The 71,681-nt window shown below is 45.7% G+C and overlaps 1 protein-coding gene across 3 annotated transcripts; it reads left to right on the plus strand.

Annotated features, from left to right (window-relative positions):
- The first annotated feature begins 28,169 nt into the window (after positions 1–28,169).
- Positions 28,170–59,774, plus strand: DRD2 (dopamine receptor D2). Of its 3 annotated transcripts, XR_012635216.1 has the most exons (9): positions 28,170–28,627; positions 49,358–49,670; positions 52,584–52,693; positions 53,207–53,343; positions 54,021–54,211; positions 55,063–55,149; positions 55,801–56,140; positions 56,695–57,784; positions 59,694–59,774. XR_012635216.1 is itself a non-coding variant. In XM_074927357.1 (8 exons), the coding sequence occupies exons 2-8, from the start codon at positions 49,389–49,391 to the stop codon at positions 56,886–56,888; spliced, it is 1,341 nt and encodes a 446-aa protein (XP_074783458.1). In that variant the 5' UTR covers positions 28,170–28,627; positions 49,358–49,388; the 3' UTR covers positions 56,889–58,312. The 3 variants fall into 3 exon arrangements, 2 of the variants coding, with proteins under 2 accessions (XP_074783458.1, XP_074783459.1); XM_074927357.1 differs by lacking the exon at positions 59,694–59,774 and having other exon boundaries at positions 56,695–58,312; XM_074927358.1 differs by lacking the exons at positions 55,063–55,149; positions 59,694–59,774 and having other exon boundaries at positions 56,695–58,312.
- The last annotated feature ends 11,907 nt before the right edge of the window (positions 59,775–71,681 follow it).

Below are 71,681 nucleotides of genomic sequence, written 5' to 3' on the forward strand. Positions count from 1 at the left end.
AGGAGGAGTGCAGCTGAGCGTGTCCCGGGCGTCCCTCGCAGGCTATCGGTGCTGCAGACGTCAGTAACCGTCGGATCCACGTGGGGTTGGCCTTGAAATGCCAGATGTCCGGCTCCATTTTTACAAACAGATTTGCACGTCTTTGCATTTGCCTCAGCAGAAGCCATGAACCAAAGGTGGTTTTGTGGAGGCCGGGATAAGGACCGGAGAAGCTGTGTGCAGGGTGTCAGCCGCAGGTCAGGGCTCCCTCCTTCCAGCCGGGCCAGGCAGAACCTGGAGCAACCTGACCACCCCCTTTGGCTCTCCTGTGCCTAAGGGTGGCTGATACGGGCCCAAACGTCATTCCCGGGATGTAACAGGAATCTGCTGGCTGAGAAGCAGCCAAATTCCTGGTGCCGTTGGATTCTGTAAGCACAGACACAGTAGCTCTCGCTGTTCAGAAAGAGACACCCCAGGCCGGGGGAGTTAATCTCCCACGATTACCTGCTGTGACCAGACTCGGCTGCCAACCACCAACACTAGCTGCCACCCCGCTTTGCCTCGCACCCAGCATTCTGTCAGGGCTGTAACGAGCACTGGACCGTTTCAGACATTTCGAGACAATCTTTCAAACAGAACGCTCAGAGGAGCTTGGCTCTACATTTCCTTTCTGTCACTCCGCATCACCCTTCCTTTGTTGGTTTTACAGCCAGGCTGGTAGCCGAGGCTTGGCTGCGATGTGAGGAGGACACGATGCCCAGCTTCTCTGTGCTCCAGATACACCATGGGGACATCACATCCCATTTCGTTCAGTGTCCAAAGTTTGGTTCACTGTTGCCTTGAACCACGCGTCTCTGAGTGAGGAGGGAAGTACAACACTTTGGCCTTTTGCTCTTTTTTGCAGGTGTTCGTTTTTCTGATGTCTGTGGATAAATGGGGGATTCTGACCTTACACACGCAGAAAATTGAAACTGAGGCAGAGAGAGATTTGTAAGAGTGCTGACTCTAAGATGTTCCCTGAAAGTCAGCGTGTTAATGCCTTTCTGTGACCCCAGTGAGGGTTGGATGCGCCTATGGATTAGGGCCCAGAGGGTCATCTGGCAGGCAGGCAGTCCAGGGATGTGTTTCCAGCCGCTGCATTTGACATTCCTCCTTTTTATTGCTGCATCTTCTTTCATTTCCCTTAGCTGGGAAGAATTTCAGATAAACACTGCTTGACATTTTAAAGTATGAAGTTTTTGGTTCCCTGTAATTACTCCAAATCTCCAAGAAAGCCTTAGGCAGCTCTCAGCCTGGATTTCTCTCGCCAGCTGGAGCCCCTGCCTTTTCATCAGGGATGGAGGCTGTATGTGCTCATTGCCTCTCCCCAGGATTTGAATTCAAGTGAGGACTGCAACAACCTTCCAGTGAAGTACCCGCTGCTGTTGGGGAAGATAAGCAAATGGACAAGACAGAAGGCAGGACAAAGTTCCAGGGGGCAAGATGTTACCTGATGGGGTCTCTTGGTGGCCAGATTTAAATAAATCTTTGGGAAATCTTTTTCCCGGGATGGATGACCAGTGACTCCACAGTGCAGGAGGGCAGAGAGGTACCGAGAGCTGCGGTGGCTGCTGTGTTAAAAGAGTTGTATAAGGGATGGCTGGTGTTATGGGCGTAGAGTTCATGTATGTTTGCAGTCATCAGACCGAGCTAACCAAGGCTGGCCTGTGCTCCCTGCTGGGACCAGAACAAAGGTTTAGCACTCCCTGCAGTGGATACCCAGGCCAGCACAGCCAGAAGATTCTGGGCAATGCACAGAAGATGGAAGTAGTCAATTTAATGGAAGTGTCCTTTAAGAGTGCCAGCCCCAGGCACGAGACACAGCTCAGGAGATTGAGTGTGGCAGGACGTTTGTCAAGAGCCAGCAACATGCTGGTGACTAATTGATTCAGTGGCAGGAATAATAACAAAAGCGAAGCTGATGCTAACTCCTCAGTGCACCATCTCACTGCCCCTCCGTCTGTCTCTAAGTGAACACCAATACTTTGTGTGATGTGTCAGGGTCTAAAATTAAGATAAGAGCAATGAAAACCAGAAAGAAATCAAAACACAAACTTGCTAAGAGAGAGAATGAGTGGCCTGTGGCAAAATGGGGAAGGAGAAATTTAAGGGCTTCTGGTATTCACGTGGCACTGAGTAAAACCCTAGCTTTTGAAAACCATGTGCTGCATGCAGTAGTGATGGGCATGGCTTTGCCCTGCTGTCTGATGTCCCAGCTGGGCATTGATTAGGCCAGTACTAGTTCAAAGCACTCATAGAATAATATTAAGCCAGGAAAAGAAATTAGGATCTGCAACAGTCTGGAAGACAGAGCTGGATGGTATTGTGGTACCAAGGCAATAAGAAAAGCTTGGCGTTATGCTTCAGGACTGAGGAGAAGGAAAATCTGTGTCCTCATCTGCTGGTCACTCACAGCTTTGGGATTATCTAGCTTTCCTGTAAGACTCTGTGCAAGAACATTTTATTTTATCAATTGCTCGCTAACTTTGCTTTATTTACTGTACCCAAGACAGTCTGGCCAATGAGTTTGGCTCCTTTGGCTACAGCTGGCTGCTGCTCACTGGAGAACTGGACCCTTCAGAGCTGTTCCCACCTAGACATTCCTGAACCTCTGACCCATCCCACTTTTATCTGAACTCCTTTTTCTCATCTTTTTCCTGTCTCGGGTAAGTGATAGAAGATGAGCTGTACGGCTTGCATGTGGAGGGCTATAATTGATGGGCTCTGCCTGCAAGACTATTTACTACAGTATCATAATTAACCTGACATGCAACCAGACTGTGGCAGCTGGGAGCTGTGATTCATGGCTGACACGAGGCCTCCAGTAGCACATAAACAGGGCTTCATGCCTCTTCCACTTAGCTAATCAAATGGAAATAGAAGAAATTAAGTCTTCAATTAATCTTCCCCTCCCCCCTGAGGCTTGCCTGTGGTGCTGAACAGATCCACATCAATTTGCGAGGAGCCAACAAGGAGAGGGAAGCAGGCTGGGAAGAGACAGCTCAGATATTTGACCAAAATGTCGACAGTAAACCAGAGAGAAAAGTCCAGATTGTGCTTTAGGCTGTGACTAAAAATGTAATGTTCAGGTGCTCACTGTAACGTTACAAGCTACCGGGAGCCATTTCATAAGAATAAAGTTCAGCAAAATCTCTAACACATTCGCAAGTGTAAATATGTGACCTCAAAATTAAATGTTTTTCTTACAGCTTGGCCAGACCAGAACAAGACCAGGTGAGGAGAAAGGAAGCTCAGCGGTGCCTGAGCGGGCACCGAGGGCCGCCGTGCTGCCCGAAAGAGGGGCTGCTCAGCAGTCAGAGAGGTTGGCAAAAAGACAAACAGCACTGCCAGTGTAAATGGGTGTAAAAATGGTGCTCTGCCACCCTCATCTAAAATCATGGAAGTGTGAAGTATTTCTCCTTCACCTCTAGATGGCTTCACAGTTCAGGGCGCTAAACTGGATTTAGTCAAAGACAGAATAGGTTTATTCTTAGAAAATCAATCAGAGGACAGCTCGTTTGCTTTGCTTCTTGGCCACCAAAGGCAATGAAAAAGAAATTATAGCAAATATGGAATTAGCTTCCATCATCCGAACTCTTGAAGTTACATAACCATAGCTGGCTTTACCAGGCATTATCTTCCTGGATGAAATGGTGCCGCCAGGTTCCATGGGGAATTACGTGAGTGGAATTAATCTGAGTGAACAAGATTCACAGTATCTCCCCATCCAGACTGGATTTCTTTGATCTTTGTTGAGAAGAAGGATCAATTTTACCAAAAGCCCTTTTTCTCATTTAGAGGAGGTGTATGCAGCCAGGCCCTGTATGAAAGCAACTCCCTCATCTCTAGAAGTGCCCTGCTCACCTGGAGGTTTGCTTTAGGTATTTGTACTGGTTTTGGCTTGGATAGCCAAAAAACCTTGAATGTCTGGGTTTTTTCCCCACTCTTGGATTACCCATCAAAAATTAAAGGAATGTTTTCAAGCTAAAAAATAAAACCTAGATAAACATCCCTCCACAAGCCCGAAGGATGAGATCTGGCACCCGAATGACTGCTGTTTCCCTCCTTTGTAGATTTAAAGACTCTTTCATTTAATTGTGCGAGACAGTGGCTGACCAGTGCATCGATGAGAGGTGAGTGCTTGGACAAGGCTCCCCCAGGAGCTAAACCTGCTCCCTTTAGGAGAGCTCTTAATTTACTGCCTGTAAAGCACAGTCCCAATGCCAGTGACAAAACCGCCGGGTGTTGAGCTTCATCCATCCTTCCCATTCTGCCACCTTATATAACAATTCACTTCTAATTTGATTTTAGAAAGAAAAGAACAAGGTAAAGGATATCACCACTCGTTAATGAGCCATTTCGCAGAGATCGCCTCCTTTCAATTCTGCTGCACTCAGCTGTGCTGCTCTTCACCCAGACAGAGAATTTGAATACACGCTTTTTATGTCGTTCTGATTTTTCTTTTCAGTATCTGCCATACCAAGCAAGTGGAAGAACAGTCCTTGCAGTTTGGAGTTGGAAATGAAGAGAAATCTCCATGAAGAGCTTGGCTGTGGTGTGGGAAAGGCTGACATCTCCAGCACTGCCTGGTAGAAATGCACCAAAGTGGCTGCAGGATTTTACTCAATTATATTTCAGCTCTTCTGCGAAAAAGGCCCATTATGAACAAGACATGTGGCAAGAGAGAGATTTCCCACTGCTGTATCTGGTGTTAACACATGGATATTAGGCTGGATCGGCAAAGGGATATACGAATAGAAATGCACTGGCGTGGTGGAGCAGGTACTGCATTTCCTTGGGAGCCCTGCAGCAGACAGCTTAGCCGGGCTCCCGGCATCCGATGGCACCTCAGAGAGAAAGCAGGTACCTGCACAGACAAAAGAGATACTAAACTCACAAAGGTTAGAAGGCTACCTATGAACACCGGTGATCCCAGGGTGTACAGGTTCCTGCCAATCCAGTGAAATACTGACCAAATGAGAAGGACTGAAATGTTTAATAAACACTTTGAAAATGCATCTCTTGCTATTAGACTGAAAACCAGCGGAGCCCCGAGGCAGAACGAACGTTTTCTTGCACAAACAATGCACACGACGTTCCGAACAGCCCCATTCCTCTCGCTTTTCTAGCAATCACTCTTTGACAAGGTCTCCCCGCAAGTTATCACAGTTTCCTGTCATCTCAAAACCTTCCCCTTATGGTAAATCACGAACGACTCAACCTCTCCCTTGCTCTCAGGGTCTGTAAGTTCCCCGTCGTGGTACTGACACACAGCTCAAGCCCATGGGCCTGGGGTTTAACACGAGTCAGACAGGTTTGGGGCTGGGCTGTGTGAGGGGATGGTGACACAGTGTCATGCACATCGTAACAGAACGGCTTCGTTAAACCAGCTTTGTCTACACAGTGCAGGAATTCCGAGTCTCTGGAAGAAGCAGTAAGAGGGGGTGTGTGTGTGTGTGTGTGTGCACACATGTGTGACACAGGAGATGAATTACACTTTAACATGTGACTAGGAATGGCAAGGCATCCATCTGTAACAGGACTTAAAGACTGGAAAATTAAATATAAAAATTTAAGATTAGTAGACTGGAGCAAGAAAGGCCACTGAATCTGAATTTAAAGTCAGAGACATGATGAAATAGCTCACGGCCTGAGCAAGGGGGTGAGCTAGATGGAAGATGTTTCCTGAAAGATAACAATTCACTTTAGGCTCGAAACTTTTTGCGCAAGTCCTTGGATGAAGGCAGCTTTCAGCAGTTCTCTCCCTCCCAAAAGCCAGCATCCAAATGCAGCTGGGTGAAGAGTTCTCCCTTCTGCCTACACACACAGAGAAACGTGGGCTGGCAATTAAAGTCCGGATTTTAAAATATAAATGAGTTTGCGTTTGATTGCTGTGCGTCAGTTGCAGAGCAAATCATGTATATGCATGACTCTGCCTCCAAACCATCTCGATTCACACGAAGCACAGGCTGATCCTCTTCGCTCGGATGCAGAGACACTTCTCCTGATTCCCGGTCAACATCCTGATATCCCTTTGTTTGCCTACCTTGTGACAGCGAGAAATAACCAGGCTCGGCCCTGCCTGTAACAAATAGTCTGGGAGCAGCAGAACTAGCAGAGCATGTTTTCTTACATTCCCTTCTTTGTGCCTCTTACTGCCAAAGCTCCCCTGGCCGAGACTGAGAGATGATGGGAAAGGACGCACGTTACTCCTTCAGCCCCACCAGCTCACCTTCACCCTCCGTGCGGAGGGAAGTGTTTCTGAAAGTGGGAACTCTGCTGCAGGTTCAGCAAGGGGCTTTTGCAAAGAAAGGTTCAGCAGACATCACCATTTCCACTGGATTATAAATATGTGGTAAAATAGAAACACGTACAACGGCGTAACGCTGCATTCACTTACCCAGCTAGTTTCCTTTCGCAGGCTACTGAAGCAACAGCTCATGGCGATGAGTCAAGGCAGCCACAGAAACCAGGCCCTAGATACTGACTGTCTTCACGCAGGACGACTGCAGGTACGCCTTTCATCATCATTTATATATTTGGCTTCATTTCTTTATGGGCATCTTAGCACTTTTTTCATGTAACGGTTCGTACTAAGACCTGAACATACCAATTCAGTCACAAAGTCATTTGCCACACTAAATCCCACGGGGGTGGAGAGCCATGCCTTACTCTGGAAGTTTTGCTCTGCTGCTCTTTACCAAGGAAATCCCGCCATCGTGGGGGAGTGCACCTATACATTAAATCAATACTCAATGGCTACAAAGGACGAGGACATGAAATTGTCACTGAGGAGACTTGCAAGGCACCTTCAAATCACAGTTAATGTTTGCTTGCCGGTGAATTTGGAGAAGAAAGGTATTCCCCCATTCAGCTCGTCCTGTAGTAAGGAGCAGGCAACGTGCTGCACTAAGTCTTAGGTCAGAGACCACAGAAATGATGCTGTGGTGGGCAGATGAGAGCGAGGCTCCTCCTCTGGGGAATTTAAAGCCTGAATGGTCAAGGCAGACCCAAAGGTTGGAGCAGAAGCAGAGGGGCAGGGAGCTGAAGTGCCGGGGGGCACCTTCTCCATCCTGTCTCCTGGGCAGAACAGCACCTTCCACTGCCCGTGCTGACCAAGCGGTCAGGTAAGAGGGAGCCTGGGGGTGGCTGAGGAAGTGGCACTGATGAGGCAGGAGCTGAAAGCCCCTGCACGTACATCTTGCTGTGTGGCTCTCAGAAATGCTACGCATTTCCACAGCAGCTCTTCGGAGCACTGGGTGATACCTGTGAATTTCTCCAACTGAAGCTACAGTGTGCCTTTAGAGACTTGTATAAACAAAGCAGAACACAAGTTAAAGCCTTGACATGACACAAAATGTTTTGCAGATTCATCCAGGAAAAAAGGAAGCAGACTCCCAGATGAGCAAACCATGGAACAGCTGAAAGAAAAACAACCTGGCTCTGAGTAAAGCTTTCTAATAAGAGCTGAGCGCTGTTCCAGGCTGATCTATACTGCACTCAGCTGCTCTGGAAACATCGCTGCTCTCACACTGGCAGTAACATTCTCATTGCCGTAGTCAAGTGGTTGAAAATCTTTCTGCCTCAGGGGATATCCCCAGATAGAATAACACCCTGCAAGATTTACTAACAGCTTTCAGAGTTCCCTTATTTCATACAAATCTTAAGAGATAATCTTCAAAACATTTCGGAGCCATGAAAGTCAACTGGCATCTTTACACTGGTCCTGGTACAGGGCCAGAATCTGCCCACTATGGTGAGATGCCTGTTCTTGTATCCAGATCTTTCCAAAGGGCACCTGGGAAGATTTTGGAGTGTGAGTGTGAACCCTAAATAAATCTTAGTACTGATATTCCCTTTGTGAGGTATTTAGTCTTTTGCTTTAACATAGGTGTTAGACTGTCTTGAATGGCTGCACATCACTCTCAAGAAATGTCCAGCAGAAAGTTCAGATACTGGTCCATTGACTTACTCTTTTGGGGGCAGTTGGAGGAACAAAATATGTGTTTTTTCCTGCAGCCTGCAGGCTTGAATCCTAGTCCTTGTTTTTCCAAGATCCGCAGAGCTCATGACAAGGAGCTATCACCCTTCATCCTCAAAACCTAGGAAGAAAGTTATTACTGGGGAGGTTTCTGAACTGTCTGATAATGCCTGGAGAGATTTGGGAAAGTTTTATTGCGACACGACAGAGAGAACCCTTCTTCTGGGCTGGAAGTATTATGTGAGCACAAACCAAGGTGGATCAGTGGACTGAGTCAGTATGGGCAGTCCCAGAAAGTCCTCTAAAAATTCCCCATGCCTTATTTTAATAACACAAAAAAAGTTATAATTTCTGTCATTTGAATTTCAAATCCAACAGAAAGATCTACCTGATGCTTCTATTTTAAAATGCAATTCTTTCTTCTCTTTTCTTTTCAACTCCTTTGCAGAACCAAACATCATGTTTCATCTCCAAGCACTGAGATTAAAAAAAGCCAAAACAATTAGTGGGGAGCTGATGAAGGTGACAGGGTCCTAATTAGTGCTGTTCCTCTGCAGCATGTGTTTATCATGCTAACAGAATAAGTCGCTCGCAGGGTTAGAGTCATGAGCTGCAGAGCACACATGCCTTTTGCAGCTGTAACACTGCTAGGTGTGCTCTGCAGGGAGCAGAAGCACAAGTGAAATGTTTCAGAGGTGGGATACCTTGTTGTATCAGCAGCCAAACTATTCTCGTTCGGCTACTGGCCGTGGCTCTGTTGTGCCTGACGCTGTACAGCCCCACTGTTGCCCCTCTCTGTTTGGCATTTTGAGGGTGGTCTGCGCTGGGACAGGAGCAGTCCTGGTGCTAATCGGATTCAGACTATGGTATTTCAGGAGAATCGGGTCTGTGTTAGAGCACCAGAGACGCTGCTGTACACAGCAGCATCTGGCACCTGCATGATGAGCTCAGAGGGCAGAGATGCTGGAGGCAAATCCTTCAGTAGCCCTTGACTGGCACCCCACCAGCCTCTTGGGTGTGCAGAAGTTAGACAAACTTGACCAGATACTTGAGACCTGGGGTTAGAGCAGACAAAACCCAGGCTTTGTGCACAGCTGTTGCATCATTTATGCTCCAGGTGCAATGCCCACATCTGTTTGTCCTGCAGGACAGCAGAGCAGGCTCCTGTCCTTTCCCCCAGCACTGTCCTGCGCTCAGGACTACCCACAGCCTCAGCCAGACTGGGGGCTGCTCCCCACCACTCCTGGGTTGCAGTCCCGAGGCTTCTTGTGATGGTCTCCTCTGTCCAGAAGGATCCTCCCCAGCAAGTGGAGAAGAAACAAACATGCCCAAAAATGCAACTGCTGAAGCTGCTCAGCTGGTTTTCAAACATTTTCCAAAAGACCAGAAAATAGATCTTGGGCGAGCTGCTAGTGGAAATCTGTCCGATTAGATACTTAGCAAGCTTTTCAAGAACCCCTGGTAAATACCTTATTTTCATCGTCCCTGCTCAAGCCCTGCTCAAGTATGGTTCAGCTATCGGGCGTTAGCAGTATTTTGGGAGGACTTGATTAAGCTTCTTAAAATTATTTTGTCTTCCTGTATTCACAGCTGAAAATGAGTAGCAATTACCCAGGGAGGACTTCCCTGTGAGAATCCCTTGCTAATTAGGTCTTGTTAAGTGATTAGTTCCCTTCCCATTCTGCTGTAGATTTTTATATTTTTCCCTGGTGTTGGAAAGCCAGTTGGAGAAAAAGAAACAGCCAGCAACTGTTCTTTGACTACGTGCAAGCACATGTCCAGGACGAATAGAACAAGTGGGAAATAGGAGCTGCCAAAACTGTGGAATGAACGTTACATGGTATGTCCAGGTGAGCACCATTCCTTACTCTGAACATTGATTAAAAATGTGGATGTCTCAGAATGGACGGCAACCTGTGCCAAGATAGTTCAGTCCTCCACTGGCGGGGCAAGGAAAAACTTACCTTGGTTAAATAATCCTGTAATTACAGCGGGGTTTGCACTTCCCGCTGGAATAGCCGGACCTTTAGGAAGACATCCGTGTCGATGCATTCACATGTAAGGTTTTGGGGTGAAATCTGACAACTTTCCTGCCTTATTGCTGTGTCAGCTGAGTCCAGTGTGAGCTTGCAGCAGTCTGCAGTGCCGTGTTCCACGGATAAAAGCAAGAGCCACTTACTAAAAGCAGTTCCGTGGCTAACTCCTCGCTTTCCCCATGGTTTGGCATGTGTCTGCAGAGAAGGGCCCCAAGCAGTCAGTAATATAAACCATTTAAACCAGACAAACTATGTATGCCCTGCTGCAGGATGGCGTCACTTTCCAGCAATTCTGATTAGAACTAGTCACATTATTGGTTTAACAAGCTGATATTTTTTCACTGATGGCCTGGGTGTGCTGAGCAGAGATGGACTGCTGCAGGGGTAACAAAAAAAAAAAAAGGCCCTAATTTAGAGTCCTAATCTGAGAGGAAAGTACCGTTGTAATTAAGCTCATTGACACCTGCTACCAACATCCATGTGGCCTGTTATGTGCATCGTTTAATGTTATTGAGATTTCTTTTTATAATATATGGGCAGATCTTAAGGCAAGAGACACCTGGAAAGTGGAGATAGGGCATCTCATCTCCCAACAAATAATGGCAGCACTAAAGCAATTTTCATTCATCTGTGATACTTACCCAGCTGTTACCATAGCACCTCAACGCCTCACAGCCTTGTCTGTCATCTGCACGGCGTTCATTGACAGCAGGAACAAAGGACTGCTGCTGCTGCTTCATCCGCGCAGAACCAAGGCACAGAGGGACTAAGTGACAGGGCAGAGAGCACGGGAGATGCCTGTGTCAGAGAGGGCGTCCAATCCACGTGACCGGCATCACGGGTGACAGGTGGCCCCTTCTCCAGCAGTTCACCCCTCATTAAACCAAGAAGCAGGTGAGGCCATAATGGCTCGGACCACTGTGTCAGCAACAAGTTCTGATACCTGATGCCTGCCTAGGGACTGCCTGGACCTGCATTTAACGGCGCTGAGCGCTTGCAGCCCATTTCACACGCCTAGGGTCACCCAGGGAATAGGGACAGGTGCCCCGACCCCTGCAATGTGCAGCACTCTCCGTCTGTAGGACGCCAGGCAGCCTCACCGGGGAAGCTGTGGGAGCTCCGGTCCTTGCTCTCCGTCACCCTGCAGCTCCTTCTTCACGAGCTCAAGTAAGGTGCGGCAATATTCACCCTGTCCACTTGCCTGTCTTTCTGTTCCTCTTTTCTGCCTTCAAAAGTGACTTCAAATGTTACTCGGTGCCAACAAGGAAAACAATACCTGGGCATTTTAGGATGCAGAGGAGATGTCTTTTACTGACCTCAGGCTAAAGAAAAGCTGGAGTGGGCTGATCCCACAGCTGCGCTGCAGGGCACATACAGCCTCGAGGCGGTGAGGCACCGCTGGAAGGACTCTGTGCAGACCCTGCCACGGTATTTCAGCTCTGCTTAAATCCTGGCCAGGATCGGGCGTTCAGGTAACAGCCTGCTGCCTTATCTGGCGGTGTACTCTTCTGTTTCTCTGTTTGCCAGAGCGTTTATCTGTTTTCGACTTGCCTTCCTACAGAATAACCAGTCTCCCAGATTAGCTATGCTTTTTGGAAACTGTATTGAAATCAGTACAGGCCAATTTGCTCACCGATTCTGGGATCAATCGCACTTTCTGTCAGCCACAGGCCAGGTGCAGGATGAGGGGAGAGAGACAGAGCAGAGACAGAAGAAAGCAGGGGAAGGGGTTTTGTGTTTGGGTTTGCTGAGTAAGTGAAGCGGATAGGCAGTGGGAGAAGTTACAGACAGGAGAAATGAAGGGCAGAAACATTATTGTCTTATTTTGACATTGAGAACTCAACGTCTGAAAAGGCACTGATTGTCCCAAGACCACAGGTGAAGTTAGCATCCGAGCTGAGAACTGACTTTCAGCTCAGCTCAGATCTCCTGTTCTCTAATCAGAAGCACCAACTTCTTGATAATGAGTGGGATGAAATCACCCACCAGAGAGCTCTCTAGCATGAACACCTCTACCACCTAAGGTAGCTGTAAGCTGGCTGGTATCTTCTGTAAACAGTTGAGCGGGGGGAGATATTTTCAGGGATTAGCAGATGTCTTCTTGTGGTACCCAGCAGCACACCCAGGAACATCACCCAGCAGGCAAATATCCCGAACCTTCACCAACAGCCCAAGAGCTTCAACTTGAGAACAGTCTAAACCCACAGAGGCTGAGGGAAGACCAGTTCTTCCTGGCACCCCTTCCACTGTTGCCAGTTGATAACAATAAGGCTAATGCCATAGAGAACTAAAGTTGGCTGCAACGAAACATTATCAGGCCTGGAAAGATGTGTGCAAAGCAGCAAGGAACAACACTCTCTCTCACGTAGAATTTCTAGAGGCTTGCCTCAAGGTTTTCAGCCAGGTTAACATTTGTCCAGTCAGTACTACCTGCTCACACAGTTTTGCAGTCAGGTCCTAAAACCAGAATCTTCTTGTTTGTTGGTTTAATAAAAAGCAGCCTGTTATCATGTTTATCTGCTGACTTAATCTAAATTACATGAGATGCGCACTGCAGAATGCCTCTGTGCAATTAGCAGTTAAATCCCTCTCTTTTTTTTAATAACATAAGTATTCTGATTGCAGCAGTGATACGTTCTGCAGCCTCGATGGTTAAGCCTGAAATGAATGCAAAATAAAAGGAAAAAATGTGCAGATAATCTCCAAGCACCAATTTGCCTATTAAAACTGATTTACTAACTCATGAAACAACCCTTTGCTAGTAATGGAGGGGGAAGGAATTAGTAAATGGAGATGGTTGGAACATTCCTGAGAAGATGTTGTTCCCTAAATATGCCGGTTTTACAGTTTAACTGCGAGCGTCAACAAAATTTAAGGGGGAGAATAACAGAAAGTCCTGGTCTCTGGGATGTTGGCCCCAAACACAGGAGACCCAAAGCCAACCCCTGTCTCTTGGGCAAAATCCTGCAAGCTCCAACCTAACTAATCTGGCATGCAGCACTGACCTTTACTAGCTTTTATTTAACAGGAATGAGAGTTTCCTAAGGGATGGAAGCTTGGGCTCATCACAGCAGGTGAGCTCTCTGTAAACAGAGGCAAGCAGTCTCTTACTGAACTTTGCAGAGATTCCCAGTGGAGAGACAACTGCTCGTGTTAGGGATGAGCATCCAAGCCCTGTAACCCCTTCATGCGTGTCCTGAAAACAAGCAAGGGCTGCAGCCTCAACCCTAGCGTGCCTTTTGAACGTGAAGACTGATGACTGTGAAGAGAAGACTTTCTCAGCAGCCCTAGCCAGGAACAAACCCAGCACCTTGTCATGTTACCTGCTACCTCTGGGAACGATTCCAAGGAAAAGATTTCAACAGCCCTGTCACTTTGAGGTGTGTATAAAGGCACCCAGCAACCTGTCACTCATTCTTCAAAGCATGAATGGAGATGCAAGGGTGAAAAGCTCTGTAGGCTCTAGGAAAAGACCCAGACTGTCTTTAAGCTTAACTACTGGGACTTTGATTTGCTATTAAAGTTAAAGCAAAAGATTAACTTTCAGGTCCCCTCAGGTCTTAAGGAAAAGATCTCAGATCTAGGTTGCAGATGCAAGTTGTTCTTCCCCAATATCAGGTTTGGTTTGAGGAGAGAGCTGCTTAGGCCTGGGTAAAATGTGTAATAGGAGCCGGAGCGCTGAAACCAAGGGCAGCTGTAGCTCACACCCAACCTGCTGTTATTATTCAGAGTCCCTATAGCACCCATGAGTTCTCTGATATGGCACGCTGGTGTCAGACACAATTGTGTCTCTCTTTGCAGAATGATGTTTTTGAAAGAGCGAGATGGTTCTTCCTGGATCTGGACACGTGGCACCTTTGGGGAGCTGACACTGTCCAAGCTACCGTGGCAACTACAGCTGTACGCTCAGCTACATAATTACAGCCGTATCCAAATGAAGAACTTCACACAGAAAATCTAACAGAGGATGTGTTTTTTCCTCACTGAAAGAAGCCCTGGTTTTATGGCAGGAGGGTTTAGAAGATACCCTGGTGCTTACTCTGGGCTGCAGCCCACAGGGAGAACGGAGCGCGGAGTTCTCCCACAGCACCACCAGCACCCGTGGCTCTCAGCAGCGTCACCTTAAATGGGACAGCAGCACCGGGAAGGTCAGAGAGAAACCTTTTAGTTCAGTGTCCAAGGAGGCTGCCTGGTGAAACCACAGCCCCCTCGCTTTTGTTCTCACAAAGCTTCAGAAGGAGGAGTCAAGTGAGGGGACATTTAGGGCAAGAGTCTGCAGGTCGGGTGCTATCTGGAGCAGCTTCATAAGCAGAACCAAACTGCAGCTTAAGCCGTATTTAAGACGGGGCTTTAATTCCACTAACAAAGGTCCTTCAACTGTAGATACATGCACAATAAGTAGCTTTGATCTCCTCAATAATGGAGCAGGCTGGGTGGAAAGGCGGCACAGGTTTTGTATCCTCTGCTTTGAGTTTCCCTCACTCAGAGCATCCCCAGATCCTGAGCACAGATGTTCTGCATTTCACAGGCTACATTAGCACAACAGAACGCTCCACGTCTAAGAGCTATCCAAATTGTAAGGCAAAGGCAGTAACAATAGGAACGCGAACTTGGCACTTAATTTTCCGTGTGTGACAATTTGAAGGCATAATTTCTGTGACAGCTTTTTTTCCCTAATTAGAAGCATAATTAAAAATTACACTTGAAAAAAAAATGTTTTTTTTCTATTTTCCCATTTAAGGGAACAAAATCCTTTGAAGATCAGTTTAAAAGCAAGATTGCATGAGAAGAACTACAAGAAGGAAGTCCTTTGGAAACAGACCTAGCTGAATTAATGTCATCTGGAACATCTAAGTAAACTCCCCTTTCCAGGTTAAGTTATTTGTATCTATCTTCCAATCTCCTGCAAAATCATTCTAGGACTTGTCTCAGATGCTCGTAATTCTAGCTCTTCAAAAGGAAGTGATGTATTTAGGGATGCACAAGAGAGGCATAAGCTAGTGTCACGTGCAAGCAATGAGTTTGTCTAACAAAGAGTGCAGGTGGGCCGCCTGTGACAATGCCAATGTAAATGGGGACAGTGAAAATTACTTTTGGTACTGTAAGAATTAATTAATTCTCATGTCACCCTTAGAAATGTATCAAATACTGCTTTGCCCACTCCTCCATTTTGAGCAGGAAAACATTGGATAGGCATTAGGTCTACCATTGCTTTCCTTCCTTCCTTCCCCCCCAGGAGATGAGATTTGGCTGTCCAGAAATCCATCCACCAACTGGAGGTTTAGTTCGCTCTGGCAATCTCCGACCCCCTTAGCCAGCCTCAAACAAACTCCACAGATGGAAAGGGTTCTCAGAGAGATATTTGTATACGGTTTATGAAAGTATAAAGCGAAGTAGAGAAGCTTCATATTAGCATCCCAGTAGAAAAAAAGGTATGAATCCATGAATTCAGTGGTATTGCTGGAGGTCTGTGCACCCCTCAGGAGAGGTCAGCATGGAACTCTGTCACCAGGGAACCCTCTCTCAGAGCACAGACCTTATGAGACAGTCCAGAACCCAACCACGAGGCACAAACGTGCAGGGAACAAGACAATTTCTGCTGCTCATTGCTCATCTGGTCTTGTAGTATCAGAACAGCGAACCTGGCAGGTCAGGCTGGTGTCAGTGCTAAATACAGGGGGCTCCTGGGAAGAAAGACGCACAGGGTGTCTGAAGTTGTACTGAAAAAAAGTAATCTGCAGTGCAGATAAAAAGATATAGTCTGGGAATCTGAGTTTTCATATGTAACGTTCCTCCTCTCCACCATCCATAAAAATCACAAAGATTAAATATCTCTGAATGAGTTTAACACGAATCACAGCTCCAGTAGCGATACCCAGGAAGTTTTTGATGATTGGTGCTTCATGTGGTCTTACCAACAAACATCTGAATCAGGAAATGAAAACTCAGAGATTTCAGGCAAACAAGAACACACGAACACTCACACCTTCATGGGAACAACCCAATTTATGTGATGACAGGCAGAGAGATTCAGAATTAATTACTAATTCAGCTAATTACAAGGTGGTGGTAATTATTGGTATAAAACCAATGTTAAAGGCAGATGAAAAGTGCTGGTGTCATTTTTTAGGCACAGAGTTACAAGGCTCAGAAATGTCAAGTCAAAATTTAATTTTGAAACACAATTTCAAGCCTTTTATATGTATGTTTTTTAATCTAATGACAAGCTGGAATCCTGCACTCAGGCAAATTGCTTTCTTTTCTAAATTGCATCAGGTTTTTTGTATCTTGTTTCTTCTCTGCCATAGTACAATCTACCACTCTAACACAAGCCCTCTGTTTGAAGTGATTTTTTTTTTTATTCTTTGATATAAAAGAAGAAACCTTATAGTAAAAAAAAAAAATAGCAAACCAACAAACAAAACCAAACCATCACAGTCTGTGGTCACCATTACTTCTGTCTGAAAGTGGGGTACAAAAAGACACGGGATAAAGTAACAGCTCAGTCACACGGTTAGGAATGCTGCCAAACTTCTGGGCTGAGGATTAATTTATCAGGACACTCGGACAATACGAGGTCTCTCTGGAAAAAGTGCAGAGTTAATGCGAGGGCTAAAGTGGCTGAAAGAGACTGTTCTAGTAACTGTATGGGGTGCAGAGAAAACCTGCACGTGGAGGAAGGTTTAATTCCGGGTGTTACATTTCTCTTGCCCAGTACATCATCAAGTGGCTGTAGGCTGTATTTGCAAGAATTTCAGACCCGAACACTCTGAATCGGTAACAGTTCCACGCAGAGGACATTTCTGAATCTGAGAGAACAGCGTTCTGGAACAGTAGATGCCATATTCTTTCATCATTTCTGCGTGACTCCAGGGGCAGCGCTCCCTTCTGCATTTTACTGTAGCTTTCTGTGAGAACCCTCTCGAGCAGCTGCTCTGTGCCTGCAGTAGAGAAAGCTGCATTCTCAGGGGGACTCTGAAACTGCAGGGATGCAGGTTTGCTTGGGTATAAACCCCAACATCTTTTTCCCCGTTGCCAACTTATGAAATAAAAGCAATAGTTTAATTTCCTGCAATCTATGCGTCATCGTTCTGGTTTATTTACTTCAAGAAAAATGCAAACGCCCTTCTCAAAGGGCCGGGTAGTTCATTACAGTATATGCTCCGTTAAGCTTTGTGCAAAGCACAAGCTGCGCCGTGTTTTCTGCATCCCCACCAATTCCCTCTGCTGCCTTGCGAGTAAATGAGCCACCCAGCACACCGAAGCAAGCTCTTCGACACCAGAAATGCGGTGCACAAACCTCTGCTCTCTTTACAAACCTCTGTGTGGTGACTGAAAGGAGTGCTGCATACCGAAAGCGATGGAACAGCAAGGAAAACTTGTGGCAAGCAATGCTTCCGAAATGGGGGGGCTCTGTCTTTGTGCTCACCTCAGGTGGGAAAGCCGAAGTGGCAGGGATCGCGCGTGGCAGACAACATCAGCAGACACACGGTGATGCAGATACCCGAAGCCATGCTGAAAAGGCAGAAAACAGCCCATCTCAAAGAAGCCAATTTCAGTATTCACAGAGGTTTGTAGCTGTGACATATGGTGATGCACAGGGTGATCTGTTTTCTGTTATTTTGACTTACCAAAGTTTTGCAGACAAAGAGTTCTGGTATTTTTCTCCTGTTTCACTTCTAGGCGAGCTCTGTGGCTATGAAAATTATTATTGCTCCTTTGAAACCAGTGGTCCCAGCCCTATGTTTGCATGTCCCAGTCCTCAGTACAAATACCTTCGGGGTGCTCTTTTGGATGGGCTCTAACAACCTGCACTAAGAGAGCAGTTATCCATCCGCTTTTTCCTTCCCAACACACACACAGCCCCAGGCAGCCCAATTTCAAATAAAACTGACAAACTCCTAACTACTGGGAAGTTACGAAATAAAGTCAGAGCAATTCAGGCATCAGATGTTCCGCTTCTCACAAGGCTAAATAATATAGAAAGCAGTTTCCAGTGGATAGGAAACACAGCAGGTAACCTTACCCAAGAATCTCAGCTGCCAATCTGCGTGAACTGCAAACAGAACTGCTTCCAAGAAAAGATATAGACTATATACACGTATTACAAGAACTTCTATTTCCCTGATGCTTATAATGCAAGGGCAAATGTTTCCTTCCTCTTATCCAGCAAAATAAAAATGGTAATAAAATACATCTGTGGTCCTAGCCAGTTAGCAGGGAGGTTTCACAGACTGTCCACTTCTACCAGGGACAGAAGAATGTCACAGTGCACCAGGCCAGAGGTTGAGACAGGCAGGGAGGGCCGGGGCCTTGGCTGCCTTCAGAAACCCAGCCCCAATTCCCCCTGCACACCACTTCTGTTGCACGACACGTGCAACCACCCCGCTGCCCCTAACAGCCCCTGTCTGCACCTACGCACCCTGCACTAGCACCCTGATGGCTACAGCTCAGCCCAAACACAAGCTACAGCAATCCACCGTCACTGTGGTAACCCCAGCAGGCAGGTAAACACCCCAGAGCTGCTCGCCCCCCACCCCCGGGGGGTGTGCTGAAAAAAGGCAGAAAGGCAGAAAGTTGCTGGGGCGGGAGCTGATGGATGGGGAAAGAGCCCTCCAGTGCTTCCAGGGTGGGTGTGGGGTCCAGCAAGCTCCACTTGCCCCTCGGGCGTGGAGGTGATGGCTCGCACCCTCCTCGCAGGGCTGCGCCTCTCGCCGGGCAGCCAAAGGAGCGAGACCACAAAAGGCCAACGACAAAGACTGAGCCCTGGTTACAGGGAGATGCCCAGCACAAAGCCAGCTACGTCACCCCAGAGGTGCCCCAGATGTTCTTACGTGACCGCAACCTGGTGACAACAGGAAGGTCCCTTTGCCCAAAGCGTCTTCCTTGTGCCCCCCGTTCAGCCCGACGTTGCTCCTCCCTCGCTCTCACCGCACCGCTCCACGCTGCGCCCCTCTTGCTTCTCTGCCAGCTGCCGGCGAGGAAGGAGGACACAGGCAGGCCTGAGATCATCTACTTTATTAGTAGAAGACAGTAAACTATTACTATAGGCAAATAGCTACCAAGACTGGATGAAATGTGAGCTATAAAAATTAAGGGATTCTACTGCACATGGTAGGGCCATCTGCTGATAGCATGCCCTGCTCTAAAGACTTTGATGCCTTGATTATGTAAATAGGGGAGATTATTCCATCCTCAAGACTCCAGCAAGATAATTACCAAGCCATAAATCACCACAACTCAAGCAATTGCAAACAAATTTTGAGCTTTATGGCCATCATTGCAATTGTATCACTGTTATTAATTGAGCAGGATAGAGGACATCAGGCCCCAGAGATGTTTCCCCTACTGGTTGTGATTTAAAAGACAATTGTTTGGCATTGCTTAGCCTGCTGGGAGGCTGCAAAGAAAGGGGTTTGGTTGTCAGTGATTTGACTCAGCTTCTCCACAGGTCTGATTTCCACTCACCCATTATTCTGCTTTCTGTCCGAGTCAGACACTCCAGAGGCCTGACGCGAAGCACGCGGAGGTCAACTGCAGCCTTTCCACTCATCTATCAGTAAACTCCAGAGCAAACCCTAAACCCCTCATTTGATCAGATTACCATAACCAGAGCCGAAAAAGTCTTTCAGTCCCTCCTGCCTAAACCCAGTTTGGCTGTAGCTCTCTAAGGTGCTGAGCACAGCTCAGCAGACCATGCCAGCACACACTTGGCCCATACATAAACATCACCTTGGCTTGCTGTGGATCATGCCCTTACGCAAATGCCCCGCAAGCACCACTCTTCCTCAAGGTGCTTTTCAAAAAGGAGTCCCTTCTTATCACCAGGTGTATAAGAGAAGGTGAACTCAGACAACATCGTAACCGAACAGAGCACAGGTGCTACGGGACCCCGGCAAAGCCGAGAGAAAAATCTCAGGGCACGTTTGATTCTAAACTGGCATTTTTGGCTGCTTCGGGCTGAGTTTTCTCTGGACCAGCCACACTCCAAGTGACAAGGGAGCCAGGCCTGGAGCTCCTTCAAGCTGTGCTGCAGCAGTTCCTCATTACACTGTGCCACAGGTGCCTGCGTGTTTCAGCAAATTAGACGATATTTCTTCCGAGGTTAATTTATATTCAAACATAATCAATTATAGTGATTTAGGACAGACATATGTTGTGGGTTTAGGTGATAAAGGATGAGATCTATTATAAATACATTTATAAGGGAGGAAAATGTCTGATGGTTTGGGAAATTTAGAGATATTGAAAGAAGTATTTGACATCTATATTAACTCAAAGCCCTAAATGGGCTGGGCTTGTTTATATTGCTTCAGTCTTATTACAGGGTGAATTTTACCAGCTGTCTTGCTGAACAGTCATTTAGCCTTAAACTATAGTTAAAACTGTCATGGTTTTAAGCAAAGTATATTGCGTAAAGTAATTATTTCCCTAACTGCAAAGAGGATCCAGGTAGCTGGTGAATCTCATTTCTGAAACAGAGCTAGCAGCACACCCTCTGTGCAAGGGACGGGAAAGCACAGAGTTAAGGCTTTGAAAAGATCTTTGTAACCCAGAAAAAGTCGAGCGAGTTTGATTAGCTAGCCGTGTCCATTTGGGTGCGAAGCAGACAGGAAGGGAACAGATTTCCGCTAAACCAGTCCGTTGATTAAACGGATTGACCGTTGATCCCAACACATCGAGGCAAAACTTGTTTCCTTTGCAAGGTGTTCCTGCACCAGTAAATGTTAATCCTCATGATGAATACAAACTTTGTGTTCACTGTGTCTGAGGGGAAATCGCTAAAGAGGCATTCTGGGGAAATAAACTACGGCAATTACGGGCTAGGGGTAAGGAAAAATATTTTTTATGTTGGATCTAGTAGCAGTATGCAGAGCTCTCGGAGAACCCTACAAGCACTCTTTGCGGCTGATACTCACTGTGTGCAACAAGAAGCTTCCAGTGTGATTTGCTGAACCTGCTGTAGGGTCTGAAAACCTTAATATAGTCAAACTTTTGATGGCTTTTATCTCCCAGCCTATTGGAAACAGACCGTGCCCCTCTGTGGGTATCCATCCCCAGAGTTTTTGCTGATATTGAACAACTGCAACTTTTCTGCCTCACTGTGACAATGCCCTTCCTAGGGTTGTCAGCCTTCTCGGCTCCACGGTGCCTGAACTCTATCACCATCTTCCGCTCCCAGCCAAGGGGTTTGCTTCTTGTACATACTAGATGATGCGTGTGTGGCACCAAGATGGGCCCATCTGTTCTCCTTCATTCTGCTCTTTCTTAATTCACTGTAAAACAAAGAATCTGAATGCAGAACCCTGCACAGCGCTGCCCAGATTACCCTGTACCTCTCACCAGCCAATTCCACCAACGCTTTAACGAAAGCGACAATCACATTGTTTCGGGATGAATGAAGCAATAGAAAAATCTAAACTTCTTTTTGAGCACAGGCCTGAACCTAACTTTGACTGTCTTGCAGTCCACTGAGTATCCACTACACCAACCCATAACAATGCTAAATTAGCTGTTTTGAGAGCTATTTAGAAACGTGGTGGGTTTTTTTCACCAGAAACCAAGAGGGGTTAATTAATGCAGATACTTCTGAAATCATGATGTGTCAAAGAGGCACAACGGAGCAAAATTCCCAGTGAATTCTGGAGTGGAAAAGGGGCAGAAGTCAGCTTTAGATTTGGTATATGACTGTGGGATGTGACAGGATTGTCTTTGATCATATAGCAAAGTGTCATCGGTCTCCTCCTCTGCCTTGGGAGAGGAAACTTGCAGCTGAAGTATTGATTAACACCAGAGACTCTGCTGCAGATCTGTCAGAGCCAGCCAGGAAAAGCAGACATTGCAAACCTTGAGAAAACTTAACTCCCCTGGTTTCCAATGCCACTGCAGTGCGCTGTGTACGGCTCGGCTTACACAGCCGTTATTTTCCTCAGTGCCAGACCAGCGCCTTTGCCTTCTGCCTTTGTCAGGTGCTGACAACCTGGCCTGACCTGGCCACCACACGCAGAGAAGCTCCCGGGCCAAGGGGCAAGTGCCCAGCTCCCCCAGTGAGCAGACAGGGACGTGGGAGACACTGTCCTGTGCTCAGAGGCAAAGAGTGCCAGTGGCCCGACACTAGAGGAGGCTGGTGTGGGCTGTGGTGACTCGGAGGCTGTTTCTTTACACTTGTCACTCGGAAGCATGCCCACGCGCGCTCCAAGGCAGCCGCTGCGTGTGAGCCAGAGGACCCTGAAGCCATGTCAGTGGAAGGGCTGTTGCATCACCAGGCAATCAGAATGAACTTTAATCACATGTCTCCACTGGCTGCCGAGCTTTGGAAAAATAACAAGGAGGTGAAAAAAACAGAAAAGGCAGAAAAGAGGCTCTTGCAATCCAGGTGAATTTTTCCAAGCTGATTGCCAACACTCAAGGTTCCCAAGGGCCTTTGTTAGCAAAGAAAAAGCACCAGCCAAAGAGATGGAGAGAACAGGAAGACTCTTCTCCTTCTCTCTTTTAAAATAACCTAATTAGCATTCAAAATTTGGGACATTTATACTTGTGCTCTGCAAGTGTCTCCGTGTGAATGGGGGCCATCACAGTTTAACATTTCTCTGATGGGAAGCATGTGGGACACAGCTCTGACAGCACCTGACCAACTCCATCGACACTGGAATATTTAGGTACTAAATTTTCTTAAGGTTAATTAGAATTCATAAACTGCACCTAGACAGGTGCTTCTAAACCATCATAGTCTTCTCCTCATCCGTAGTGAAAAATAGGGCATTCAGTGAGATGAGTATCCAGCAAAAAAAGGCACCAACTGGTGAAGAACAATGGCAATGCCATGAAATGCCGGCCCCCTTCAGCAACGCATCTTTTATCGTTATCCACAAGAAGGAAAGTCACTCTGTTTTTAGTTTCCAAAAAGCCGCCCTGAGAATTACAAGTGTGTGCTCTGCAGCCCCAAGAGCATCAGTATGCATATTTCAACCCTTTATTCACTCACAAATTATTATTGACATTCTGCTTCAAACCTGGATTTGCTCTCTAGGGAGTTAAGCCAATATTTTTTTTTTTTTTAACACAGCTACAGCAAATTTTATTGGATTTGAATGTGCACTGATAGCATTTCCCCAGTCAGGAATCCTGGGGGAATTGAATAGACCACTTCAGAGGATAAAAGCAACTGTAGGAAACAGTAAACAATTAAAAAAGAAACAACAAAAGTTGTATGGAGCTATTCTAGATTTAGAGATATTTTAATAAGTAAAATGGAGGAAGTCTTAGGAAAGTCTTCAGAGTGCCCTGTGCATTGAAGTAAATGTGCTAGTTTCATTGCTCTCATGCCACAGAAAGGAAATCCATGGCAGAGAGATGAACGCCAGTGTGTTCACCATACCTGCACTTACACGGTGTTTCAAATTTTTAAGAGGCCTCAGTTTAAGAAAGCAGGGTCAGATTTGCCCATCTATGGCTGATTCTGTCGGGCTATTCAATAGTGGCACGCAAGGCAGTTTAAATCATGTTGTTCCGGTCAAGTATTTAACAGTAAATTTGTCTGCAAGGAGACAGACTTTTCACCACAACAAGCAGAGAATGCAGATTGGGCTGAATCTTTGCTGAGCACGAGATGCTGATTAATCTGTAAACTCCAAGCCCATGGTAATCCAGAAATTTTGTCCTAATTTTAGGCTAAGACAGAGAAAAGGCAAAGCCTTGCCCAGTACCCTACAGTAAATTTAGCGGCAGAGGTAGGTCAGACCTCTGTTTTTCCAATCTTCTCTCTAATATTAGAAATTTCTGGTGCATTGCTTTTGGAAAAAATATTTTGAACTCACCATTGACTGCTTATTCATGGGAGAAAGTAGCATTCTCCCGGCCAGTCTTTGGAAAAGATGTAGGAAGATGAGAATTCATTTCCTTTCCAGAGAGGTATCAATATCCATCGTGGCTTCTGAAGAAATTTCACGCAGAAGACTATTGATTTCTTAAACTTGAACCGAACTGATTCAGTCGTCTCTCGGCTGTGTGACTAGATTGGATCTCGGCTCCAATGCGCTGAGGACACGGAGGTGTGTGAGCAACCGCAGTGCTCCGAGGGTCGCAACGACCGGGGGCAACACGAGGAACATGAACATGGCCCCCGCCAGCAGGCTCCAACAAAGGCTTTCTGTGCCCTCTCAGGGATCCAGAATTCCCAGCGATAAAAGAACAAGCGGTGCCGTCCCTGGGCTGCATTTAACGGGCTGTTAACGATCGGAGTGAGGGAGTAGCAAAGTATGACCATCAGTTCGCATCACAACTGTGTCTTCCAAGTTACGGCTCCATCCTCTTCCAGTATGTTCCATTAGTTACAATAAAAAGGCAACAGAGAAAGTACTTCAGAAACCATCAGGCCAGACTCTCAGATCATGTCAGGTGAGGTACTTCTGATGCAGCCCGTCATCTTTAGACCATATTACTGTTCATTCTGTCAAAAGCACGGCATCTGATAGGACACCTCCTGTCCAACTATGTGTGGCTGGTTAAAACAATATCTACAGCTCTGTCAGGAACTTGAATTTCCCAACGATAGATTTAGTATCACACAATTAAGGACAAGCCTGTAACAAGTAGTGGGTACTTTCTCTGGCAGAACTAGCTTGCTTTTATGCACCGGTGTAAAGCACAGAGCTAATAATTTCCCAGAAGCTAATGCTGACCCTTATAGTTCTATGTGCCTCTTCTGCTGCTGAAGGTGAAGACTCCCTCTACACTAGAAGTGAGTACGAGCCTGGTAATGTTACTTGGTTTGGCAGAAAAAAATGCAGAGCATTCAAGTTCCCAAGGCTCATTATGACTAATCTGCCTTCCTGAGCTTCAAGTCTTTTATTCAGAAGTCAGATATAGGTCTACCCTGAGCGAGAGCATCTTCTGCAAAAAATACTAATGTGCTCTTCTACGTATTTAGAATAAAGGTGGCACAAAGCCAAATGACTTTGCAGCAGTCCTCTGTGAAGGACTGCACACACGACGAGAGAGAACTTCTGACAACTTCCATTCAGATTTGCACATGGATCCACCTTGACCATTTTGCAAATAGTCTGCTAGCTGCTGCCGGCAAAGCAGTTCTGGAAGAGTGGCAGTCTGAGCTGTTAACTAGTGCAGGGCGAGGAAGAGGGACTGCCCGTTTGGTCCTTGACTGGGGTTTCCGTTGCTAAATCTAGAGTGGAATGCTGGCTGCAGCGGGCTGTGAGTGCCACAGAGAACGGAGCTGCTGGGCTGGGATAGCCTGGGCTTGTTCCTGTATTTCTCTGACTTTCCCCCTAACCCACACAGCATTAACCCCTGACGGAATGGCATTTTTCAGGAGCCTGAAGAACCAGTGTTTGGAAAGAGATGCTCAGCAGTTCCTATGAGCTAACAAGCACTCCACTCCTGCACTGTAACTGGGAGAGTTCTGCACTACTCTGAGTTAGTTTTTGTGTGACACACTTTATATGAGATTTGAGCTCCATTTGGAAGTGTATGTGATGTACTTGTATCAGTTAATTCAGGTTAAGGAAGGGGTTTTTTTACACTTGAGGAAGAACTGTGTACACTGAAGTAGTTTGCCCTGAAAATCTTCCTTATTTTCATATTTATTGAATGTTGATGCCAGAAAGGCAAAAAGAGAGCAGTCTGACACAGAAGGCAACAAGGTTGTGATAAAGTTGCAGGGACGCTCATCCTGCAGTTCTGGACTGGACCCTGAGAAACCTCTGTCTCGTCCCAGTGGAGTCAGAAGCATTTGCGGCCGACGGCTCCTCGCATCAGAGAAATTGTCAGTCAAGACCCTAGCTTTTCCTTCAAAGCTTTCCACACCAGCAGCATGTGATAAAACAGTAAAGTAATACACTACCTTGTTACGAGGCTCTCGGTGAGTGATGCCATTTTACTTTTTCAGTGGCGTGGTGCAGTGCAGGCGACATCTTCTCTTTCCAGTTGCAGTGCTGTTCAGATGACCAGGTTTTCTATTAAAGAAGCAAAAGGAGAGAACACACGTTGAGGGCTGCAGCAGCAGAACACTCACGATATTTGCCCCAGGAACTGAACTCCAATTGTTAAATCCCTAAAATTCAAGAGGAGATATTTCCTAGGAGCGATGTCTGCGCTTTGCATTAGCCAGTAACAACTCTTCAGAACTGTCTACTTGCAGAGAGCTGTTGGTGAACAGCCTCTAACCAAAGTGTAGTCACAGAGCTTCCTCAGTGAGCAACCACAAACCAGAACGGCACTGGAAAAAAGAATATTTTGCTTCTTATGAGAAGGTTATACTTGTGGTTTTGAAGTTTCATTTTATTTTGGCTTCAGCTTCAGGGTTGGCTTTTTTTTTTTAATACATCGCTTTTTCTTGTTATTGTGCTTCATTCTCTCCTGTGATTCATCTAACCCTAGGGCATTTACTGAAATTCTTGATACATAATTCAAGGGAAATGAATCTCACTTTAAACTTAAACTACAAGTCTCTTGTAGTTTTCACCAGGTGAGGATGTAGTTCCTCACATTACAGAGGAGCAGACTAGGCGCACTTCTAGCACAGGCAAGAGATGTGATGTGTAACACCACCTTCCATCAGACTAGCCACTGCTTTAATTCATAGTTTCTGGCAGACAGAATAAAAGCTGCTTTCTTTAGCAGGGCTGAAAAAATGTGGCAGCAGCAACACACAGATGTGACTCTTACAAGCAGCTAAACACATCTTCAGTGTAAATCAAAAGGCCTCGGCAGACGGCAGAGTCACTGAGACTCAGAGCTCATCCATTAAATAGCCTGCCCAGCTATTAACTCCTGAATTACTTCTTCCTGGCTTGGAGTGTTGGTTTTCTTACAGATGACTGGGTGGAAAACATACTTGGGACACAACTGGAAGCCAAGGAGAGGACAAGATTCTTCACGGCCTCAAATAAACATCTCAAGGAAGTGTTGTCCATCCATTAAATAAAAATATTTATGTCAAGACAAGCAAAATGTCGTATGTCCTAAAGCTTTCCTGTCCTGCTTTCAGGGGGAGATCAGTGTTCTAGATATGCCAAAACAACAATGCCTGATACTCCCTACACCGGCACTGAGTAACATTTTAGCACTTCTGAGACATAATTCCAGGTTACTGCACTGCTGCAGGAATTCCTGTGACCGTTGCTGGGTTTTGTGCTAAAGGGGTCAGCTCCAGGTCCATCTGGCTGCCCTGGCACCGCAAAACTCACAGGGTGCCACTACTTGGATAAAAAGGAAACTATTTCAATTAACGCTTGGAAAGTTCAGGAGAATTTGGTTCGACTTTAACACCACAGAGGCTCGGAAGGAAAGCGCACATGCATTTCACATCAATTCATCTATGCAACGGCCTAAAGGGGTCAGTAGCTCTGCTGCAAAACGCTGAGGGTTCCGTAGTCGGAGCAGGTTGACAGCAGTATTCTAGATCCGCTCCTCTAGAAAAATCTCCCAGAAACTGAACCTCTTTAAAACCTACACCATAGCGATGGCTTTCATTCCGTTTTCTCTTTGTCTGGTGTTATTGGGTAAGATTAAAAATACAGTCAGAGAGGAGAACCGCGCCGTTTCTGGAACAAACCCAAAGCTTTCTTAGGGAACTCTCTCGGCCCGGGTGCCCAGCAAGGACGCGGGGGATGCGGGCAGCGAGGTCCCTCTGCGGCGCTGGCCCGGGCGGGCCTGCGGGCGCTTGGCAGCGGGGATGACCACGGCCGGCGGTTTCCTCACTCCGGATTTTCCGCCCGGCCCGGCGGCTCCGGCCCCGTTCCTCTGCCGTCCGAGCGGAACCCGACAGCTCCGCCCGGCCCCGCGCACCCGCGGGCGCAGCGCGTAGCCTCGGAGCGCGGAGGCTGCCCAGCGCCCGCGGGGCTCCCGGGGGTGCCCGCCGAAGGGCCCCTTTGCCCCGGGGCTCTCCTGGGGGTGGGGGGTGCCCGCCGCCGCCCCCCCGCGCCTCGGCTGCCCGCGGCCTCGTCCCGCAGCCCCGGGGCAGAGGAGCCGCCCGCGGCCGCCGGGGTGCGGTTCCTCCCCGGCGTGAGTCGGGGGGATCCGGGGGGGGGGGGGGGGAGGTAACTTTTCCCGCCCCCCCCGCGCCCCCCCCGCAGGCGAGGCAGCGCGGCGGGGAAGCGCAGCCCGCGGCCGGGCGCGGAGCGGAGCCGGGGACAGGCTGCGGGGATCCCGGCGGGGGAGGAAGGGGCGGCCCCGGTTACCGGCCCCGGCCAGATCCGGGCTCAGGGAAGCGGAGACGGAGCCGCTGCTCCCCCCGGGCGCCGGGCTGACAGAACCGGACGGCGAAGCGCCGCGGGCGAGCTCGGCTCGGAGTCGCCTCTCCCCGGCAGCCGGCGCCCCCCCCCAGCTCCCGGCGTGGCGGCGGTGCCGGCGCAGGTCGGGGCGGACGGCGGCGGGGTTCCCCCGGGGGGCCCCGGTTGGCGGGGGGCAGCGGGTGACTCCTTCTCCTTTCGCTCCGCTGCTTGTGCCCGAGCCCTGAACCCCCAAAGCCGGCTCGGGGAGCCCGAGGAAAGCCACGGCGGAGAGTTGGGGCGATTTGGATATACCTGACACAAAGCACCGGCGCCTCTGCTCGAGGGATTCGCATGGCTTGAAGGTAAGAGACGCGTGTGGATGCTTTTCTTCAAGAAATACAAATGTGAATATCCCGGTACGGGAATAGAGACGGCAGTAGCCGCTGTAATCCCCGCTGCCTAGCGATGCCAACAAAGGCAGCAGGTAAAGAAAATACTCGTCATTATACCAACTGATCCATCGAGCTGTTCTCTTCTGAAACAGAGTGGGTGAAAGTGAGTTTTCAAATTAAAAAAAAAAAAAAATGCAGACTCTCTTTTTTTTTTTTTTTTTCTTCTAAAACACTAACTGCAAATTAATAAGCAACTGTTATTAAATGCTAAAGAGGCTTTCGGAGTTGCTAAGAAGCTAGGATCTTTTTTAGAAGTTTGATGTTTAACATTGCTCTCACATAGACACAATGGAAACAGAGTGACAGGGAAAACTGTAGGAGGAGGATGTGTAGATAGGATGTAATGTAGGTACATTCCATTTCCCCAAAGAATGAGATTGTTCAGTCAAATTGTTTGAGGGAAAACACTGTTTTTTCTCTTACAACACTCATTTTCTAACATATGGCAAAACTTGTGTCCCTTAGTATTTCCTTCTCAGCACCAGTCTTGATGTTGAACACTCTTCCCCAGGGAGGGACGGGAGGTCTGTTCTCCTTTCCTGAAGAAGCCCTGGAAGGAAATCTTTCAGAAATACTCCTCTGAACGTTGCAAGCAGATTTTGTGCGAGGTTTACAGTAACCTTTGTGGCACGAAGAAAGTCTGAACTCCTCCTGTTTGTATCTTTATATTTTTCCATCGCCCTTCACCTGTTAAGTTTCATCGGGCTTTTGGAAAGCAGGGGCTTTAGGGCGGGGAAGCAGGCTCTAGGATTGCATTGGGTCCTATTCAGCGCTGAGGTATTTTTGTTCAAAATTGTTGACTGTAGGTGGTTTCTACACAGATAACAGTTCCTCACATGTTAATTCTCAAGTCTCCCTCAGCCTGACTTTCCCACATGCAAAGCATGGAGCCACAGAGCTAACAGCATGTGGAGTATGAATCACTGTTCTTCAAGTAGAGTTCAAAGTCAAAAAGAAGAACAACTTGATTGTTTTATAAATAACCAGCCGTGAGACTATAATATAACTGGTCAAATAGGTTACACATACAATTCACTTCAAAATAGCATCGCTTATATTTCTTACACGTTCAGAGTTTCTTGTAATTGTTCTTTTTTAACCACAGAATGGTCTTAAAAACTCATAATCCTGTCCGTACGGTTTTTACTTCTTTTGAAGGTCCATTAACTGCTCGTAGCAATCTAGAAAAAAACAGTCTACTGACAATATTGCTAACTCTATCAGAGAAGTGTAAAGAGCACTGTCTCTGTAGGGTTTTTTTATTATTATTTAACTTCTGTTTCATACTACAGAAATTCTGTTACATTATCACCTTTATTTACTCCCCGTACTTCTGGATAGAGTTTTTGTAAAAGTGCTTTCCACTGATTTATGTACCATGTGGTGATCTGTCGCTTACACAGACAGTGTATGGCGTGACAGGCAAACGTGATGGAGAGAGAGAGGGAGAGAAGGGCAGACTTCAAATCTCCTGACCATCTGAAACGGTGACATCAGGAGGAATAACTGTATGTCAGTACAATTACAAAGATGCGAGCTTGGGCCCTGCCTTTTCCCTTAATATCTCTAAAGATAGTCGCAGAGCAGTTACCTGACGTGAATTCAGCGAATTGCCTCGCATGATGCGTCACGTATCACAAAATGCCACCCAAATGCATCTCATGCAGTTACGTGTGCATGAATCCGTTGTGTAAAATCTGCCGTGCTATTACCTTTGCATGCAACTTCCACGGGCACACACGCATTGAGGTTACACGTGTGTAGTAGAGAGAGCTTCAGCTTGGCACGCTGCAGCATTCACAAAGCAAAAGTGCATGTTTCAGACTTCCAGAGAAGCATGTGCACCCTCAAAAGCCAGGTGAGGCTGGGTTAATAGTTAGTGTAGGTTGTGTTGTAGCTAACATGGCTCATGCCCAGAGCCAAACAGCTTCCTTTTCCCTTTACATTTCACTCCTGTTCACTTCCACACTCTGCGTGAAAGGCTGGGTCATGATGTAGATTAAGTAAGTGATCCCACAGCGCCCATCATGTCTGTCCTGGTACCGCTCCCACGACCCATTCCCAAAGCATCCTGAAGCCCACTGAACTGAGTAGGTTACAGCCACACAGACCTGCAAAGCGAAGGGGATTTCTCTATATGCACTCCTCTCACACGGGCATCACAGCTTGACATCCACTTGCTCTGCGTGCTCTGCCTGTGGGCAAGGCAGCACAGGCACAAAGATTGCACTTGAATCTTTCCCAGCTTTGCTGAAGTATAAGACACCCGCCTGAGAAAAATACTCAGCTTTTCCTTTAATGGCACTTCATCATTGGTTCAATGCGTTCTTCCTGATACTTGCTCAGGCTGTTACTCCCATTAACAAAACCTCACTGGTCAGTTGATAACACGAGTTACAAACGTGCTGGTGAATGCAGCTGGACCAGAAGCAGCAGTGTGCTGCGGCTAGGCTGAAAGGTCTGAGCAGCGGCACAGACCCGTGAGGACTGTGACTAAGAAATGCCCCCTCGATGAAACAGAAAGGCCTAGCACACGAAGTAGGATTTTCTGCGCGTTCTTCTGCTAAAATCCATCCTTTGTATTAAATCAGAAAATCCCCACCCTTCCACCCTCTGTTTACTTAAACTTTGCGCCGACGATGCTTATGTCGCGATGCATCTCAAAACGCCACAGAGAATTGCTCTTTTCACGGTACAACTTACTCTCAGAAAGTATCATTACCTGGTATGCTTCTGTGTTCATCACTGGTTTAAAAAAAGTAGTTCACAAAGAAAGCACGGCCATATTTTAAAAACCCTTGCTGCCAAATGGGTCGTTTTAATCTTATTGGACAGTCAAGGGTCTGCACTATGTAACAGCCAAACTGCCCTGTGACTGTGAAAGCCCTGAGGACCAGATACGAGCTGGCTTACCCCCAGGCTTCCGCATCCTTGGCACCCAAGGTACTACACGGAATTACCTTCTGAATCTGCCTCTGAAACCGCAGGAAATATTTGGGTGGAAACACAAATCTGGCTTTCTCCAGAAGAAAGCAGAATTTTATATCACTTGGAAAACTTTAGACATGGTTATTTCCATCGTGTGAGAGAAGGCATGGAATGAACTTCTAAGCCCTACACTCTCTGCTTGCTTGTCTTTAACAGCCTTGTGCTAGACATAACCTTTTTCTCCCTAGCAATATTCTTTAGCAAGTATTACATACAAATTCTTTAAAACAACAAGGAACTTTGAAAAATACTTATCTTCAAACACACAAGTATTTGTAGCTCTTCAGGTATGAATAAGATGGATTCGGCTCGTGAACCTTACAATGCTTTCATAAAAACTCTTTTTCCATTTCAACCCCTTTGCAAAAATTTCTTCTGAACAGTCAGGAAATCTGGCAATGGTTGTTTGCTTTCTCACACGCAGATAGCTGATCTTACAATGCCATGAGATACAGGGCAGGGAGTACGTTCACATAACACAGGACATGTAACTGAGCTGTAAATCTCCTTACCACGGGATGTCTGGATGCTAACTGGTCCTAAATGTTGCTGACCGAGGTTGAAGGGGACACTAGGCAATGTCAGTTCCAAGGGCAAGAGGTCCACTGATTGTTAATGGATGCATAGAAAGCACACCGGATCACTAAATAGCTGAGATGCAAACAATTGGATGATGGGAGAGGACTTGCAAAAATATCATATATACTTGCTCCGTTCTTACACTCTTGCCCAGGCAATAGCTTTTGGATACCACTGGAGAAAAGATACTGGACTGGGTGAATGTCGTCTGACCTCTCAGAGTTATTTTTTTAAGGCTACAGGAGAAAATACAGCAGGCTGAATGTTAAAACATACTAAGGTTTGGAATATAGGGAGGAAGGATTTTGAAGGATTTGTCTGGGATCCAACTTCATCGTATTTTACAAATAAAAACTTTTGCTAAGTATATTTGCTTTGGCTAACTGTTCGGGAGCATGTGAGACTGATCAGTTTGTGCCAGGGTGTTGCTAACTAGATTCTTTGGGAAAGGGGGAGGCAATTGTTTAAGTCCTGTCAAATGCATCATTCCTTGTGCTGTTACAAAACCAACCTATATTCAATCTAAAATGATTGCTAATAAGTATTAACTCCTCTACCAATTGTTCCGCTTCAATCATGTTTTCTCTTGCTGTCCTTCATCTGGATATTTTTAGCATTGTAATTTTTTTTTAAAGATGTGACTATGTGTTCAGTTGCTTCTCCTCTGTACATCCCTCCCAATTATCTTGGTGGGTATTTTTCTCTCAACCCCCTAGAACGGGTTTATTTCTGGTTTACTCTTCCCTGTTGGTTTCCATGTGGTTATGTGGGAGGCTGCACATTCTTTCTCAAAGCAGAGAGCCATGATTAGTCCATTCAGAAAATGTAAATGCAGCCTTATGTGTTATGTAGCACTGGAGAAAAAGAGATAGACTGAAAGGAGCAATAAAAGCCGTCAATAATAGAACACAGTGTTGAGCCCTGTAGGCAGGCCTGCAGGATCCCAATGATGTCCACACTTCAGGTTTCTAATGGAGCTAAATAAACATACTGAACCGTGTACTGCTGTCTGGGGAAAGCTAATCAGAGTGCAATCCGGTCCTGCTGAAGTAAGTGAAATCCACTGCGATTGTGCAGCCTTTGCAGTTAGCATTCATTTTGATTTGTATCTCCCTTTCTCTACGCGTTCCATTATTTATCCCAAATTTCAGACTCTGTATCCTCAGCTGTTTCTCCCTGAGATGTCCCGGGTGCTGGAAACACACTTATTAGTTGATAAATCCATGTATTTGATTTTGCTCGCTCCTTCAGGTTGCCAACTGCTAACGCTGGGGATGTATCAGCAAAATCAACACTATTGAGAATAGGCTGCACCATTGGCAGTTTTGCAGAAAAATGAATTCTTCACCAACGACTCAGGTTTTTGAATCATGCTCCCCCGAATGCTGCAGCTGAGACAGTGTATCAGAAAAGTCAAATCTATTACCCAATGTATTATAACTTGCAAATCACTTGTCTAAACTGAATCCTGACCCCAAACACTATTTTGATACCTCAGGCAATCTGGGGTTTTAGCAAATTAAGATTCTGTCTGTAACAGGGACGCTTCTCACCTCCGATTACTTCTGTACCCGCACATTTCAAGCTTTTACATATTTGGCCATCAAGAAAAATGTGACTACCTACAGGATTACTGATACTCGAAGTTAGATTTCTAACCTTTTTTATCTGTTTTCTCTGGTGGCCGCTCCAGGCAAGAATACCTTTGAGTTACAGCCTTATCTACGTGCTTGGGGACGTAGGACTCTGCCACATCAGAGAGAACAGGGTGCCTCCAGCCAGCCCGCTTTCCTTTAGACATTTACACAGAGATTTAGGGGTCGAATTTTAGTCACCAATGCTTGAAAAGCTACAATTATGAAGACCTTATTAAATTAAAAAGCATTAAAAATAGAAACACCCCTACCCATAGATAAAATTAAACAGCAAGAATCACTCTGGTCCCAGTACATGAATCATTTATCATCCCCGTGAGATTAGGGATGCTTTAAAAATGTGTCTGTGATTGTACAGGAATGCTTTAACCCACCACGACTCTCAGTGGATGGGCTAGTCACGCGTAAGCTCCTTGTCTGCACTTTCTTAATGCCAAACCGGCACTAAGAATTAGAGGGGTTTAATTATCTTACTACCTAGGGAATTAAAAAGACAACGTCAGAATTCCCATGCTATTTCAGGTTCCTACGTGTCGTTATTATTGATTTGTTTTCATTCATAAAGCATGTTTCTCTAGCTGGTCTGTGATCCATGACTGGGGATTCTAGACCTTCGCCCAGAAGGTTATTAAAGCATTACAGTTATTATTGTAAACTGTTACAGTTCTTCTTATTATTATTTTACAACTGCACAAAAAGGTACCAATGAACTTTAGGTTTCCCCTTGGCCTTTCCCCTCTAGAAAAATAGACTAAAAGAGCAGGCTTTTCCTCAGATTTTGCACTTGGTTGCAAAGTAGGCTTTAGTATTTCTGCAGATAGCCCTGGGCCAACTGCTCGCAGTGGAGTTGCCAGGTGGATGGGATCCCTGGGTGTGGATCTGTTTCCAGGTTGAAGACAAGGGCTCAGAGTAAATGTCAGCGCGTTTGGTCACACGCACTTCCCATCCACATCACGGGCTGTTAGCCTGGCTATAGTTCGAGGCGTCTGCACCGCACTTCGAAGAAGGTGAGCTTACAATAGCTGTTAATAACTACAGGGCTTCTTTCCTACCTGTTCATGAGCACAGGGCATTGGAGTTTTGCCTACAGATATTTCTGAGCATGGATCATACGAGAGTAGGCCAGTGCATTGAAACTGCCAGGCAGACATTCTCTTAGGGACTCCCCGGGAGCCGGCTCAGGCTCTCAGAGACACAAGACTGGGTTTTGTCACTGGCTTAAATAAAGTACCATCAGCTTTACACAACCCTGTATTGCTGAGGGTTGCTTGTTTCAGGCACACAGAGTTTTTTCCCAGACCTGTCCTGGCCCCTTGTGTCCTAGAAGAGTCTGTGGCATTGTGCAGTACGTTTTGCATTCAAAACAACCGGAGGACTCAGGGAGTGCTTTGCAGGACGAGGTATCACACCGAGAACCATGACTGCATCACAGTGGGAGCTCAGTTGGCATAAATGTCTTTTGAGCAAGAGCTGAGGAAACTGGGAAAATTTTACTATCCTTGTTGCAAAAGGAAGTGTGCATATAGACCAGATTTTGTGGGAAGAGGCAGCACTCTTTCAAAATGTCTTATTCTGATAGCCCTGATCATGACGTTGGTTGTGGGGAGCTGTAAGAACTAGGGCTAGCTGAAAACTTCATGGCCAAAACTATTTCCATTGAAAGTTGAACTGCATCAGTATTTTGCAGAAAATAACTGCTTTTCTCACAAGCTTTTTTTCTTTCTTCACGCCCCCATGCAAATTCAGTAATTTCTTCACTAACACAATTTGTTTAGCTGCAAAAGTTCTGGGGTCAGAGCTTCTGACAGAGGTTAATGTTCCTAGTAGAGAGATAATTTTTGTTGCTGGCCTTTCACCATTCCCTTGTTCCACACCACCAGTAAAGTCCAAATATTCTTTCTAGAGCACAAGCATACGCATTTCCTCTGAAAGATGCTTTACTAAGAAAAAGAGAAATCCATGCAATGAGGATGTGCAGTTGTTCATTATGTAGGAGGATGTTTGTCTACATATGATGCCTATTTCTTTGCCATTTCCTTTGTCATCCTTTCCAAGTGTTAATTTTATTTGTAAATTTTTCTTTCTCGGTGTGAAGGAAGAATCAGTTAGGAAATTACTACAGTAACAGAAAATTACAAAAAGGGACAAGAATAAACTTATCCTTTGGGGCTACATTTTGCAATTTGGTTTACTGTTGAATTTCTGATTCGAAAGGCCTCAGAATCGTACCCACAAAACCTTAGCATAAGAGACATTGTTTGTCGAGGCAATAAACATACTTCAGAAAAAGAATTAAAACAAAAACAAAACCACAAAACCAAAAACATGCAAAGGAAATATTAAAGTAAAGCAACTGCTAAATACAGTTCAATAACTTGGAGTTTTCCATCACCCAAAGATATCATTCTGAAGACGTGTGTCAGGTGTGTCGACACCTTGACCACTAAGAGTGTGTCTGATTTCGATCTGACTGAAAAATTAAAGTCAAAAGCTACAACAGCAACCCGTGACAAGATACCAATCATCACTTCCAGATGGTATTTCTTTTTTTTTTCCTGGAGAGAACCACAGGCTCAAGAAGGAGACCTGTGTCTGTGGGACGAGCATATAAAAGAGAACATCTCTCTTTTGCACTGTCCCGATGCACTTCTTTTAGGAAGACAAGGGCCAGTGCCTGCTGGAGGTTTTTCTTGGACTTCTGTGCTTGTTTCACCCTCAGCAAGCAGGGCACGTGTGCTCAGATCATGCACATTTTGCCTTTAGTCTTCTGCACCCCCTTATTTATATTGCTGATGAATTAAACAGCCACTGAAGACGGCACTTTCACAATAACTTGTGCCGAGCCCTCCATAATTAGAAACATTAGTGGATCCTTGTAACGTTTCGTCTGAAAGAGTATCTGCTCCCTGCCAAATAGGGTGAAAATATTCATGACTTTCTGGGGCTCTCTTAATGACTTTGTGGATTAAAGGAATATGGAAATAGTACGGAATTCGTAACTAGAGCAGGTCCAGATTACTGGATTTATGAATTAGATTCATTATGGACATTGTATGCAACGGCTGCACTTAAAAGCCTCAGATAAAATGAGGTATTCCCTGTGCGAGGTGCTGATGTGCCCACTGCAGAAAATGGGTCCTGTCAACCAGAGCTTGTACTTCTCTACAGCTTCCGCTGCTGCAGGCTTTTTTTGACTAGACCTGACAACCAAGCCCTGATAAATTCTACTGGAGGAGCTGCCAGTGCAAACAGTACTCACAGATACTCTGTCCACCGCTTCCACTTGTCCCCTCAGCCAGCGAATGCGGAGGGTTACTGGGCTGCAGGGCGAGGGTGCTGGGGCTCACCAATCCTGCCAGCAAGCCAGGGTGCTGCCTGCGTGTGAACTGCTTCGTGTCTGCACAGAGGGGCCCAGGAGCCCTTCCCCAGGGGCCGGGATATTACAGCAATATCGACAGCGACATTTCCTTTCTCGTCCCCTCCTGTTGCTCCTTTTGCCCATTTAGTTTATCAACTTTTCAGGGCAGAATGGCTGTATTTTGTGTACTAAAGCCTTCTGGCTACTAACGCCTCACGGCAGGCTGAAAGTTCTGTTGACAGTGTAAAAGTCAACCAGTAAAACTCACGAGAGCAGCTGTTGAGCGTGCGCAGTGATCCCAGGGCTAAGACAGAGCTAGAGAAACCCAGGCAAAGCCCTGGTTGTCAGCTGGCCTCACCAAAGGGTCTCCTCTCCACTCAAAGCCGTGAAACGTGAGCAGTCTTTCACTCATTCCTTGCCTTGAGATCTGCAGCATCCTCCCAGAGCCCCTTCTCGGTTTAAAACTAAACGTAGTGTTCACGCAGCAAAGGCCATGGCAGAATTTACACAAGCTACTAGTCCAAACATAACCAACTAGTCTGTGCTGGCCTCTTGTAAGAGGTAGTCAGTGTAGTAAAAAGTCCTGTAACCTGCTCCCACTTACAACAACTCTCTCTTCTGACCAAGCAGACTTTTCTGAAATTTTGAAACTGCGATGACTCAAATCATTCAAAAAATTGAGCATCTCTTGACCACTGGAGCTTTGAATAAACTTTTCCCCCGGCTAGCGATCTGTCAGTGATGCTAGCAACAAGTCGTGTGGAGTATGGGGGGAGGATGTGTGTCTTTTCAAAGTTTCTACCAGCTGTTAAGATTAAAAGGTCCCGCTGCCCCACTGAAGAATTGGGCCAGAGACATCAGCTGAGCGAGGGATACTCCTGCAGCAGCCTGGAGACCTGGGAGGCCGATCTGTTCTTAGGCTGTGATCTGCACATGTGCTGTAGTTAGGCTAATGAGCTTGCTGGAATTTTAATGAAGGCCTATGGGAGAAGTTCAGTTTAGTGCCTTCTGCCTGGTAAAAACAAGGAGGACAGATAAAATCTTAAACCGCTTTTCTAACACCTTAGCTCAGGACAGGCAAAACAGACGTGCATTCACCTGGAAAACAAGTTGTACCACACATGATGGGAGCGAAAGACCTGCTTTCCCGTGGGCTGAATCACCCACACAGATTGTCTGAGGGCTCTGAAGAGACACGGGATGGTTATCTTCTCCTTCCACTGTCAAATTTCACAAAACATGAGAGAACTTAAGATGCAGTGTAAGACCCTTAGGAAGCTTGTTTGACACCAGCCAAGCAGTTCCAAAGCCCAGGCAGAGAAAAGTATACTCCCCAAACGCATAGACAACAACCTCTCCCCCCCCCGCATCTTTCCTTAGGAAACCACTGGAATCACCTGGTGAAAGGTTCAAAAAGCAGCAACCGGGTCTAGACAGCCCACACCGAATGGTGAGGAGCTTCAACAAGTAAAAGCAAGTCAGAACTAACGCTCGATTTCTTTAGACATGTTTGCAAATCCTGTCCTCAAACACCGGGAGGATGGAGGCCAGGTTCTCTTCCTCCCCTCTGTCCCCACGCACATCGGGGCAGAGCTGCGAGGCAAGCTGAGCACGGCGCCCTGCTCGGACACTGGATGGCTGTGGCAGGAGTCCGAGGCCGAGCTCAACTCATGATCCCGGTGAGGGGTCTGACGGTGACTCGGGCAGGAGCAACGTCAACATCATATGGGGGTATCCGAGCACATCTGACGCTTCTTGTCACACTACATCTTCCGACAGCTCAGCCAAAAGCCTGGAGGGAGAAGATGCCTGGCTCCTTTTTAGTCTGCTTCCCCGCTGTATGTTCAAAGGGGAGCGGCTGTCTGCGGGGAAAAGAGGGTGTGAGCAAGGAGCCACTGCCCCATCGCCACAGGAGGACACGTCTGGGAATTTCCCCAGCCTCTAAAACGTGAGTGACACCAGGAAACAGATCCTAGCAGGGGTTCCGGTGGCAAGCTGATAACCCTCTGCCAGCTCACTCTCAGTAAAATTTACACTCTGTTTTTTTGTTTTAATTGCTCCCTGGGATTCTCAGGTGAGTTTTAGCTGAAGTGTTGCAATGTGGCTCACTCTCTCTCACATGTCTGCTTGAGATCCAAATACATACGCTGCCTTTGCTACACAAGCTGAGGGCCAAACCTGTCGAAATCATGACAAAACTCCCATTGGGAAGAAAACCATGCCTAGGAGCAATAATTCTCACAAGAACATGAGCTTTTGCGTCACAAGTAACAGTGAAAAAGATCTGCTGCATTGTGAATTTCTGCCTCCAAGGGTAGACTAAATTAAACAGAGAGGGGACACAATGATGCAACAGCATTAGAATGGGAAGACAAACTGGAGAGAAAATATATATTGCATATATAAAAGGTAATGAGCTGTTTCACATATCGAAGACAGTTAAGAGGGTTAGATCAAGACGTTCAGACAAACGCTTGTCACGGAATGGCCATGGTGCAGCGCAGGAACCGCAGGACTCTCCAAGTCCTTTCCAGCACTTTGGCCACAAGAACAGATGCTGATTTACAGAAGCTGAGGATCCAGCCCAATTCCTCTCTGGCTGAATGCCCACTCTGTGGGAGGAGATGTAAAAGGATAGGTCCAGAACTAGACATGTTCTTCTTCTACTCACATTTTGCCTGCAAAGATGATGGAGGTGGGTGTTGGAAGTCAGGATTTAAGCTGAACAGTGGAGCTGATTTAGGTCAGGGATTAAATGATTAAAGATCATTAGGATTTGAAATCTGAGAAGCACTGGCTGATCTGTATAGAAGGAATCCACAGGAACCTCCTCGCCTCCCCTCTGCCGATTGCAGCCTGTATTTGTACTTATTTACCATGAGGGATGGGGCAGTAGTTCATCTGATGTTTTCAGGAAGTTTCAAATACATGGAAGTGGCACTTGGAGCAAGGAGCCACATCAGGGTTGTGCTGATTGACACATCTTCATCAAATCTTCCACAACAGATCTATTAAAGGGCACTTCATGCCAAATATTAGTCATATATGGTTTGGGGCAAACACCCACAAAACCTAAGAAAAATAGGGGGAAGGAGAAGGGGAAGGGGAAGGGGAAGGGGAAGGGGAAGGGGAAGGGGAAGGGAAGAAAGAGCTCCCTTTCCTCTGGAATTCACTTCTTTTGGCAAACATTTTATCAAACAAGCTTAGTGATAGGAGTGGCAATGAAAAGAGCAGATGTTAAATGAATGTTAGATAACATAAGTGGAAGACAAATATTTGATCTCCTCAATCTGAATTATTATTATTTACTTTTAATAAAGTATGGCCGAAGGACTGAGAGCTAAAATGTCCTTGTGCTAGGTGCTGCATAAACACAGGAAGCCTGACTGGAGAGGAAAAAAAGGTTTGTTCAACTAAGGAATTAACACAATCTGTTTCTGCAGTCAAATTAAGTTATACACTTCAAATGCCAAGCACCAATACGTACAGTGAACATTAAACAGATAAAACCAAATAATTTTTAAAAATCCTTAAACATTTGTCACATTTTAACCAGTACTTAAAAGTAAAGATTTTGTTCAAATTTCACCCACCTTTATACCTAACTACTGGGGATGGGCAGTGAAGAGGTTCAATCTTTTATATTCCTCAAAAATAATACAATTAGCTCTACTACTGGTCAGTGGTTATTTGCAGATGTTGGTGGATGATCTCAAACACATAACAAATTCTGAAAGAAAATAGAGCACCAGTATCATAAGGCTGGGAATTTATTGGATTAGTCAGAGGCTCAGATCTAGTCAGAGAGATCTGGCATTAGGATACATGTAAAAGAATTAGGAAAAAAAATGGGCTTTTGAACAGAACAGGATTTTAGGTCCATTGTAATGCAACACTTAATAAGAACCAGTGTCTTTCTAGTCAGAAAACCTGTCTCTGACAGTGGCCGTCTCCGTGTGAGAACACAGGAGTGAAGTGATAGGCAATACCTGTGCTCTTAATTCACAGCCTGAGCTGCAGCTCTTACAGATTTCATTAGATCCTGCAGTGCAAGATCTGATTGTTTCTATAATTTGTTTTCAAACGAGCACCCAGCATAAGACTTTGGAATGGGTTTTTGTTTTCAGACAATAAATTCTTCACCTTTAAGCACTGAAAATCAACATCTGTGTAATATTTCTGGTTGCGTGTCCAGAATCGAAAGCACATACAGGCAGAAATGATTTTTAAAAATCTTTGTCTGCCCATCCCTTCCACAAGCTGAGGAGTGTTCAAGTGGGCTGCATTTGGAGTAGCTCCAGCTTGTGAAACTCTTCATCTGCCAAATGCTCAAAAGATTAAAGCTTGCCCTGTACCCACATATTCTTAAAGAGTACTAGGAACCAATGGCTCTACTCCAGCAGCCTGCCAGGCAGGAGTCAAACCTCTCTTCTGAATTACAGGTGGGTAGAGGGAGTGATGGGGTTTTCTGGAAGGAGATTATTGTTGTAGGAAACTATTTATACCTGCTTCCATTATGGAAGGAAAACTAGTGATTTGTGATATAAACTGCCCTTCTGTGTTTGAGATGACTGTGCATTTGTCAGGTCTCCTCTGGGGAGGGCTGCCGGGGGACCACGCGCTCCAACAGCTGCTGCGACAGTGCAAGAGCCCACGCTGGAAGTCTTGGAAACCTGATCTGAGGGGCAAAAGGTTCCCAATTTTCTGAAAACGTTGGCAAAATATATTCTGAACTTAGATAGCCAAAATATTTTGAGTTAGATCTTCTCAAAGAAAAGGGCATAATTTAACTAAAATTTCAGAGTAGACAGGTTGGTTTGTTTTTTTTTTTCTCATTTTGACATGAGATGTTTTAACAGGTTTGAAATCCTGATAGATCCTTAAAAGCTCATTTATGAAGAAAACCTCAACCCACTACAACTTTTCCTTCCAAAAGTTATTAGTTTAGACTGTTTAACATATTGGAATGGATAAAACCCTGTGACAAGCTGCAGGTCTTGAATAAAGAGAAGGCCTTCTTAAAAACAGAATCTGCTTTTTATTAGAGGAAGCCATGCTAAAGCAAGTTACATGTGCATTTCACTACCTCTGGGGAAGATATCACTGAATTCTTCCCTTCCATTAGGACCTGCAAAAAACCTGGCAAGCCTTTAATTAAGGGTGGGTGAGATTTCCAAAGGACGTGAAAGCAGGAGGCAGTCAATGCCCGGTGCCCTGCGCCTTAGCTCACCCTTCTCCAAATGGCCCAGACTCGTGGGCGCTGGTTTTCAGCAGGGAGAGCAGTAACACCCTCTGCTCCCCCTCTGCCTGTACTGTAGCAGTTGTGGGAAATGTTTTGCTCCATCAGCACTGTGCTGGGGGATAATGGACAAATATTGGGGGGAAAAGACAAACTTCTTCCCTCTCCTCCCTGCAATGCAGTCTCAAACTCAGGCGAAAATTTATGACATCATAGGGAAAGAGGGACAATTAGTGTACTAATACCACAAAGGGAGGACTGAGAAATCAAGTGACTTCTTGAAGTCAAAAGCGTCAAGAGCATCTACAGGAAAACCAGGAATCAGCCTTGGAGTTCTCGAGTTACCAGGCTGCTGCAATAAGATCATCCTGTCACCCACTCCCACGAGAAGGAAACCGTGTTCCAGCGACTGGCGCTCAGGCTGCTGTGGTTCTTTTCACCCTCTGTCCCCGTGCTGCTGTGGGGAGGCAGTGATTCACGTTACAGAGCTAGTGCCGAGAGCTCTGAACAATGCAATTATCGAGAAGTAAAGTGATGCCAACAGAAAATATTGTGGCATCCACAAGAACGGTTCAAGTCGGTGACTCAAAGGCCTGTGTGGCAGGAGTGTATTATATACAAACGCCATGCTAATAGCACTTCTGAGCACTTACAGGAGGAAGTGTTTAGATTAGGTGCTTTACAACATACTCTGGGGGGACGTATGCACGCTTTGTAGTAGGAAGATCCAATTAGATATTATGCAAGACCAAGTGAAATGAGGCAATATTTCTGGATCGGGAGTGAGCAATAACTGTGGTTAAAATGCCTTGCACTTATATTTTGAATAACAAAGGATCTGAAGAATAGGGAGCCATCTGAAAAGGCAGGAGAGGAGAGGAGGAAGCTTTTTAAGAGGCTTTTGCAAGGAGCTGATGGGAAGAGCTGTTGTGTTGGATAGATACAAAGGTTGTGCGGTACTGAAGTCAGAATTCAGCCCCCCTCCCCCCAAAAAAACCCAAAACCCAGCCTTGTCAGGATCTTTGTCTCTAATTTCTGTATCTCTAGGTGCAGAGGGAGCTAAGCCTACCACTTGTGTAATCTACTTATTACTAAAGGCTTACCGCTAAGAAAATGAAAGGAGTGTAGAAAGTTAAGTTTGCCCAGTACTGCTTTCTGAAGAGATGCAGTGCTCAAACCTCCTTCAAATGGAATTACTGCCAGGACCTCATCAGTCATGACTGTCAGATCCCTGCTGTATTTGCATGCACTACTCAGTGCCTGGGGGAGTCAGGTTTATTTAAAGCCACCAGGACTTTGCTTGTTGTGTTCGGTGCACCGGCTGATCCTGGGCTGACAGATGCCAAGGCAGGTGGCCTGGAATCTTCATCAGCCTTAGCAGCAGCAATGGGTACTACAGTTCTCAGGTCAAGACAGAATTTACAGTATTTTCCTAATTCCTGACCTTTTCTTCTCTTTCTCAATGTCTGCACACACTGTGCCCTGCATGGAACTGGATGGGAGGAGGTTCCCACTCACTGCTAGCTGTTACACACCTTCCCTGCTCTCCAGTGAACCGTGACTGGGAGTGCACAGCATAGATCACCAGTTCTGGGTTTACATGTGAAAAATAGTGAAACTACTCCAGAAGCTGCTTTCCTTTGCATGGTAGTCCTAAACGGGAAACAAAACAGCTCCTCAAACACACTTTCCCCTTCTCTTTCGCTTCCACTACCTCCACACTCCAAAAGAATATGTTATCTCCCTTGACTGGAACGCCTAGCTGCATTCTCAGCAGAGCCCAGTGAACAGCATCAAGAAGCGTTGTCGGGACAGAAAGGATGTCAGTTTGACAGCTTTCCTGTGGCCCACTGATTCCAGAATTTCAGAGGAAAATGACAATCTTCAGGGAGGCACTGTACTGTGCAAATTTCACTTCGACATTGATTTCTGCGAAACGGTAATGCCTTTGGAGTAAATCTGACTCTAAACACCTTTCTCGCACAGTCCTAGGCTAGACTTTCAGGAACCTGATGGGTACATCTGGGTAACAGCAATTAGAAGGAAATGGGCAATCTGGCAAGAACTGCGCGCAAGAAATACCTTGGGAGAGGTAGAGACTGTTCTGAGGCTGCAGTGGGAACCTCTGCCATCAGGATATTGTTGCTGATGGCTTTTGCTGTTGCTTTCCTGCTAAATCTACATGGAGTTCAGCCCTAAGGCATTCTGGCAATCACAGAACCACAGAACTGTCTAGATTGGAAAAGACCTTGAGGATCATCCAGTCCAACCGTTTTCATTTTCTTAATCAGGACCCCGAGCCGAGCAGCGTGACCACATCTGGAGCCCCTCGGGAAGCTTGCCCCTGACCCCTGGCAGCGTGCTGAACCAGCTGCCCCCCCAGACCACACCAGTGCTGCCAGCAGCCTGCAGCCCCAGTGACCCGCCTGCCCGGGGCAGGTGCCGCTGCGGCAGCGCCCGGGCACGGCGGCAGGAGCAGCTCCCGCGGCCCAGCCCTCAGCTCCCGCCTGCTCCAGGCTGAACTCCAGACTCTGCAGACAAATGCATTGCGTCCGGGGCAAAACTGCAGGGAGTTTCCTACTGGTTTATGAGGAAGCCAAGGCTGACTGCGTTTGGCAGCCAGGGCCAGATTAGCGCCAAAGGCCACAAATCTTTGCCAAACAGAAACCAGATGCTACAGTGACGTGCATCAGGGTGTCTGCTAGGCACTGAGCTAGCTCAGGATCCGGCCTGTGAATATTTAATGCTCAAGGGTGTTTGCAAGGAGAGTAAAAACCAAAGAGAGTGTTACACCTTTGCTATTTCTGAGAAGAAAAAAAGACATTTGCGCTGAATCGGGGCATCTCTGACCTAGCACAGGACTAAGAAGAGCAGAGGGCAGACCCAGGATTCTATTCAAACACAGGCGAGCTGTAGGTGTGAGTTCCCGCTGGAGCCCTTCACCCTCTGCTTCCCAGGGAGCTGTCTGGTACATCCATCTCTATACGACAGAGCAAATTCTGCTTCTCTGCTTAATACACATTTCATGTTTCAGGTCTTGCCAGAAAGACATACGGTTTTGTTGCTGCCAGTTGTGAACGTTACACATTTGCCAGGGAGATGTTGTGTTTGTTTGCCATAAATGTAATTAGATGATCAATCATCAGGAGCCAAGGAGAAATATTGACATTGCAAACAAACATATTTTTCAGTTTGCTCTCCAGAAAGAATGGGGAATTAACTACAAAGGAGAGAAAAACTCTGCCTCTGCGTTCACAGCCTCTGTCCTGGCCCCTTTTTTCCCTGTCATTCCAGCAGGGAGTAGCAACCAGAGAGCAGATTTCCTCCAGTTGCTGAAAGACACCTGGAAAGCACAGGAATTGGTTGAGAGAGGCTGTTTTCCTCCGGATGGTAAAGTGATTCCCAGTTAGGCCATGCTTGAACCGGGGCACTCAAGGAACTTAATGTTAGGGGGATTAGCACAGAGGCAGGTACCCACCTGACCCCAGGGCAGGGGGAAGCTCCAGAGATGCGGCACACTGCTGCACTGCTGGCACCAAACACAAGGCTGCATCCCTGTTGCTCTGTCCTGCCCTTGACCTCTCAGAAAATCTATATCTGGATTAGCTCGGCCATACTAAAAATCTGTGTGGCCTCTGTATGGGAATTAAAGTGGCTTTACTGCAGTTAATTCCATTTCAGGGCTCTACCCACATCTGCATCCAAAGTCTCAGCTAAAGCTGAGCCTGTTTTGCCTCTGGCGGCAGCGTACAGGGATGGTGAAACGCAACGAGGTCCAGTGCAGAGTAAGGTGCCGTTGGTACTACCTCTTCTCTGTACTTACGATCCTTTCCGTCTGCCTCCATGTGAAATGTGGTTTCCTGGACAAACACAGTAAAAAGCACTCTCTTTTCTAGTCAGCCTTTTAAAGTGCTTCTTTCTTCTCTACCGAGAAACTGTCAGCAGTAAAATAAAAAGCGGTCCTTGAAGCAGTACTGAAAGACTCACAAGACACGCTAATGACCACCATAATGCTTCCAAATGATGCCAGTTCTGTGTCTGGAGAAATTAAAATGATTTTTAGGACTGAAAACTCGAAATCTCAAAAGTTAGGAATTAACAGAGTTGTCCATGTAATTGTAGTTTTGCACCCTATGGGTATGTACTAGATACAGCCTTTAAATGCGCCATCACAAATTACACTGTGTTTTAGTTTTCCCATTTCATACAAAATATTTGGGAGCTTTTTTTGTGTTTCATTGTCCCCAGTTAAAACTTTTTAAAAAAAAACAGAAACACCAAACCTTTTCGTTTGCGCTAAGTACAAACACAATCTTTTCATTTTCCTGATGGTGATCAGCTGCATGGAAAGGCCAAAATTCTTGCGGTAAAAAGAGTTCTACTTGAAAAAAAAAAAAAAAAAAATCTTGCAGAAGCTGCAGAAAGAAATGGAGGAGAACTTTCGCCCACTTTATCCAGGTCCTTTATATCCTCCCTAACCCCCGGCAAGTGAGTGCCCAGCAGACGGACCTGAGCAAGTGGCTGTACGTGGTTCCGCCGAGTCCACGCCAGGCGCAGTGGCCGGAGCAATGAGCAGGGCCGGGACGGCCGCCAACACCTCGCCCTCCTCTCTGGCCTCTTCTCCGTGAGGCACAGTTCTGCTTTCTGAACTGCAGCCAGAGCTCAGGAGCCGGAACCGGGCCCAGGGGCTGATACTGCGCGTACCAAATCATTTCACTCCTTTTATACTTTTAAGATACTTTTCCATGTTCCTGCTTTGTTTTCGTTCTGCATGTTATGCATGTTTCTGCCTTCTCTAGATAGTTTTGCATTATCAAAGGGCAACAGGAGAAAAGAAAAAACTGCTGCTGCATATAGCACTGATTTTTCCCCTTCACTCTGAGTCACATAAGCTAACATTTAATTAATTTCTGACACTTTGACAGCTTCTAAGAAGACATTTGTAGAGCTATCAAGTGCTGCTGATAGCATTGTCAGACAGACACTTTTTGAATTATCAGCTATTAAGGACCCATATGCAACAAATTTCCAAGGATTATTATACAAATTGTTCTTTGAATGAGAAAAGCACACAAAAGCTCAGTGAAACATAAAGGAACCATTGTTCCCAGGTGAATTTGATATTTGCAAATGTTTTGCTATTTTGATCACTTACATGGTTTAATAAATCGAATTCACTTTGTCTTTTATGGAGAAAATTAAATGGCCTGTTTGGGGATGTCTGAGAACACGGCCAGATTTTCAAATCACAGTGGTCTTTATGGAAATACAGCTTAAGAAACATGGAATATTTGATTTTAGGAAGTGCTGAGCAGTGAATGCTGAGCACTTCAAGACCTCTGAAACCAGAAATACCAAAACCAGAGGAGCCAAAATCTCCAGTTGCTTTTAAACAGTTCTTGCCTTTACTCTTCGATCGCGCTCTCTTAACATGTCATTTCTTGATGCTGTAACTACTTCAGGCCCAGATACAGATCTCGGTATTTTGCTTTTAATCATACAGGCAAGGGGCTCATTAATCCCTGTGGATTAATGTCATTCCAGAGACCCTCTGCAATATGACAACTCTCTTTTTGCTGGCCTCACTGTACTAATTACCAGTTGACTGAGCAGCTCTGTTTCAGCTGAAGGGACAGAGCTGTGTTTCATCTCGCTCAATGGCACAGCTATGACTTGATGTTAGCCTTTGCCTGCCTCTGCTGCATGCCAGACCGTGCGACTGTGATCACACTGCTCCTCTTGCTTGTCCTCGGAGCATCTGGCATCAGTGGTTCTGGTGAGCTCACGGAACCTCTCAGCTCATACAGCGAAACTCAGCTCAGCGCTCCTCTCCTCGTGGCCTTCGGGGTTCTCTGAAAGGCAGGTTCAGGTGTATGCCAGCCAGATCTGAGCACGTCCAGTTCTGCCTGTACTACCAGCTCAGTTATGAAGAGGACAGGGATGATTTGCAGACTGAGGCAATACTCATATTTTAGCCCATACTGCTTCAGCAAAGACACTTCATGTGGAAATCCCTTCTTCTTCTAAGTTTGTAGAAACTCCAGCAGGACTCAGACACCGTGTGGAAATACCCAGAATATGGTGCCAGCTGTCATAAGCACCCACTGCACAGATCCTGCCCTGGTTGCTCTTTAGTGAACCAAAAGAGCCTCACGACACAGGCAGGAAAAGTCTTTCCCATATGCCCGAGCCAGATATACTGAAGTCTCATTGCAAATGTGGAATTTGCTTTTCATATGCTGGCACCAGACAGGAACCCCAACACAGACACCTGCTGCCAAGTTCTGCATGATGTAGGGTAACTTTTAGCCGGTTTCCTACAATGTGGACATACATGCCACTGGATGCCAATGATCTAGGGGCATTCAGAGTCCCAATAGCCCTGCTCTGCACCACCTGCTGGCACAAAATACGTGTACCCTCACGGATGTTCATGGACCTTCACTAGCCTGCACCATACAGAAGTATGACCTAGGAGATATGGTGAGAAACAACTTGTAAAAACAGACTGAGAAAAACAGGCACTCTGCCTGAATAGGCTGTAACACAAAGTAACTGATATCCCTGGCCACCGAAATCTGGGGGATGAACTGGAAAGAGAAATTAATTTATTGAATCCCTGCCTAGGTATATGACCATCAGTTCAGCCTCCCATCTGGGTCTCCATCTCATTTCCAGCCAGTCAACCATGTGCACACAGGAATTCAGGGTAGGGGGAGCAGGCTCCAGAGAATTCCAGGAGTGAGGTAGCACATGCATAATTGTTTTAATTTTATTTTACATGTTGGCCTTTGACTGTCTTCTCAACATTTTTGTGTCAGGGTGGAGCTGGAACCTGGCACTTTTACCTCCATGGATCCCCTAAACCTCACTTGGTACAACGGTGACATCAGTGACAGGAACTGGAGCAAGCCACTCAACGAGTCCAATGCAGACCAGAAGCCTCAGTTTAACTACTATGCCATGCTGCTCACCCTCCTCATCTTTGTTATTGTTTTTGGCAATGTGCTGGTGTGTATGGCTGTGTCCAGGGAAAAAGCCCTTCAGACTACCACTAATTACCTGATCGTGAGCTTGGCAGTGGCAGATCTCTTGGTAGCAACTCTGGTCATGCCTTGGGTGGTCTATCTGGAGGTAGGTGACCCAGTTTTCTTTTGTAGTGCTAAATGTTTCTGGTGAATGGGTAGAGAGAGGGAAGGTTTAGCAGCCTGAACGTTAGCTATTTCAAGACCTCCTTGATTTCCCCAAACAAAAATGTTTTTAATTTCCTAACAGTTGGGCAGATTTTTCCAGGAAACAGACACGATAGCAGATGGCAGGCTGACTTGAAAACACCCTCTTGTTCAGAGGGCTAAATTACAAACCAATTGCATGGAAAATCTGGCCTTTAAATAGAGGGATCGAAAGTGAAAGACCCCAACTTTGTTTTCAAAGCTAATAGATGACCTGTTCATTCCCAAGTGCAAGAATGAGTCTGCAACAACTTCATGGGTGTCACAGACCGCATCAAATATAACAGTAGTCAGATCCCTATTTCTCAAGGACTACGGTAGAAAGAAGAGCAGGCAACTGTAGAAGTAGGATGTAAATCCAGAGCTTGTATGTCACGACATGTGAGAGAAACAGAATCACAGGTGAGCTCCTGTTCACACTGCAGCCGTTAGCATGTCACTTTGGTACACGAGAGCTCTATGCTTCTACATACAGAACCGTATACGAGGGGCACTGTGGTTTGGGAAAGCCAAATACTCCCAAGACTGTCCCCTGTTTACCTGACGGCAAATGACTTGCAACATTAAATAGCCTGGCAGAATGAAATGTATCTCGAGAGGAAAGCATAAGAGAAGACACACAGCCTCTCTCCCCTGGCCCCCTTCCCTGCAATGCCTGTTTTCTTCAGTCAGCTGAGAGCTGGCATGCTGGTGGCAATCACAACCAAGAGAGCGCGGTTGTGAGAAAGCGTAAGACTGAAACTGTCTTTTTTTAACAATATTTAACAATTAATTTTGTTGATGACATAAAATGATAAAACAGATAGGAGAGCAGGGGAAGAAGTCATAATCAATTAGCCCATTAAGTATTAATGCAAAGCAAAACAAACCCACTGACATGACATAGGCTGTCGAGAAACCACAATGCTAATTATCACTCCAGTTAATTATTGTTTTCGTGGCACTTTAAAAATGTAAAGCATCACGCATCTGCTAAAGCTTATTAACGTGACCACAGGTTGGTTGTGACTGTAGTCAACGCCTCTGGGACTAGTTGCACTCTTCTGTTACACTCCTCTTTTGCGACAGCCCATTTTAAGGAGAGGCTTATGCTGTGAGAAGCTCTTGCTCTCTTAGGCCCAGCTGTAAGAGTTTCAGACACTTCTTATTTTAACGTGGAAGAATCAAGCACAAATGATTTAAGATGCTTCCCCTTTCCGGGCTCATGTGTACATCAAGTTGTCAGCTTCTTTAATCCACCAAGTAGGAAAATCAGGCCTCTAAATCTCAGCAATATTTAAAAAAAAAATTAATTTTTGACCTTTCTGCTCTTATCCACACTCTGCTAAACCTACTGCTAGCTTGAAGACATAAAAAACATGACGAACACTTGCTGACAGAGAAGGAGCCGTTAGACTGACATGGGTTTAGCACATGATGGTCCTTCTCTGGGTCTGCAATCTGAAATCCAAACTCACCAGAACCCTTTGTTCTCTAAATACTTTTTTTTTTTTTTTCCTTAGACTTTGTGTGACAAGCTCGGACAAAAACGAGAAAATCCTTTTAAAAATCAGCCTCGATGCAAACAAATCTCTTACCTCCAGAGTTCTGAGGTTTCTCCTACATAAATGAAAGCACTAAGAGAAAGAACTGCTGCACTTTACAACTTAAACTCAAAACTGCATTCAGGAAATTGGTTTTGCAGAGGTTTATATCTGGCTGGAAACCTTTGCCTTTGGGCAAACTCTCATCAAAGTTACTGATATAACTGTCTCTTAAGTGCTTTTTAAATCACTGAGTATTCATCTGTCACTCAGTCTTCAATGCAGTCATTCTTTCTTCCTTCTTTATGCTGCCTATGGTTATGTATATCAGAGCAGAAATAACCAAAGAATAGATATCTTATTCATTCTATTTTCAAATGCACGAGGACTATTTTTATTAGAGGGAAATATACTTTTTTCATCAAATGTCAAACACAGCAGTCCTAATAATTGCTATTAAACTTAATTGGCAAAGTTCAGTGTCAATAGCAAGATAAGTGAAAAAGAAAGGGCTACTGGTAACTGGAAGCGTTATCATTAGTTTTTTGTCTTTATCACAAAATGTAGTATGCCAAAGAATTTTTGCTCTAAATTAAATTCATTTTGTTCACACGCAAAAAAAAAAAAAAAAAAAAAAAAAGTGAGGAATTTCTACCCCAATTTTTTAAACTAAGAAATGAAGGAGAGCTCCTGCTTCTCTACTGCTGATCTTTGCCAAGTATACTTGCAAAAAAGTGTTTAATAAAAAGTTGTAAATACAATTAGAGGTGCTCAGGGTATAGAATTATTGTGTTGCCTTCCTAATACTTCTCTGCAAGGCTTCGGAGACCTGTTTAGGCTCCTATGTAGTTCAGTCTGCCTTTGAGGAGCCTTGCACTCCCTTGTGTTAGTGGAATACGAGCCCAAGTTTGTGTCTGCTGTTTGGGCTGCCCGATTCAATACAGAGTACCAGGGTGGAATTTGGAAGGACAAAAATCACACCAGACCTCAGGGTGGATGGAGCAGGGTACTCGCTTTGTGGCCATCATTGGAGACCTTTAGACTAGACAGGACACAATCCTCAAAGGTGCTCAGCGGCAAACAATCCTTCCTGACACATCATGTGACTGATTGCATGTCGCCCGATTCCCGCTGGAATATCTGTTGACAAAATTTTGAGCCCCCCATGAACTAGCAGAACTCCAGCTACCAGCAAGTGTCTGTATCTTTGTGCAAAGTTTTCCCTTTAGAGCCTCTCAATAGCACATCCTTAGTGAATTCTTTTCCTGACCTTACTCCCTCTCTCTTTGCAGGTGGTTGGCGAGTGGAGGTTTAGTCGGATCCACTGTGATATCTTTGTAACCCTTGATGTTATGATGTGTACTGCCAGTATCCTCAACCTCTGTGCCATCAGCATTGACAGGTGAGGGCTCCACGGCAGCAAGTCGTGTCAAATCCGTGGGAGCAAGTCACAGCCATCTTTATATGGTCTAATTTTACCTGTGACTCAGAGACTTGAAAATGGTGAGAACTAGTGTTGTTGACATCTTTTGAAGAGCGATTTAGAGGACCTCAGTGAGGTCTGAGCAGGGATTCTGTCAGAAGCAGACACAGAAACACTGGTCTGGAGAATGTAAATGGAATTGTCTGCATTTGTCCCCATTAGTTCAGTCCTTCTGTTTATGTACTTAAATGGTGGAGCAGACATCAGTGGGAAGGCAGAGAAAGTGGAAGGAAAATGCTATGCTCAGCTGACCCCAGGCTCGTGCCTTCCCGAGCAGGGACGCCGACATCTTGGAGACTCATGAAACCTGACTTGCCCTATATTCTCTTGCTGGGCCGGGCTTTCAGACACAGTAACGCCGTGTAATTTCCCACAAAGTCTGTCGGCACTGGCAGAGTAACAATAGACTGGCTTTGTGTCTTCGCACTGCAGGTACACAGCAGTAGCAATGCCGATGCTGTATAACACCCGCTACAGCTCGAAGCGCAGGGTCACAGTCATGATTGCTGTGGTCTGGGTGCTTTCATTTGCCATCTCCTGCCCACTCCTCTTTGGCCTCAACAACACAGGTGAGTGTTATGCCACCTGCAGCTGGCTAATAATAGCATCTTCTGGGCTTTACTGGGTCCCCAGACAGTCTTCTGTTACAAGTCAGGAATAAACAGGGGGATCAGGTTTTAGGTGTGTTGGTGTACCCATCCCTGTTTCAGGTGTCCTCTCCCACTGTCATCCCAGACTATATCCAGCTGCTTCTGGATCTTTTTCATCTCTTGCTGTGCCAGATCAGGGTTTTAGACACATCAGAACTGAGGGTATGTAGAAGTTTACACAGCACTCATCAATGTGACATTGTCCAACGAAAAATGAAAAAACCCTCTTATATTAAAATGTTAAAAGGAAAGCCATGGGACAAATAGCATCACTGGGACAGGAGGGAAGGAACTGGCTGCTCAGTCATCCGTTTCCTAGGAAGACTGGATCATATACAGCAGGGGATCAGCAGGCTTTTAGTTATAAGGCAAGCAATAGCCAGGGACTTCGGGTCGTATGTGACTCCCTGCGACCAAGGGGAGTTTGCTGTTCTCGTACTGCTCCCAGCTGACGTGGTGGTCCCTCCTAGAGACGAGCCCCTCGCTCTCTGCCTATCCCTGTGCCTTCTGAAAGAGGGAGACGGGGCGGGGGGGAAGCCAGTGTCAGCTCAGTGGTAGCAGCAGGGACAACAAGCCTGAAACTTTATGTCTTCCAGATGAGAATGAGTGCATCATTGCCAATCCTGCCTTTGTCGTGTATTCCTCCATCGTGTCCTTCTACGTTCCCTTCATCGTCACGCTGCTGGTGTACGTGCAGATCTACATAGTGCTCCGGAAGCGCAGGAAGCGCGTCAACACCAAGCGCAGCAGCCACGGCCTGGGCTCGGACACACGAGCCCCGCTGAAGGTAACTAGACCTCTGCCTTGCTCTCAGCAGTCTCCGTCCTTTCCCCTCCGTGCTCCACCTCATTCCCCAAAGCTCTTCCTCCTTTCCCCAGACGACACTGTCTGGACTAGGTGAAGGACCGGACCACAGAGGTGAACGCTGTGCCCTGTGCCATTCTGGAGCCCCAGTTGCACACTCTGGATGACCAGGGCAACTGGCTGGTGCTTCACAGGCCTCCCTGGATCTCAGGGGATGCTTCCTCAGCAGATGTTAATTAGGAGCTGCTTCATTAACCAGACTGCATTTCCTTTGGCTCTGCTGAGTTTGGGCTGGGGTACCCAGGACTACAGGCTATGCTGAGTCAGTCCTGCTGTTGTGATGTTCAGTGGAAATCGTTTGTGTGGCTGGGGTGCAAACTACATTGCTGTTAATGATACCTCTGCAGTGAAAACAGCCTCTCAAAGCATCAGATATGTGTATAAGTGGGGTCCAGCTGAGTGTGTTAAGTGTGAGGCCGCTTGTGAAAATGCTACTCTTGCAGCACGTGCAGAACAACCAGTAGGAATGTACCCCCTCCAAACTGCACCGCCTCACAGGCCAGTGCTTTGTCAAGCAAAGAAGGCAGCGAGACAGGGACAGACTGAGACATAAGCAGATCTTTGTGATTTCCTTCCTTTGGTGAAAAGCACAAGGGACAGATGTCTCCATTACTGCTTCTTCAGAGTAGTTTTCCATCATCCTTAGCACCTTAGTCACGGTGATTAATTCCTGCTTCATGCCCTGTGTTTGTATTTCCACGTGCCTTCCTTACCAGCTTCCCTTCCCAATTACTATCTGCTTGTGTAACCTCTGAGCTGGTGCTTGCCCCTTAGGACAAATGCACTCATCCAGAAGACGTCAAGCTCTGCACAGTTATTGTGAAGTCCAATGGGAGTTTCCAAGTTAATAAGCGCAAAGTGGTGAGTGTTAAAGAGAAGTGGTAGCTTTTCAGAGTGTTTAGCTTTCCCCTTTTCCCCTCTCAGGACGCAAAATGAATTTATGTAAGGTGGGAGAAAATAAGCTAAGAACAAAGGTTACCATTCAATCTCAAAATTTAAATATTCTTCCCATTCCTTAGAGTGAAGCAGGGGGTTTAAGATCATAGAACTCCAAAAGCCGGAGTAAGCTCACCTAAAGATCAGCTATAAAAGCCATGACATTTTAACATTTTGTGCCTTTGATTTTCTTCTCCTCTCTGTTACTTATTTTAAGCCCCACACTGCATTGGCTTTGTTGGGTTTTGCTTGTTGATTTCATTTTTATTTATTTATATTCTGAAAACCTAAATAAAATGGATGGGGAGTGGAGACAGTGTCTCTCCCATTTCTTAGCCTCTTTGTGCAATGAAGGAGAGTCATTCACTGCAGTTCTATCGATCCCATCTACCCAACAGTATTCTTACCCATAACACTCTACAGCCCTTTCTCCAAGTATCTACCAAAAATGTAGGGAGGGAAAAGAGGGATTGGTTGTTGTTCCACATCATCCAGCTTCGCTCTGTAAGGAATGTTCATTGCTCCTCTCTGTATATTTATCTGTCTTTATGTTGTGGACATTTGATTCTTGTCCAGGAGGCAGAGAGTCACATAGAAGAGATGGAAATGGAGATGGTGTCCAGTACCAGTCCCCCTGAGAAAACCACCATCAGACCTGTGGTACCATGTAACCATCAGCTGGTTGTGCCAGTTGCTTCTAATCAGGGCACCAACTCGACCCTGCAGGCACCTTTGGACAGCCCCGGAAAAGTAGAGAAGAATGGACATGCCAAAGAAACGCCCCACACAGCCAAGGTCTTTGAGATCCAGTCTATGCCCAATGGCAAGACAAGGACCTCTCTCAAGACTGTGAGCAGGAGGAAACTGTCACAACAGAAGGAAAAGAAAGCCACTCAGATGCTAGCCATTGTTCTTGGTGAGAGCGTGTATTGGTTCCCTCTTGTGTTTCTGCAGAAAACCCGAGGATTAGGGTAGGCTAGCATAGACTGTTTTTTCCAGGCCTCCACAGAAATAATTGCGCTTGGTACGTTAGAGGATACATAGGGAAGCAGGCAAGAGGCTGCCAGTAGGAAGGCGACCTCCTTCCTGGCTGGGAACAGTTCACACGGTGCTATACAAAGGCTCAGAAACCTGTCCACCTGTGGGGTGTTTGGACTGCCAAAGACAGTTGGGTGCAGGGGCAAGAGAGCTCATGGGCTTTCTAGAACACAAAGGCAGCATAGCTCAGCAAGGAACTGGCGCCTCTGAAGGGCAGATTTTTTGATGTAACCAGTCTAATTGCATCAGCAAAGTTGTTCTTCAGTACCTGTATACTCCGAATACAGACTATGAAACCTAACAGACAAACAGAAGGCCTATTCCTCAAGGAAAGAGTTTTCATTTATACGTAAAAGAACCTTCCTGTTCTCTTAGTCTCAAGATCCGTTCAGCTTTCAGCAACCAAAATCTGTCTCTTTCCTTTCCCCCCAGGTGTTTTCATCATCTGCTGGCTCCCGTTCTTCATCACTCACATCCTGAACATGCACTGCGATTGCAACATCCCCCCAGCAATGTACAGCGCCTTTACGTGGCTTGGATATGTCAACAGTGCTGTCAACCCAATTATTTACACCACCTTCAACATCGAATTTCGCAAAGCTTTCATGAAGATCCTCCACTGTTAAAAGTAAAAACAGCAACCACATTTTTCAGAGTGAGAAGAAAGAAACCAATGCCATTCACGCACACAAATGGGCAGCCATGGAGAGGTTTCGAGCTCTTGTACTGGGCATGAGGCCCACGGTGTTACAGCAGTTCCATGCCCGTGCACCTCCTGGTGGGGATGGAACAAGGACCTTCATGTGGGGGGTTCTTTCATCCCTCGAGGTGACCTACAGACTGTGGGACATCAATCCCAAGGGCACTTTTCAGAGCTACCCTCACACTGTGTTTAAAGTGGAAGCAAAAATCAAGACACACTCACTTGATTCTTGCCTGTGGCCATCAAACCTTGAGTGCATTAAACACAGACAGTCGCAGAGGCACGCGCAGGTGCCACAGGTCACTGCTGCCACTGGCCTGCGTGTTCCGTCATCGATACAACTCTCACCAAAGACAAGACCATCTTTTCCGCTTTGCAATAGGAGCCAGACAGAGCTTGCGGAAACTCCATGCAATAGCTTTGCCTTCACCTTGAGCTGACTTACCCAGTATTAAACTGCTGAAGCCTTGAGAAAAAAACTTTAAGAGGTCCCCAAGTGGGCTAAGAAGGTTCTGCCACCTACAGATCCAATCCCTGCAAAAACGTGGGCCTCCAAGCAATGGGCAGAAGGAAGAAGGGGAGCATAAGTCTCACGCGGGACCACTACATCAGTGTAAATATGAATAAATAGGATGAATTGAACAGAAGGCCAAGCCAAAAAACAGATGGAGGGAAACTAAAGAACTGATCCCTTGTATTGCATGGTATACATTCAGATCAAACAGGACACCAAGTACCACCCATCATCAGCCAGCCCAGCAGCAATTCTTGCCCACCAGCATTTCATCTCCAGTCTCTTACAAGAAGTTTCAAAACTAGGTGAGGAGTGTTAGTAAAGTGGTAAATGTAGAAACACGAAGACAGTGTGCCAGGTGAGGCGTCGGCAGCCACCTCTGCCTCAGATGTGAACTTGAACAAGTCAGCTAAGTTAGGTCCAGTTCTTGCCTAACTTCAGGGTGCCATGAAGCCAAGGACCACCTCAGATATGATTTGCCTATGTCTCTCAATAGAGAGAGAACAGAATAACATCGTGCCTGATTTAAATTAACAGTAAATGAGATAAAACTGTGTGTTTTGAAAAAAGCCAGAATAAAAGCCCAAGAAGGTCCCTAGCTGGACCTGCACCTGTGTCCAGGTTGGACTCTGGAAAGGTCTGGATGTTTCCAGCATCCCTTACCCTCTGGTATCTATCTTTCAAGGATTTAAACAATTGAAAACCCACAGCAGCATAATTTCACCACGCTGACTCTGGCATTGCCAAATCCACACTGTACTTACTAATTGTACTCAGTTCACAATATATTTTGTAATATGTCTGTAAATAAAACATAGTAAGATGAATAAAATGACATGGAAATAGGTCTGGCTAGAAATTAATGTAGAATCTGGAGAACTAGATGATTACAATAGCCATAACGCAGAGGCAGGCTCCCAAAGTTCTAGTTACCTGCTGTTTTCTAAAGATGTTAAAACACAATCCAGAGAGCAATATAGTCCCTTTTCTCTCTATGCAGTTCGTGGAATAGTCACACAGTTTCTGCTTCGGAACAGAAAAAGACCACTGCCAAGAGGGGTTTCTTTTGTTCTCTGGTTTTCCTGTGTTGCTACCAAAGCATTCTGCAGTGGGCTGGACGGTGCTGGTAGGATGTGTTCCAGCTGGGTGTGAAGAAGAGATTATCTCAAGCAGTTATAACACGCGCTCTCAGCTGTTCTCTGAATTGAAACACAAGTCCCACCTTGATCCAAGGGTTTCCATTCAAAACCAGTAAGAGGCCAATACCCAGTGTCACTAGTTTGTGTAACATCTGAACGTGGCTCTTCAAGGTCTGTTCACAGCTGTAAATTTAGATAAAGAATGACGCCCCGGATGCCTGATTGTGTCCCAGCTTAGTGAAGGATTTTAGCGTTACCCTCAGCAGAAACAGGTCCAGTGTGTAAACTGACAGGAGAGCACACGGTTATCAGAGCGACAATTTGGTGACAGACGTGAGGCAGGTGTTACATGATGCTGTCAGAGCAAAACGTTACGAACATGTAAGCCGGGGCCAGTCACTCTTCTATCTTAGCATTGTAATGCACGGTTAGGAAAGCTTTGTATTTTGTATGTTAACAGAATTATAGGCAGGGGAAAAAGCACTTCTTACAGGAGCACAGGAAACTTTCCAATCCTTTTTAATCCAAAAGTTGTAAACACTACCTCAAGAGATCCCAGGTACACGTTATCTGATCTTCCTTTTTTTTTTTTTTTTTCCTAATTTTAACAAAGCAAGTTCACTCAGTGATGGGAATCAACTCAGACTGGTATTACTTAAAAGATTCAAAGAATCATGTAAAGTCACTAGCTTTTTTGGTGGAAAAATAGTAACCAGCTACAACTCAATTTTCTAACATATTTACAATCGCAGAGCAGAGAGGTGCCATTTGACTTGGTGAATTAACGGGTGGGGAGTTGTTCATTCACTAAGTCAAATGGTACCTTTTGGCTTTGTGATTCAAAAGAGAAAACAGTATGCATATAGACAAAAAAAGCTTTAAAGCATTTGGAAGTTGCCATAGGTGATATTTGCCCTGCACTAAATTCTGGTGTGAGCCCTCAACGTAAGCAGAATGTGAATAATGTCTTAACTTTGTGCTATAATTTTATTTTGTGTTCGGTGTTAACCCAGGACAAAATCACCGTCTTCAGTGCTGTGTACCTTGTTTAAATTTTTTTTTTTTCTGAATTCAGATGCAGAACTTTACAGCTCAACTCAAACTACCAGATGAAAAACTCTTCCAAAACATCATGGAAGAAAAAAGATGCTGAAAGGGGGCCTCTGTCCTTCAGATGTTTGATAACTTGGAAAAAAAAAAACACGCAGGTGTCATTTCCTAGAGATTAAGTATTTGTTGGGAGAAATTGCCAACAGCCTGTCATTCATCCCAATGACATTTTAAGCCACTCATTCCTAACGCTCCAGCCTCAAAGGTATCTTGTGGGAGTATCTGTAGCCTCACTGCCCTTGGAGAGGCGGCAATGCCGTGTCTGTTCATGTCCTCTGCGGCAGGTTTTCCTTTCCCATAAAACTTCTATACTTAAAGACAACAAGCTAAAGTGCTTTCCACCCATGAACCAAGCTTTCACAACTCTTTTCGAGAGACAACCAAAATATATCATCACCTCTGGCTTTACAAAGAATAAACTAATGCCAAGAGCAAGGACAGTCTTTGCAATCTGTTTGTATGGCACCTGGCACAATGACTGACAGCCAGCCCATAGTTATGATGGAAGGTGTTCGTAGAAACTTCCGAAAATTACGAGAAGTCAGCTGCATCATACAGGATTCTGACGCCTCTTGGCCACAGATCTGAGTCTGGCAAATACAATCCTCACTGTGACTTCCACTCTGGAAAAAATACTGCTTTCCCAAGGACTGCAGCCGGCGGGACGTGCTGGTGAGGGTAAGGGTACTGATACGTTTTTAAAACATATTAGTGAGAAGATTTCCTGTCTTCATTTCTGAAGAACTTAAGACCCTTGCTATAGCCCCTATTTTCTGATTAATTATTTGTAATTGAAGCTTCAGTTCTGCTTATTGAGCCTTCCTGCTCCTGCTTTTCTTCCCTGTGATTCACAGATTGCTGAAGCCCGTGTGGCTCTCTGCACCCCTCAACAGGTTTTTATTAAGAAGCTAGTGAATTCTGCCTGCACTGTATCTGGCGCTTGCCTGCTTGCTCCCACTACAGTTTATCTTCCTGACTGAAGAGTAAACTAGTTACAGTAGGTCTAACCAGCTTATTAAATCCTGCTGAAATAAAAAGGAAAACAGAAAAAAAAGCGCCACTACCTCTGTGGTGAAAATCTCGAGTGAAAACAGGACTCCCTGAAGAGTCAGGAGTGTGTCATACCCATCACACGTACATGTGACACCAACAAATGTCCTCATGTGGCACTGTAATTAAATAGACTTGCACAAGCTACCCTGATGTTATATGATTATTTCATTCTTTTTAGGAGAAACAGAGATGATGCTTAGCTGTAAGGGGTTAGACTCCAGGGACCTAGGGCTATGCTGGACATCGTACAAACACGTAACAGGGAAAGATGGCCTTTAGATGAGATCCTGTATTTTTTCTGACTTGTTTTTCAGATTAGTTGAATTTTTTTCTTTGTCTCCCTTAGCCTTAAGAATTCTATCCTTTGTCTAGACTGAAACTAGGAGAATCAGACATGGGAAAGAAAGAGTGCAAAAAGATACAGCGTAGATTATTTCTCCAAGATTATTTTTTTTATACAAAAAAGAAGAAAAAGGAAAAAAAGGAAAAAAAAAAGAAAAAAAAAATCCTTCTTACTACTAGGATAGAAAACTATCTCCAAGAACTAACAAACCAAAATTTCAGTTTAATGGCATTTTGGATCCCAGGCATGAACCAAAGGTCTTGGTCTACTCAGTTTTGAACCAACACAGAACAGAAATGTAATCCCTGCCCTGAAGTCTTGAGCTTATACAGAAACCAGAATCTCCAAAGCTCCTAAGTTCAACTGATGCTTAATGCTCCTTCTCAATGCCACCATGACTGATGGAAAATGAGGTGCTCAAATGACACCCCCCTACCCTAACACAACAAAATAAATGATATTCCAAGATGAAACAGCAGGACACACACCAGAGTGTCTAGCTCCAGCCTGTCAGGATAAAAGGCCATCTTCCATGAGGTTATCCCTTACAACAAAATTTTATTTCTGAGCCTATGGACTACAAAACAACCTCAGCAAGCACTGTTCATATCATTCAGAAAAAATAACACAGAACTGATCTTTCCATCTCCTGGGGCATTTAAGCAAGTCCTACGGTTTCAGGTCAGGCCTGACAGATCAATGGTCATGTTTTTTTCTGCACATCTAGAAAAAAAAAAAAAAAAAAGAAGAGAGAGAAAACCAGTTGGACTTGTTAAATTAACTCACTCTCTTTAATCGAAGCTTAATAATTAAAACTGCTTCCCCAACTCCTGTCTTTCTGATGATACCAGACTGTCTGCTTCATAAATAGCTTTTGACTCATAAATAACAACTTTCTTTGCCAAAGAAAGAGTGATGATGGTGGACTAAATATAATTAGGGTATAATGAATAATTAACAGACCTAGAAATGCAGTTAAAGAGACTTAAGAAGCAAAGTAAAACCCAGGTCCTTTAAATGAAGAAAAAATTTCTACGTTCCCAAGCTGCCATGCTGGGCCCTTGAAAAAAAAAAAAAAAGGGATAATGAAAACAAGTGAGCACATTTAACCAAGCTTAGCATTGCTTCCCTGCTGCATGCAATCAACTGTATCCATAGCTTTGATGAGACTGTAAAGATTACATCACTTAAATCTCAGCTGCAGGATTTTATGCCAGACTGACTGAACAGCAGCGAGCAAACAGCACAAATGTTCTGTGCTTGCTCTACATCAGAAGCCATCACTCCTGTTTTTAGCCAAGCCTCTACAGAGATACTAACACACTGCTAGGGGAGCTTGTAAACGTGCAACAGGTATGTAGTATTTTGTACGTGAGCAGAAAGTTTTATAAAAGTAAAACAAAACAGAAGCCACAGATACGCAGAAAGCTGATTAAAATGGGCTCTACAGGGTGATTGTGGAACTCAGCTGCTGTCACTTCACTGGAGAGTCTCCTCAACACAGAACAGACGCGGTAAATCAGCCTCTCGGGCCACTGCCCTGTCTCAGATACGAGAGCTTCACAATCTCCGACTGCGGGAGGCCCGAGAGGGCGGGGGTCTGCACGCGTCCTGCCCAACCCCTGTCGGTGCTGAGAGGTGGCAATGAAGCCGTGACTCTGCTGCCATGTGCTGGCTTCCCACTTCAGCAAGCCCTGTGCCCACACCACAAGCCTCCTGCCCCCTGCCCTTCATCCCCACACCACTTCACACGCAGCCCTTGCACCAGCATCTTCCTTGCTTCAGGTTCTCGTCAGCATGCCCCAGCGGCGCTGCGCTGCCCGGCCCACTGGAACGCTGCCTTCAGCCCCTTTTGGGCCAGTGTCACACACCAGCTCATCCTGTGGCTGGGGACAGGTGCCACATCACCTTTTCACCCGGATCCTCTCCCGCGGAGAGAGGTGGGACAGGGATTATTTTAAGGTACAACAGATTCGTGACCACAGCAAATCGTGCTGCTTTAAACTGGTCCCAGGCTCAGAGTGAGCAGAGGCCGGGGACGCATACAAACCTGTGACCTCAGTATAGCCAGAGGATCCAGGCGCTGTCCAGATCCTTTGTCCCGTGGGACACACCGCATGTGACACGGGCAGAGGCAGAAGACAGCCGAGGCATAGTCAGGGCCTTAACCCTCACCAGCAGACAACACCTTCTCGAACCTGGCACACACCGGTGTCTTGTTCAACACGAAATTCTGCACTGTTTCTGTCTGCTCATAAACAGAGTAGACTTCAGCATCACTGAACCAAAATCAGAGGCTGATATTGTGGGCTTTTAATAGTGACTACTTCATGTGGGGGAAAAAAACCAACCTGTAGAAGACAAGTGTCCTCATGGAGATCTCTGCTTCCCATCTGTGGTCTAACCACTACATAAACCCCTTACAATTGTGTGTAGACCAGATGTAAAGGGCTACAAACCTCACTTGGGAGAAAATCAGATCATAACTTCAGGCTTTGTAACTGCATCAAACATTTCATAATAGCCATTGTTAATATTTCTTTAATAATGCAGACATTAAAGCTGATTTTCTTTTCAGACCGCTGGAAAAAGCAAGAAAACCCAAAATCAACATTAGCAAGAAATCTAATCTTGTCTCCAAACAGCAACAACACAGGAGCAAACAGCAACAAAGAAAATCTCTGTGCAGTTCTCATGAGCATGAGTTCAAAGAGGTCTGTGAAACCATAAACTGGAAAATGTACAGGGCTAGAGGAAAACCCAGGAGCTGAAAATATGATGGAGTGAGACAGGTTATGACTTGAGAGCTTGTCTGTGTGAGGAAATGGACAGACAGTGTCAGTCTAAGGCAATATTCCTGTACATCTCCCTCAGAATACCTCCCTCCCTTTGGGACAGCTTTAGTCAAAAATAAAAGTGACTTTGATCAGGCATTATTCTTCTAGTTTTCTAGAAAAAAAACCAACAAGATTGCAAAACAGCTGCATTAAGAGACTTGCAGTGTAATGGCACGAGAATGACTTTGCTCACAGCAGGGGACAGCCGAGGCCTGGTCTGAAGCTGACACAAATGCAGTGTCATGTCCTCTGGCCAGTAGGCCAAAACCTGCCCATGTCTGGCCTGGAGGAAATCCACTGCATGAGATGATTCAGTGCCACGTGGAATGGCTTTTAAAGAGCTGAACTGCTGCTTCGAGCTCCCCATGGGCCGTGGGCTGCACTCGTCAGCAGGGAATAGTACAGATAATGACACAGAATGAAAGGGTTTGACCCAAAACAAAACCGGTGAGTTTAGAAATGGGCTACAGAATCTAAATCTAATGAGTAGGCTGGCTAAAAGCAAAGACATCAGGAAAAATGTTTATGCCTTCGTAACACTGCACACCCACTTTGCACTCTGTTTTGCTATAAATGACAGTACAAGTGCAGAACAACAAGGAATCTGTAATATGGGTAAAGGCTGGAGTCTAGATGCAAAAGTCACACCGAATTAACCTAGGGATGTAGATTCATGGCTGAATTATTGTGGCCTGGCAATTCACAGTGCTACAGTAACTGAGTCTGTTCGTGTTCTCAGCTGGTGGCAGATGCTCTAGGTTACGTTCCTCCATCATGTTTACATTAACGTGCCCACCTTGCTAGGAGTTAAGATTATGCAAAGAGTGATTTACTGTGGCTCGTTAATGCATAGTAACCTGTTTAGCCACCGAGATGTGCCTCTGTGTCTGAGCCCGCCTAGCAAAGGGAATCTCCAGGTCTGCGTGGCAGGGCTCAGGGCATCTTGTAAGAAACATGTCTGATTGCCTTTTTGATAAACAAGCTCAGTCAATTACTTCAAAGATGAAACCAGAATCACTCAAAAAGATTACAGAGAGTGAAATACTAGGAACTGGAACGTGATTCAGAGATTTCAGTGAAAGGGAAAATGCTAGTAAACTCTTATCTTCTTCTTAATTAAAAAAAGCAAAGGGAAATATTCCATGAAGCAGACTAATTTCGAGATGCTCTTCTTCGCCCAGCCAGTCTGACAAAGAAAGCCTGAATAAAGCGACGTGCTGGGAAACAGATATTTAAAACCAAAAGCCTTGGAGTCAAGCTGTCACCCTGCGGTGACGATCACTGCGCTTCCACCAAAGCGGCGCCAGCAGCGTGGTGGGCACCCCCCTTCCCGGGGGCCATCCCAGCACGTCCTCGCGAGAGGAGAGAGCAGAGCCTGTCTGTACGTCTGCTTCTACAAGAGGAAGAGCCGACTGCGTGCCTGGGTGGATGTGCACAAGCATGCTGGACAGGTTAATTCATGAGCGGAAAAGATATTTTTGCCGTAAGACTTGTCCTCTAGCTGTCTTTTCATGTTAACTATGTGTTCCCCAAAAGTCTGAAATCCATCCTTATGTTTTAGGCGTAATCAAGTGGATTTGAAATTTTCACCTCAAACACAGTTAGGCCGAGCCATGGCCCGGAAGGGAGACGGCCCCATGTCTGCCCAGAACCCAGGGTACATGAGTCCATGCCCCGGCATGGCAAGCTGTGGTGCAAAGGTTTTTACTTGTTTCTTTTGGTATCTGGGTAGAAAACATTTGAGGTTTTCTTCCCTTTTTTATTTGGTTTTCAGAAGACTAATAGTGGGAGAAACTGACAGCCCTGCTCTGAGCAAACCAAACACAACCCAGTCCTTCTGGCTATTTAGACCTTTTGGGGAAATCCCTCCTCTTTTGAAGATTCCTCAAAGCAGAAAGTCTTCTAGTAAGCTCCGATAGGGAAGTCTGACCTTCCGAGGAGCTGCCAGTCAGGGCCCAGAAACAGTTTGGCAGTGACAGAGCCCATCAGACTCCTACTCTGGCCGGACCTCAGAGCTCTGTCTGCAGACAGAAACCTCTGTGCTCTGGCTGGTAGATGCAGTAAGCAAAGAGAAAAATCCCTGAGGAAAAGGAGGGGAGTTGTGAGTCCTAAACGAAAGTGTAGGCACAGTCCCACCCTCAGAGCTCAGCCCAGAGCAGCTTATCAGGAGACCCGAGAGCTCAGCCTGAACACTTCTGGGAAGGGTTGGCACATACCGAGAAAGAAAAGGCAGAATGAATGCACGACTGAGCCTCACCTGGGGACAGCTGGCCAGCACAGGGATGGATTTTAGATGTGACTGATGATCACTGAACCCAAAGCACACATGACTTCTGCTACCAGAAATGGGAGAATGCATTCTCCTCTTCACAGCATACAGAAAAGCGCTGGCACAGCCTCGTAGGCAAATAGTCTGAAATTGCCCGTAACCTCATCTAATCCGCTTGCCTGAACCCCCTGCATGCTCCACGCACCTTCCAGACACCCCTGTTCCTGGCCTCGGTCACTAATTCTCCCCAAAAGCTGCCTTAATCCACTGTGGCACCCTTACCCACACAGTTTTAAACCTTTTAATATCTGCTGAAAACAAAAGATGTGGATCTTTCAGCATCCAGAGTGTGAAGAGATGAGCTGAAATGTACGCAATAAAAACACTAATTTGGGAGTCATTTCCCTTCTCAAGTCCTCTGCCAGCTTTAGGACCAAAAAAACCCCAGTATAATTTGAGTAGAAAAGCCGAAACTATCTCAAGAATCAGATTTCTTCCTGAAATCAGAGTGCAGCTCCAGTTCCCAAGGAACTAATCCGTGCTATTTAGCGCATGTTGCTCATGCCAATGCATCTGGAGCATCGTTCACTTGACATCAAGGTTCAAGCAGTAAACCTGGCAATCTTAAACCACTGTTTTATTTGCTTGGTTTAAGGCTGTATTTTCTCTCAGCCTAGATCAATACTGCATAAAAGCTGCAATTTATCAGTTGTGCCTAGCTGGCATGGCCGATGAAACCCAATTGGAGCAGAAATAATGAATTATTGCAATTACTGCGGTCTAGGCTGATGGGTTGCAAGAGTCAACGCTCCAGCACATGCACTCACCCAGGAGAGGTTCAGAGTAGAACTGTGGAAACTGTACCCACAGCAATTGAAGCGGGTGTCAGTCACTCTGTCACCTCTGGGTGCTCAGAGCAAGTATCCGGCAGCTGAATGCCAGCTCTGAAAGCGGAGCTGCAGCAGGAGTGGCAAGGACTCAGTTAATCTTGGTCGTCAACACTTCAGGTCTCATCACTGTGGTGATCATCCTCCAGACATTAGAGGGGGTTGGACATCAAGCAAGAGCGGAGTTTGAAGGAGCCAGAACTGTTTCTCCCTAACATGTGGGTCACTTGAGGGTTTGGCTGTAGAGGAAGGGGGGGGTGGTAGTTATTGTCTGTCCACATCACGGTCTCACTCTGTTCCCGTCTCCAGGCTGTCAGACTCTCCTCTGGGAGCTGAGACTAGCCTTATCCACACACGCCAAAGCTCATCGCTGGTATAATCAGACAAAGCCAATTTTTATAAAAATATATATATTTTTTTATTTGGGCTCAATCTATTTAGGGTGGGAAGCAATAGGCAAAGCAGTGCCGGGTGTGCGGAGAGCCGCAACTCTGCCACACACACCCTAAGTTCAAAAACCAGCGGGTTTTTATACTTCTGTGCCACCGTCTTTAACCAATCCTCTCTCGTCAGATGACTGTCCTGCTCTTTCTCCATTGGGTCCTTTGAGACGCTCGGGTCTTTGTCCTCCTCCTGTGGGGTCTTTTGGAAGTCTCGAAGCCTTGGTCTCTTGGCGCGCTTTTCTCCTATTGGATCTTTTAAAAGCCTCATAATCCCATCTTCTGGCTGCTTTTCTCCAAGCAGCAGTTACAGGTTATCTCTAGGTGGGGGGTTCCGAGAAGCGGTGACATATTATCTCTAGGTGAGAAGCGGCTGCATACCAGTTCTACGCGGGGATTCTGAGAAGAGATTCCGTTGTTTCAAGCGAATAGCACACTTTATATTTTATCCATCGATATTCAAACATTCATCATAATTATAATACAGGTTATAGTGATTACAAGTCATCAGATCCACACATGCTACCATATTCTATTTTTACAATATTTTAGACAGCAGGATATTACGGTTTAACATTTACAAATCATTCAAGCGTAACGTACCCGCCTTGCTTAACTTAGCAAATTAGTTACAATAGTTTATTACATCACAATACACTGATGTCTTCAAAACCAACAGCTTTTGGAAAGATTTGGGTTCTGACTGTATTTATCAGTGACTAACTATGATGTGTGTATATTGCTACTGCTCTTGTCAGCATAACCACTGTGGTGATAGTTCGGGAATTTGATGTTGACTTACAAATATTTGAAGCACTGTTGACCCATGTAAAATAACCGCCTCTAACTTTAGCTGAGAACGGCCTTCCTCCTCAAGCCAGGGTCATCATCGTAATAAGGAGCTATTCCAGAGGAAAAAGGAACTTAAATTCCTGCTCTTTGCTCTCATGCATTGTCTTTCTGCATCAGGGTAGAAATTGTTCAGACAAAGAATAACATATTTGTTGTGGTTTAAGCCCAGCCGTCAACTAAGCACCACACAGCTGCTCACTCACTTCTCCCTGCTCCAGTGGGACGGGGAGGAGAATGGGAAGAAAAAGGTAAAACTTTGTGAGTTGAGGTAAGGACAGTTTAATATGACAACTCAAGGAGAGAAAAAGTAACAATAATAATAATAAAAGAATGTATAAAGGGAGTGAGTGAAAATGCAATTGCTCACCACCTGGAACCCAATGCTCAGCCCGTTCCGGAGCTGCGATCCCTCCTCCACCCCAGCCAGCTCTCCCCCCAGTCATATACTGAGCGTGACAGCATATGATATCGAATCGCCCTTTGGCTAGCGCGGGTCAGCTGTCCTGGCTGTGCCCCCTCCCAGCCTCTAGTGAAAAGTAACTCTATCCCAGCCAAACTCGGGAAAATCTGCCACAAAGGCAGAAAGCAAGGACATGCAGCCATCACCTCAGCTTCTGCAGACCTCAAGGGTTGCTGAAGATAAGCTTGGCTTTACTCCAAGACCTCCTCTGGCCAGAAGGAAATGAAGGATGCAAATGAGAGGATGCCTGAGAAATTTTTCTGACAGACCCTGCTTGATTTGGGCATCAGCATCTTTGGAAATGTTTTAAAGGTCTAACTGAAGCCTTTGGATTTAATATAGAAAATCTGGGTGACTTGCTGTTAAACAAGCTGATCCTACAGCCCCTACTAACTTAAAAACCCTGGAAACCAATGCACTCAGCTTCCTCATCCAATTCTCTCTTCTCCTGAGTAATGGCATTCTCTGGATCCAACCCCACTTCAAATCGGTGCTCAGGTACACATTTCCCATTCCCACTGCTGCTGAGCAGCAAGTCCGTGGTCCTTCTGTAGAAGGGATGTGTGGCTGAGCCAGCTGCACCCCAGGGGATGCAATGTATTCTCCACTTGAATACCACTGTATGTCGGGATCCCGGGCACCAGCTAAGAGCTGGTGCTACTGTACGGCATCCCTTCCTTCCTCACTGTGCTGCCTGAGCCCTGACACGCCATCAAGGAGATGCAGCAGTGAGCACTGCAGAGCTGTTCTCAAGGTAGATGCAGCTGAGGAGGCAGCAGACTCTCAAGGGGACACATGTGGCCTTCATTTGGGAAGCCAATCGTGTAGGTAAAAAGGCCAAATAGAGCTGTACTAAGCTGGGGACAGGATGTCAACTTCTGTTAGCGTGCAGAGCTATTCACTTCTAAATTAATAAAAGCTCCCCTGCTCAGATGCAAAGGCTAAAGTGGGCTTCCTCCGTTGCTATGTGTGTATATGTTTATCCAATTAGGCTTGTGAAATGCCGTTTAACCTGGTCCTTCAGCAACACGAAGCGTCCTAACATCTCGAACATCCTGTCAACGCGAAAAGAGGCTCGAAAGCACCTTTTTTTTTCCAAGGACCTCAGCAGATTTTGGATGAGTTCCACCTTTTCTGTTTTCATCTGTTTGTTTGATGGTGGCAGTTGTTTTTCTCCCTGTTAGTTTTCAGAAATGTCTCGGTGGGTTCACGTCCCGTGACATTTTCCTGCATTCACTGGAGTCTCTAGGGACAAGCCCTAAACAGAACACAACAGTGTTCAGTCAAAGGGAGCAATATATTACCCAGCGAATAGACCTCCTCAGCTCTCCTGGGAGAAATCATGCTGGGCATTAGACAACAAATATTTCTTCAAAATAAAGGCAGGTCAGTCTCAGCAAAACCTTTTGGCATACTCTGGACTCTTGTCCAAAAAGACAAATTCATTCCCTGAACTCCTTATAAGGTGGTGGTTTGGGTTGGTGTGGTTTTTTTGGTGTTTTTTTTTTTTTTTTTTCCTGCTTGGAGCAGACAGAAAAGTTTAGATAAAGAATAGCAATAAAATCTTCATGGTGATGAGAACACTCCTCTGCCTTGCTAAGAAATAAGCTTGTGCTGAAGAGCGGTAAAAGTACCACAGAATGAGTCTAGATGTGCCCCAAACTTGAATTCTGTCAAAGCTAAATTCTATCAGTATCCATAGTGTTTCTCTTTCTAAAGTAATCGCACTGTACCACAGGACTGACTGCAGCAAACAAAGGCTCATTTTACCCTTGAGTAAATCCTAACTGCAGCTAATTACCGTACCCCTTTGTTGTGGACCCTGGCCTAATCCTCCTCTCTATAATTGCTTCAGATGGAGATGGAATCTTTAATGTGATATTTTCTAACTAGTAAGGTTGTTGTTGGTTTGTTTTTTCTTTGGGTTTTGTCTTGGTTTTAATTCAGAAGCAGTTACCACATGTCTCTAGGGCAGAGAGTTAAGTCATGTTCTGTGGGGGTTGGCTGAGCTTTCTGTCCATGCTATGATTTTGATCTTTTATCTTGTTGATTTTTCATTTTTTCAAACCAGATTTTTTTTTTTTTTAACCAGAAATGAAGCACTTACTCATTAAATAAACGGTAGTTCATATTATAGCTGCATGTTAGTTACGTGATTCACAAATCGCCTCTGTTAACTGAATTATACAACTCAGTGTATCATAAAGGGGTATTCATATTCTGGAAAGCAAAAAAAGCTTGAGGATATTTATTCCCAGAGTTCACACATGTCCCCCTTAATAAGTGGATTAGACAGAAGGGAGTTGTTATAAAATCAGAGTTAAGCTCTTCACACTGATCCCTTGTGGAAATTGGTTAACTTAAGCTAAGCATAAATACAAGTTAATTCATTAAACGTTGCACATCTGCAGATTTGGGATCCAAAACCCCAGTCTGGCAAGCCATGTACATAAATTCCAGCTCCATTGGGTAAATCTGAGCTACTCGCTTGAAGAAAAGCTACTGCATCATCTCCTTGCAAAAGCCGAGCAATTTGTTAAACGCAGCAGTACTTAGTGACTCATAAAAGCATCAGCAGTCTTTCCTGCTCACCAAACAGAACGCAGCTTTCCAACACCGATACAATGAGCAACTGCCTCTCTACATCATTACGTGATTAATTCTATCCTCGTAGGATTTTATTTTATCTGTAAATCACCTATGTAAGGGAGTTTGGCCCATGATCCAGGGCTCGGAAATATAAAAGTGACAATGTTTTATATACTTCTGGTTGGGACTGACTTATTTTTAGGTGCGGTTGTTTAACATCCTT

Source organism: Athene noctua, chromosome 26, assembly GCF_965140245.1.
Source record: "Athene noctua chromosome 26, bAthNoc1.hap1.1, whole genome shotgun sequence".
Classification (NCBI taxonomy): domain Eukaryota; kingdom Metazoa; phylum Chordata; class Aves; order Strigiformes; family Strigidae; genus Athene; species Athene noctua.

Bases quoted from the DNA above. Each gene is read 5' to 3' on its own strand.
- DRD2 (XM_074927357.1), top strand. From the start codon at position 49,389: ATGGATCCCCTAAACCTCACTTGGTACAACGGTGACATCAGTGACAGG. The intron at 52,694-53,206 runs GTGAGGGCTCCA...TTCGCACTGCAG, and splicing joins TGTGCCATCAGCATTGACAG to GTACACAGCAGTAGCAATGC. The intron at 54,212-55,062 runs GTAACTAGACCT...CTTGCCCCTTAG, and splicing joins ACACACGAGCCCCGCTGAAG to GACAAATGCACTCATCCAGA.